The sequence below is a fragment of the Hippopotamus amphibius genome, chromosome 2, assembly GCF_030028045.1.
Source record: "Hippopotamus amphibius kiboko isolate mHipAmp2 chromosome 2, mHipAmp2.hap2, whole genome shotgun sequence".
Taxonomy (NCBI): Eukaryota; Metazoa; Chordata; class Mammalia; order Artiodactyla; family Hippopotamidae; genus Hippopotamus; species Hippopotamus amphibius.
Window position 1 is genome coordinate 38853217 of NC_080187.1, and position 72089 is coordinate 38925305.

Genomic DNA, 72089 nt, shown 5'->3' on the forward strand with positions numbered 1-72089 from the left:
TATTTTATTATTTTGTACTGGTTCCAGGAAATATATGATTAAAGCTCTATCATTCAGTAATGAATGCACTTGTCCAAGACGTAATCATGGACTCAGGACCCATGTGCCTGTGCTAATTACTTAAGTGACCTGGGTATGATTAGGAAGATTCCTCAGGTCAGTGATTCTCAAACTAAATCACCTGGGCGGCTTGTTGAAGCACAGGTGGCTGGGCTCTGCCCTCAGAGGTTCTGGGGTGGGCCCCAGGTATTTGTATTTCCAACAAGTTACTGCTGGTTCAGGAACCATATTTGGAGAGATGCTGCCTTATGTAATCATTCAACTGAAAGTCAAACGAGAAGAGGGGCTGGTGCAAGTTTCCTGATTCCTTCAGAACCACCTCAAGGACTTGCAGTCTTACAGCAGGTAGACAGTGTTATTACTTACTATCTTCCCTGTGCCCTTATTGTGACCTGAAAGGAGGATGCTCCTAAAACACATGCCAGTACTAACTCAAGTCGGACACAACATGTGTGAAAAGTACACCAGCAGTACCTGCTGCTGGAACAGAGACACGAATACCTGCAAACCTTAACACTTTAAAACAATCAGACAGGTTTTACATGTCCTATAATTTGAGGGTTGCGGTGGTTCCATATTCTTGTGTTCTATCAATTTGTAAGAAATGTAAACATTTTTTGATAAATCTCCACTGCCTTGGAGCATGGCTGTCCTGTACTTTAGGTGTCACTAGCACAAAGTAAGGTAGTTCTGCTTCTTCTCTAAGCTGCCTTTGACCATATATGCTGTTGCTGATTTTACTGTATTGATGTTATAGATCCTTATTATTCATGGATTCCATCTCTGAGAACTTGCCTACTTGCTAAAATTTATTTGTAACCCCAAATCAATACTCATGATGCTTTCCTGGCCATTTGTGGACATGTGCAGGGCAGGGACAAATCTGAGTACCCCGAGGTGCATGTTCTCAGCTGAGATCCAACAGGGCAAGGCTCTGCCTCGTTTCAGTTCTCATACTGTAAAGAAGTGTCCTTTTTTTTGATCCATTTAGTGCCATGGTTTCACATTTTTTTGTGCTCTTTATTAGTGATCTTGCTGTTTACAATGGCCCCCAAATGTAGTGCAGAAGTTCTAGGTAATATTCCTGAGGGCAAGAAGGCTGTGACATGCCTTATAGATAAAATATGCGTCAAATTAGCTTTGTTCAGGCATGAGTTATATTGCTATTGTCCATGAGTTCAATGTTAAAGAACCAGTAATATATATTAAATAAGGTGTCTTTAAACAAAAGCACACAAAAAACAGGGTTATGTATTGATCAGCTGACAAAAATGTTATGTCCAAGTGCTTGCCAAAACATAACCCTGTACTTCCCCTAGGAGCAATGGTGGAGTATTTACTAATCAGTGTTTGCAGCAGCTTCATGTAACATAGGAGGATCAACTGGCTTGGATTTGCTGAGGATACCATGCTTAGTGAATTTTGTTCATCTGTTAACATGAAATGAGTTGGTAAATTTAATTATCAGCACCATATGTTCACTTCTCATTAAACATTAAAATGCAGACTTTCCACCATGAAGTAATGCTCTGAAGTGTTTTCCATAGTGGCTGCTTCAGTTTGCAGTCCCACCAACAGTGCATGAGGGTTCTGTTTTCTCCGTATCCTCGCCAACACTTGTTATTTGTTGTTTTTTTTTGATAATAGCCATTCTGGCAGATGTGAGGTGGTATCTCATCTCATTGTGGCTTGGATTTTGCATTTCCTTGACTTCTAACAGTGTTGAGCATCTTTCCTGTGTCTGTTGGCCATCTGTATGTCTTCTTTGGGCAAATGTCTATTCAGATTCTGAACAAGTTTGACATTTTCTTTGCATGCAGTTTCCTTAAAGTGTGGATCACCTAAATGTATGAGAAAACAACTTAGTATAACATGGTGTCCTGGATAGGGTCTTTCCTATGATTTTCCATCTTTTTATGTCCTGGAAAGTCAAAGACGCTTTATGATATTCCCTGAATGCCAGCTTTGCAATAAGTTCTTAAGAGAGTCACCATGGAAGAAGGGTATGCACTCTTTGCTTCTGAGAATGTAGCCTTTGTGGCCTAGAAGGAGTCCAAGGTTTGAAAAATGGGCTTTTGTACTACCTGATATAGACAGTGTAAGTGTGCATGTGCACTTGTCAGACTACAGTGGGTAAATAGAATAAATATTACAGCTAATTATAATACATGATTATATTAGATAGATAGATGATGTGACATAGATAGATACAGATAAATGTAATGATATAGAGATAGACAGAGATGTAAGGGTGGGTGAAGGATATGGAGGACTTGATTTTCCCTTCTTTGTGGGTGTGTATATGTGCGTGTATATAAAGGGATAGGGCTTGCAAGATCCAGCTCTATTTTAAATGATGAGAGGAAATAATTGGGTCAGTTCAGTGCCTAGCACCATCCTAATTACACTTAGGTGCTTATTAGTGATTTTTTATAAAATGGTGATATTAGGGAGATAAAATCTTTCTATTCATAGAGTACTATGTAGTCATTAACATGACAGTTAAAAATAAAAATCTAATGAGCAGTGGTTAAACTATGAAGAAAAAAATCATACAGAATTGTGGGGTTAACCATAGATTATATTTGATTTTCTTAGATTTAATTAGGTTCCAGTTTAGTACATTTTGATCCTTTATAACACCTCAGTCTCTTAGTGTTTCACAACTCATCATCCTAATAATAATGTAAAACTCCACCTATGAGGCCTAAACTTGTCATTCATTTCAGAATCTTACAGCTAATTCCATTTTATATCATTAGTTTATCAAGATTTCTCTTACTTGCTGATTTTATTAATAGAGAACCAGGGTGCTTGCATCAGATGACTCTTACCAATTCATTTCTCAACGTTGGAAAAAGTATGGGCTTTGGAACCATCAGCTCTAGATTTGACTGTTAGCTTTGCTTTTTACACAGGGGCAGCCTCAACAAGATATTTAATTCCAAACCCACAATGTCCTTTTTTGTAAAATGGGGATATTAACCATCCATTTTGTAGGACTGTTGCAAGGTGTAGAGCTAGTGGATATAAAGTGCCCAGCTCAGAACCTGACATACCTTAGGTAGTCCTCACAGGAAAACTGTTAGTATTATAATGATGATGATGACACATCTGAAAAAATGCACATTTTAATTTCTATCGCTCTTGATTCATTGCCCCATTTTCTCTGTGCAGAGAGAACTGTGCTTGAAAATAAATTCTGTTTGCTTCCTCCTGTAGGTGAGGGATCAGATCATCCATCTCAATGCCACACAGCATCCTAAACTGGACAGTCTGGTCCTCAGTTCCTGCTCTCAGGTAACAGTCCTGAGCTTGGTGGAAATTGGCACCTATACGTGAACCCTCAGACACTTCCCCTTTCTGGGATCCTAAGCAGACCCCAGCAAAGTGATTAAATAATTCTTTAGGACTGCAGTTTTGGTTTTTTGACTTTTCTTTCCTTTTTCTTTTTTTTAAGCTTTTTGTTGGAATATAATTGCTTTACACTGTTGTGCCAGTTTTTTCTGCACAACAGAGTGAATCAGCTGTATATATATACACATATCCCCATATCCTCTCCCTCCTGTGACTCCTTCCCACCCTTTGACTTTTCTTTATTTAAACCACTGAAAGAACCAATATGTTCTAGTCAATGGATGAATTAATTAGAAGCCGGGATTTTTCCGGATACATTCTTGTGTCTTGGCAGAGCCAGCATCATTCTGTGGGGTTACCCGACCCATCATTACTGACTGGAATAGAGTCAAACAGAAAGGAATGGATGCATGATTGGGGATGTGTGAGATTTTGTTTGACCAAAGATTTTTTTGAAGGGCCAGTTTAGGGTATGATTTCAACAGCAGTACTGTGACCATTCTGAATTCCTAACAGGCATGTCTCACAATATCCATAATTGGTTCTACTGCTTCTTTCTTTCACCATCAAATATAAGCAAGAGCTGGGATAGTGGGAAGAGGTAAGGGTCACAGAGGAAATGCACTCCATGACAGAAGCCCACTTACGCATGAACATTCACCGGAGAAAGACGGGGCATGAAAGGTGGTGTTCTGAGGGGTCTGAGCCACAGCACAGTTTGCTTAATTTATTCCCATCCCATGACACTTTTCTCCACTTCTTTTTAACCCAAAATTACAGAGCTGCAAAGGACAATGGGGAACAACTTTGTATCTTTATGCAATATAGTGTCCATTACCCTCTGTTTCAGTTACTGTTGCTGTATAAAGAAACATCCTGGAATTCAGTGGTGTGAAATAACCATTTTGTTAGACTCACAGATTCTGTGGTTTGTGAATCTGGACAGTGCATAGGAAGGATAGCTTGTCTCTGTTCCACAGTGTCTGGGGCCTCAGCTGGGAAAACGCAAAGGCTGGGGTGACTTAATGGCTGGGTCTAGAATCATCTGGCGAGGGATGATTCTGGACAAGGATGACTTGAACACTGGACTCAGATGATGGTATCAACTGAAGAGCCTACACATGGTCTTTCCTGTGGTTTGGGCTTCCTCACAACATAGAGGCTTGGGGTAGTGAAACTTCTTACACGGCAGCTCAGGGCTCCAGCGTGAGTGTCCCAGGAAACAAGAAGGAAGCTGCATCACACTGTGTGAACCGGCCCCGGAATTCACGTAGTTTCATTTCCTCTGTACTCTGTTGATTGAAGTAGTAACAAATGTGTCCAGTTTTATAGGGAAGGGCACATAGATCTGGACTCTCAATTAGAAGAATGTCAAAAAAAATTTGTGGTCATTGAAAAAAAAGGCCACTGCCCATTCTACAGTTGAGGTACCTAAGAGTCTGAAAGTATCAGTAACTAGTCATATAGTGTATAAACTAATTATAGACTTAAAAATTTTAAACCAAAGGATACCTTAAAAATCTCCTAATCCAAACAGTTGTTTACGTAATGAGGACATTATAAAGACCCAGAGAGATGCTATGACTTTCCCAGGCTCACACAGCTGGGCAAGAGCAGGGCTGGGATTAGATCCCAGGTCATCTGACTAACAAGTGCTCTGCATTCCACACTGAATGAGTATTAGCAACTGAGCAACACTCACTCCACACAAGTCTCTGTCTCATGGAAATGACACCAGCAGTAGCATCAAAGACTGCAGACAATAGTGACTGCCACCACTCCTGGAAACATGGGGGATAGAGTAACAGCAGAGAAATCCGTCAATATGCCACCTCTCTAATAATATTGCCTTCTGTTTGCTTAGCGCTTTCACAGAGATGTATATTTAATCACCATAATAACTAAATGTTAAGCAGTTGTTCCCATTTTTTTCCCCAAGGGAAACTGGGGCTCAAAGGAATTAAGTAACTTGTCCAAATTTGCCTAATTAGTAGATGGCAGTGTAGGCCTCCCCATCAAATTATTTGGCCACACATCCTATGCTATTTTTTCTGTAAATGGGAAAACTGTTTTAATCTCTAAAGTAAAACATACATAGTTAGGGGTATCCTAGTTCTATGAAAGTTTGTATTCTAAGAGGGAAGGGGGTGAACGTCATGGAATGCATCATAGAACAAAGACGCAAAGCCAGCACTTTTGACTCCAACACCTGAACTCATCTGGTGAACTTTCCACCTTCCCAAAAATGTCCACTTTCCTTAGAAGAGGGAAAAAGGAGTAAAAGGCAAGCAATGCTATTCCTTCTGCCAGCAGCGCACCTCTTGTTACAGGCTCCTACCCATGGCTCCCAGCCAAGACAAGCAGAGGCTTTTGGAGATGAGTATTTTCTTTCCTGGAGAAGCAAGGCAGGTAAGGTGTTGGTGGTTTCTGGAAATAAGAATTTAGAAGAGAAGACCGTGGAGGTGATGTTTCTCTCATAAGCTTGAAAGGTTGGAAACTGACTCTACAAGGTGATTTTAGAGGTGGAAGAAAAAAGGGGATTAATAACAAAGTATTAATAATAGAAATAATAAAAAATCAATAGTACAATTATTATATCCGTGTAGATGTTTATGTACATAAACATCTATTCTGAAAGCTGAAGCTATTTTTGCTCTTTCAAAAAATTGACAATGATTCCTCAAATAGTTTTTCATTTAGAAATGTCTTTATTTCTTGATTTTTAAAAAAATTTTAATTGAAGTATAGTTGCTTTACAATGTGTTAGTTTCAGGTATACAGCAAAATGAATCAGATACACACACACACACATATACATTCTTTTTCAGATTCTTTTCCCATATAGGTTTTTACAGAATACTGAATAGAGTTCCCTGTGCTATATAGTAGGTTTTTATTAGTTATCTATTTTATATATGGTAGTATGTATATGTCAGTCCCAGGCTCCTAATTTATCACTTCCTGCCATGTTTCCCCTTTGATAACCATAAGTTTAATTTCAAGATCTGTGAGTTTTTTTCTGTTTTGTAAATAAGTTCATTTGGATCATTTGTTATTACATTCCACATGTAAGTGAAACCATATGATTTTGTCTTTGTCTGATTTACTTCACTTAGTGTGATAATCTCTAGGTCCATCCATGTTGCTGCAAATGGTATTATTTCATTCTTTTATGGCTGAGTAATATTCCATTGTATACATGTACCACATCTTCTTTATCCGTATTTCTAGACTTTGATACTTAAAAATACGTAAATAAAAGCAGCAAAAACACTTGAGCTTTATTTGAACTCTGGTCATGGAAATCTCATTTATATTATCTTTAATAACTTAAAAAAATAACTTTCATGATCAGAACAGTCTATGAAAATCTAGATAAGGTTAAACTTATTTAGATACTTAGAGCTCACAGAACTTAACCAAGTAGATGTGGGGAGCATAGAAGACAGAGCCCTTTCTTTATTTATGAAACTGAGACTTGGAGCAATGTACAATGTGATTTGAAGTACATTGGTATGTGTTTCTTTGTAGCAGCAAATTCCATTGAAATGGCCTTCCTCTCAGCTAGTTAGTTAAACATGAAGCCAATGTTTCTCCACATAGAAGCACACCAACTCTTGTCTTGCTATCTAGGAGAAGGGCAACAGAGTATGCCAATTCATGAAAAGCCATGACTAAATCCTTTTTAATTAAACTGTACAGGTATCTTTTAAAAAATATTTATTTATTAAAAAAATTGAAGTGCAGTTGATTTACAATGTGTTAGTTTTAGGTGTAAAGTGATTAAGTTATATATGTGTATATATGTGTGTGTGTGTGTATATATATATCAAAAATTATCTGCACTCCAGTTATATTAAAACTTCTGTTGGCCACACTGTCTTATCAGTGCTTTCTGTTCAAGGCTAGTCTCCCCAGTCACTGCTGTGCAGATGTGAACATGTTACATCAGTTCATTTGTAACTGTGGCTTAAGCAAAAATGGATGCCCCACTTGTGATTTGCATGAAAGAAGATCAGTGTGCAGTGATTTGTTTTTTGTGGTCTAAGGGTGTATCTGGTGCCGTTATTTATTGAAGCCCTTGTGCACAGTATGCAGAAAGTGTTTTGTCGTGAAGAAGTGTGTATGAATGGATAGAGATGCTTATTGAAGAGCTGAAGCCTAAACTTCGGATTAAATGCAGAGGACTGTTATCGAGGGCATTGTGATCTTGCATGACAATGCACGTCAGCACACTTCTGCCCACACTGTCGACACTCTGCAAAAACTTTGTTTTGAGGTGTTAAAGCATCCTCCCTGTAGTCCTGATCTTGCTTCATTGGACTTTCACCTGTTTGGTCCCTTGAAAGCAGCTCTATGAGGATGAAGATTCACTTCTGATGAAGAAGTGAAGACAGCAGTGCATTTCTGGCTCGCAGCTCAGCCTAAAACATTTTTTAATGAGGGAATACGAAAGCTTGTTGACAGATGGACAAAGTGTATTGAAAAGCAAGGAGATTATGTCAAAAAAATGATGTACTTGTCTTTTCTAAAAGTTAAAATTCTACAGCCAGAGTGTGGATAATTTTTGACTCACCCTTGTATGTGTTCTGTTTCAGGTTCTTTTCCCTTATGGTTTATTACAAAATGCTAAGTTCTGTGTGCTACACAATAGGTCCTTGTTGGTTATCTATTTTGTGTACAGTAGTGTGTATATGTTAATCCCAAACTCCTAATTTGTCCCTCCACCCCTTCACTCTTTGGTAACCATAAGTTTGTTTTATATGTCTGTGGGTCTATTTCTGTTTTGTAAATAAGTTCATTTGTATCTTTTTTTTTAAAAAGGTTCCACATATAAGCCATATCATATGGTATTTCTCTTTCTCTGGCTTACTTCACTTAGTATGATAATCTCTAGGTCCATCCGTATTGCTGCAGCTGGCATTATTTCATTCTTTTTTATGGCTGAGTAATATTACCTTGTGTGTGTGTGTGTGTGTATATATATATATATAAATATACCATATCTTCTTTATCCATTCATCTGTTGATGGACATTTAGGTTGCTTCCGTGTCTTGGGTATTGTAAGTAGTGCTGCAGTAGACATTGGGATGCATGTATCTTTTTGGATTATAGTTTTCCTTAGATATATGCCCAGGAGTGGGATTGCAGGATCATATAGTAACTCTATTTTTAGTTTTTTTAAGGAAACTCCATATTGTTCTCGGTAGTGGTTGTACCAATTTACATTCCCACCAACAGTGTAGGAGGGTTCCTTTTTCTCCAGCATTTATTATTTGTAGACGTTTTGATGATGGCCATTCTGACCATCATCAGAAACAGAAAGAGAAATTAAGGAAATAATCCCATTTACCATCGCATCAAACAATACGATACCTAGGACTAAACGTACCTAAGGAGGCAAAATACCTCTATTCTGAAAACTGTAAGACACTGATGAAAGAAATAGAAGACAACACAAACAGATAGGAAGATGTACCATCCATGATTTTGGATTGGAAGAATCAATATGGTTAAAATGACTATACTACCCAAGGCAATCTACGGATTCAATGATATTATAAATATCTTACTAAAAGTGATGAAAAAACTGAATATAGGGTATGCAGGCGCTAATGATAAACCACTGTTAGATTTTTACTACCAATTTTGTCTGTGGGACAAAAGTAGCTCCCTTGGGTGACGTAGAACTGACAAAAGGGTGATTCAGCTAGAACCACAGTTTTCCTGGGTTACCGATGGTGGTGGGCTTCCACCACCTGCGACCTGTTCTTAATAGACAGGTCATGTCAATTCCCTAATTAGGAGACCATTTTCATTTTAGAGGGAGGCTGTATCTCTGATTATACTGATATGCAACAGAGGCTCTAGAGAGAGAGCTTCATAACGATAGAACGTTGCCAACAGGAAGAATTGAAAATAGCCACCCCCGCCCCCTGCATTCTGGCTTGTTTCCAAAGGCCAAGATCATACTAATTAAAGTACAGAGGCGAGAATGACCCCTGACTTAAGAGCTTATTTTGCTGTATTTTCAATTTCCTTCTGACATTGAGATTCTAGGCTGTGTGGTTCCTGGTAACTATGGCAACATTCCCATTTTTGTTGGCTCTCCTGGCACTCTTTTAGAGGATTATCTGCTTTAGGCCTTCTCGGTACTTCCATGTATATTTTACTCCCATACCTTAAATAAAACATCCAGTCAATTCAACTATGAATTCAAAACCAGTTACATTGCATTGTTTATTGCACCCAAGTCAATACTTCAGTAGTTTATAGAGAGGTGATCAAATAGGTAAATATATGACAGGTACTTGGACACGCCAGTATGTCATTGTTTTACTACAACTCTTGGAGCAGTGGTACCTCTTGAGCCTAGTCTGGCTAATTTTAGCAGGATTTACTCAATTATGAGAGAAAAGAATATTCTGTTCTCAAAGTGATAATGATGGAACTTCCAATGGTGGTTGAATTCTTTGAGAAAAGTGTTACAGCAATATTACCTGTCCTTACATTGCATTTCTCATGAGTGAATTTGTTTTCCTAGAAGAAGACATCAAACACCAGTCCTGTATTCATGAAAACACACAGTAGAAAGCTGTGTCTGCATCCTGTGGTGCAATCATGAAGTTTTTGTTTTCCTTTAGGTTTGGCCCAGAAATGAATAACAACTGTTATACAAAAATAGAGTCATGTCTATTCATTTACTAATAAACTATCAGGAATGAGAGGCAGATTACTTTTTTGTATAAAGCAACATGATTTCTAACTAAAATGTTTAGGAAAAGACTCATTTCATTCTTGTGCAAGTAATATGAATCATTTGGTTCATGTGAGAGGCAGGATTGACTTAGAGTGTGCACTCTGGGGTCCGATTCCCTGGTCCAAACCCCAGATCCTTTATTAGCTGTGTAACCTTGGGTAAGTCACTTCATCTCTCTGTGCTTTAGTTTCCTTATCAGCAATATGACAATGAAAATAATAGCAGCTGCTTAGGATCATTATGGGATTTAGTGAGTTAACATGAGAAAAGATGTAGGGCCCTGGCACAAAGGAAGCACTCTGTTAGGCATTATTATTTGTTTGTAATAGTATTGTTTTTCTTTATTCCATTTAATAAGTATTATTCATTGTACATAAAACCTCATGCTACAGATTTAAGGAAAGGTGGTTATTCTTTTTTTTTAATTAATTAATTAATTTATTGGCTGTATTGGGCCTTCATTGCTGTACACGGGCTTTCTCTAGTTGCGGGGAGCAGGGGCTACTCTTTGTTGTGGTGGGTGGGCTCCTCACTGCAGTGGCTTCTCTTGTTGTGGAGCACGGGCTCTGGGTGCATGGGCTTCAGTAGTTGCAGCATATGGGCTCAGTAGTTGTGGCTCTAGAGCGCAGGATCAGTATTTGTTGCTCCATGGCATGTGGAATCTTCCTGGAGCAGGGATCGAACCCGTGTCCCCTGCATTGGCAGGCGGATTCTTAACCACTGCGCCACCTAGGAAGTCCTATTTCTTCTTTTAATAAGTGTATTTTTGAAAAGAAAAAAATTTATTAGTATTACTCAGTTTGAGTAAAATTATGACAAAATTTGAATTTTCATTATTAGTACAGGGAAGACTTAGATCTTCAGTGGTGCCAGTTTAATCATTCACTGGAACCCAAGATACCAGAATTTCAGTATTTATGGATATTAACCTGAAATATAAAGTATCTCCAAGGTTTCTGTTATTTTAAATAAGAGAAAATGTGCATTTTAAAGATGACAGAAATGAGAGTTTTGTGTACATACGGATTTCATGCTAGACATATGTGCTCCCACCTTTGCGGAACCTTGGAGAATTATCCTGGGGAAAGTCTGTGGACGATCTTCCTTGCCCTGTTGACCTTAGGAAGCACCCTCCGTGGTACGCTATGGGAAGTGTTCAAAGCCCCTAATCCAGGTCATCTCTGATCGTGTGCACAGGCCACAGATGCTATCTGGGTCTGTCGTCTGGGGAGCAAAGATAAGAAGACCTGGGATGTAAATTTGAAAGTTACTTTGCTTTTAATGTTGGCATGGCCGTATATATATGGGACTATTTTATGTTTCTGTTTATGCTCTTCCAAGAAGATGACTGTCCTGTTTATGCAGCAGTTCTGGGGAAGTGGAAGCATGTTGGCTACCAACCTGCTTCCCCTAATTTCCTTCACTTTCTTGCTATTCTCCCCTCTCACCTGTCCTTCTCCAGTCCTCCAGTTTTTGTGCTGAAACCTAGTACCTAGCCTAACAGAAGAGTTTGAAATGGACACAAGAATTAACGCTTTTGGAGGGCATGTATATAAAACTGAACATGAATTTTGTGAAGTCAGAATTATTACTTTTAGGATATCCAACCAGAAGGCCAATTTAAAAACATTGCTTAATAGAGATTTTTGATGTTTCTGCCTATAGACTTACTTTCAAGAATTTGTTTCTTTGAAGTACCATTTGTTTATGTTGGTAGGATCATTGAAAATGATTCTCTGGCATCAGTATTTTTTAATCATCATGTCACAGGTGAAATTAATATGTGGCCAAGACTGTGAATCATTTTTCAGGCCAGTGGTTCTCAGATATTTTGTGCATCAGAATCACCTGGAAAACTTGTTAGACTGGTGAGCCCCACCTCAGGAATTTCTGATTTAGTGGGTCAGGGGTGAAGACCCCCAAATTTCTAACAATTTCCCAGGTGATGCTGATGTTACTGATCTGGGATCCATCCTTTGAGAACTTGTGATTTAGGTTATAGAGATCCCTCGTCCTGGAAGAGGCTTTTTGACTCCTGAGATCTAGGTAAACATTTGCTTAAGGATATGAAAATTCCATGCCCACAATCTTGACAAATTCTGGGGTGGGATTTATGTGCTCATGGTCCCTCATGTCTCCTCCTGATTCTTGGGCTCCTGGTCACTTTCACATGATTGGTGTTGACTCAGCCTCTTCTTCTAGTTCATTTGTGAGTAAAACAGACTTCAGCAGAAATGTTTCAAGGACTCTAGGAAGGGCTTATAGCACTTTCACAAGTCCTTCCACTGGCTCCCAGTAGCCTTCACCTTGCTGGCTCCAGCCTCTCTCCATTTTTCTGTCTTCCCTCTCCTCTCCACTGTCTTCCTTATTCACTTGTCAGGAGGAAGAAAAGTCCATCCTTGTCTAAATAAGAAAGTGGCAGAGCTATCACGTGTTATTCTTTTTTTTTTTAAGAACTTTTATTGAGATATAATTGACATGCAACAAACTGCATATATTTAAAGTGTACAATTTGATATTTTTTTCTTCTTAGTAGTGTATATATGGCAATCCCAGGCTCCGAATTCATCCCCCCCCCCCACCCCCCTGGCTTTCCCCCCTTGGTGTCCGTATGTTTGTTCTCTACATTTGTGTGTCTGTTTCTGCTTTGCAAACTGGTTGATCTGTACCATTTTTCTAGATTCCGCATATATGCATTAATATACGATATTTGTTTTTCTCTTTCGGACTTACTTCACTCTGTGTGACAGTTTTTAGGTCCATCCATATCACATGTTATTCTGCTGATTCTTTTGTTTTGCAAGAGTCTATCAAGGTATTATCCCCAAAAAAGATGGTTCCCTGCTGGGAGTAATTCTAGTGCCAGATGTTAAGATAATGATTACGTTTACCTCATGATTTTTAAATACACACCAAAATGATAACACTAACAATTATCTGGATTTATCTACTGTTGCCATTTTTCTCAGAATCTCAAAATGAAACTCTGACATCTTCAGATGCCCCTGTTATCTTTACTTTTTTACTTGATTTTTATGATCTGGCAATTATATTAGGTGTGTTCATTGTGTGTGTTTCTGGGAGGTCCATTTGTATCCTCAGCCTGGTTGGGAGGGCAGGACCAGTAGGTGAGGAGGGATGGGGTTTTAGTGGCTATGCAGGGCCAAGGTGAATTTGAGGGCTGAATTTTTGTAAACTGTAAAAAGTACATTTCACAATCTATTCTAAAAACCTTTTGTCCTCTTTCTCCTTTCTAGGGTTTGCTTACTGGCTAATTATTGTCATATTAGTTTGCAACATGGGAAATTCAATATCTACAAGAATGTCACCCTGGATGTGGTTAAAAAACTTTGTGAAAACTCGACATTAAGAGAATGTTGATTTTGCGCACCTGTGTCTCTTTCAGTCCTAAATGCCATCATGGAGAGGAAACTTGATATTAGCTGTGCATTGGGTTGTGCTTCTTTATAAATCCCTGTGGTTGTTTCCATTTTATTAAGAGAGTTTTAGCAGTTGTTAAATGTGTCCCAGAAAATAGCTTCTGGTAACTTTATTTAAGACTAAACCAAGGTGACTCGTAGAAGACCGCTGCGACCTCACCTCCTTCCTGGCCTACTTATGTCACATGGAGTGTGCAGGCCCTGGAGGAACCCAGTAACTGGGATGGGCTTGGGCTCAGTAAATTTTGTAAACAAATAAATGTACCTAGGCTCTGAAAAAAAAGACAACAACAACAAAAAAGACAATCAAGTTTCATGACATCTCAAATGTACTTTGGAATTCATTAAAAAGTCCAGAAAAAAATATGTGGAAAATTTAAATGAAATACCTTTCAGTTATTTTGGCCTCTGTTCTTGAAATACCATTTTATTAGAATTACCCAAGCTAAGGAAATAAAAACATTTCAGGAGTTACCAGGGTTGAAGTTACCATTTCAAGTGTTCCATATTTCAAGAATTATTTATTAGTCCTAGTCTACTCTCTGAAATCTGAGCTCTTTGAATGAAATCTAAGATTTTTGTAATAATCTTTCATGAAATGGGGGAATCCATAGACCAAATAGAGGGATACACAGAACAAATACTTGTATATGCAGCCCTGGAACTTTTTAGGTTTCAAAACAAACAAAATATTGGAATAGTCTTGAGGAAACTCCTTTTGCCAATTGTAAATATCTTATAAAAATTAACTAATAATTTGTTTATTACTGGAAGACATGAATTGAAAGCTTAAAAGAATGAAACCTACATTGTTTTAAAAAATCATCTCCGAAGGTATGGCATTCTCAACAAATGCATTGGTGGGCAAGAATTCTATCTCATTGTATGGTGCAAGTGTGACCTCTTACTTTTTTTTTTTTAAAGCTAATTTTTCACTTTATTCACTCATCTCCTATAACATTAAAGATTTGCAAGTTAAGGTATACATGTAACAACATTAAAAATCCTGCTTCTGTATTTCCAGTTAGTACATTAGTAAAAAATGAGTGTCTTAGTTCATTGCTAAGCTGAGGCTCTTGAGTATTGGTGAAAAGAGCCTTATTTGAATATCTCATCCTTTGAATTCTGAATTATTGAATGCTTTCCAGAGGAATATGAATGGTTATAGAATTTTATAGATCTGTTTCTGACTGAGCTAGTTTGTCTCATTTTGTACTTCTGGGAATAGGCGCTTTAATCTTTTTTGGTCTAAAACAAGGGATTAATATTTTAACATCTCATGTTATAGAATTGGGAACAACTTTCATGTCACACAGAAATGTACATTTCTCCATTACTTTGGATGAATATAAATGTATCTCTGATCTAACAATGCACACACTGCATTCCCTAGAGCTAAAAGTAATTTTTGAGTATTTGAGATAAAATTCATAGGCTTCCCTAGGAGCAGATTCATTGTGATCTTAAAACATGATCTGCCTATTGTTAGAACACAAGTTTGGGGAAAAGTTGAGTGTGTCCTGAGCAGCTCTAAAATAATTAGTAAATTGCTAACAAGGAAATAGTGATATAATTATCACTCCAATGTTACCAATATTAAAATGAGCATAGCTGCCTAACAGTTGTTTATAATTAGTTATAGTTTATAAATCCTACCTACTTTCAAAAAGGCTTTGGGACTTTTTATGGTTAAATGCACACACACACGCACACACATAGGTCAGCAATTCAAAACTGTACTAATAAAAAATTTGATTGAAACCAACTAGAGAAAGAGCAGAAATGGAATGGAGGTCAAACTGAGTCCTGCAGTTTAGCCCTAAATGTAAGTTGAAATTACTGAGAGGGAAATAAGATGGGAAACACCATGAAAGCATGGTCCTTTTTGCCTTCTAAAAGGAGGCTTGGCAATTCTTCATTAAAGGGAAAAGTAATACATTCTAAGCAGAATTTATAATAGTATTCTTCCAAATTGCTGAGGAACTGAAAAACTTAACAACCAGAAAAATTGCACAAGATTCTGGTCGGTTGGTATTTTCTTATTTTAAAAAATGTTGTTACCGTTAATAAAATTTCTGCTTTCTTCCTTTATCCTATCACCATTCCCTTGTGATGACTTTAATTCTTCTCCTGTAAGTTGAATTATTATGTTTTTATTGGGTTTGAAGAATTTTTAGAGGCACTGAAGCTACCTTCACGGTAGAAAAATGGTTTGAAATTAAGAAGATTCTATGCCAATACATTACCTTCCTTTACTTCTTCATATAGGGTTAGCAAACTTTCTCTGTAAAGGGCCAGGGAATAAGTATTTTAGGCTTTTCAGGTCACGTGTGTCTGTTGCAGCTACTCAGCTGTGCTCTTGTAGCGTGAAAGTGAACAGGGATGACTATGTTCCAAAAAGTCTTTATTTATGGACAGTGATTCTCTCTCACAGCATGGCCTCATACCCTTAACTTCAGATATTCTCACTATTCCTTCACTTATGTGACAGATTTAAAAAAATATATATCTGTTATTCTCAAGTTTGATGGCATCTCTCTCCTTTGAAAAGCATAAAGTACAAAGTCAAGATTAAAGACTTTCCATGCATTTATCATGCTTAGAATCTAGGCTCAACTCTATCTCTTCCACATAATCTATGGGCTTTTCTTTTCTTTTTTTATATTGAAGGTTCTCCATCTTGGTGGCTGTACCGTCACTCCTGACCAGTGCAAAAAAAAAGAAGCTTACAAAAGAGTCAAAGTATTTCATGACACGTCTGCCGTTACCTGCTAATGTTTTCAGGAAAATAGCATTTCTGCAACAAAACTGAAAATATGCTTAGTTAACTATGCCCAGAAGTTTTCCCAAAGATATAAAAATTTTTTTGAAGTAAACTTACTTTATTCAGTATTTTAAGTCATCGATTGATCGGTAATACAGACATCACTTTAAGTTCTGCCAGCTGTAGATATAAATTATTTTTAAATTTAGATGGAGATAGATAATCTAGAGGTAATTGCACATGAAATTTTGGATCTCATACAAAAATTTGCATCTCATACAAAAATAGTGCATTTTGCATGCCAAACATTTCTGCCCCCTCCACCCCTCTAAATAATGATAAAGTAAAAAAGTACAAAATTTTAAATATTTGTATTTTCTTGCTTGTTTGTATTATTTGTTTGTAATGCATTTAAATGTTTACCTGAGATTACTGTGGTACATTGTATTCTACTTTCCTTCAGTCACTCAATATATTATGAGAGAAGAATAAGTTGGATAACTCTGAAAGGAATATTTTTTTTTTTATAAATTTATTTATTTATTTTTTTATTGGCTGTGTTGGGTCTTTTTTGCTGTGCGGGGGCTTTCTTTTTTTAGTTGCAGTGAGTGGGGGCTACTCTTCGCTGTGGTATGCAGGCTCTTCATTGCTGTGACTTTTCTTGTTGTGGAGCACGGGCTCTAGGCGCGTGGGCTTCAGTAGTTGCAGTACATGGGCTCAATAGTTGTGGCTCATGGGCTCTAAAGCTCAGGCTCAGTAGTTGTGGCACACGGACTTAGTTGCTCCGCAGCATGTGGGATCCTCCTGGAGCAGGGATCGAACCCGGGTCCCCTGCATTGGCAGGCGGATTCTCAACCACTGCGCCCCCTAGGAAGCCCAGAATATTTTCTTATAACTCACAAATATTTAATTGTATACACTCTGGTTTTATATGTACCACAGAAATGTCAGATGTGTTGATTTCAGCAGGACTTGTGTCAGGGCATTGCAGTGGCTTCTAGGTAGCCCATGTATTCCATAGGGCCCTTTCACAAACTGCAGACAATGCCACACCCTTTGACTTGAGTTACTGTGGAGAATATTTCATGCCAAGGAAATAGTTGTGCACTGCCTTTAACTGTTTCTGGATGCTAAAATAGAAAATAAATTCCTCCTATTTCTTTTTTCTCCTTTCTTTCCTCTAATTCTTTGGAATATTCGAGACATTATGTAACCTTGGCCTTCCCCTGAGTATATTTCTGGGGATATTCAAAAGCATTCCTTAGTACCTTGTGAGGTACTTTAAACACTTAAAAATGTGAAAAGCTACCCACTGGGACTCCTTTAGGAATCTTTTTATAAGCTGAAGAGTCCTTTCAAAATGTGAGTGATTCCTCAATAGAACAGACTAGAAAGTCCAGAAATAAACTCAAATATGTACAAGAATTTAGTATACGCTAAAGGTGGTATTTAAATCCATGGCAAAGATGGTTGTATAAATGGTGTTGAGACAACTAGGTAGAAATTCAGAAAAAAATAAAGTTGAATCTCCAACTCATGCCTGACCCAAAATAAATTCCAGATGAATCAGAGTTTTAACATGAAAAATAAAACTGTGAAAAAGACTATTAAAGAAAAGAAAAAAGCATTCCTGTGGCCTGAGCTGACATAGTACCTGCTAAGCAATGTCCTTATAAGTGACAGGTCACAATGAAATTGTGGAAACTTTGGTAGGAAAAGCATGATCTAACTCTTCCCCTAAGGCTGGGGAACAGTTTGGTTAGGCAGAAGAGAAAAAAGCTAAAGGATGTTTGATATTTAAATTTTGTCATGACAATAAGGAGCTATCAAGTTAGTCATGTAATCAAGTGTGGCATATTTGGGGGACAGTAGGAGCCCTAATGGAGACTAAAGGGAGAAATGGATATACAGTATAAGGTAGGACCAGATTGTAAAGGATTTTGGATGCCCAGATGAAGAGTTTACCCTTGGTTCTCTTTTTACTGGGACACCTCTAGGGGTTGATGAACTAGGGTGCAGGCTTTTTCAACCTCAGGACTATTGACGTTTTTGACCAGATAATTTTTTTGTTATGGGCGGCTGGGCCTGCGCATCACAGGATGTTTAGCAGCATCCCTGGCCTCTACCTACTAGATACTAGTAGCATCACCCCCTTTTCAAATTGTGACAACCAAAAATGTCTCCAGATATTGCCAAATGTCTCCTGGGGAACAAAATTACCACTGATTGAGAAACACTAAGCTCCAGAATGACAGAATAATTGGTGTTTAAGAAGGACTGTCTATCTGTGGTTGTGTAGAATGAACAGGAGGTTGGCAGGACAGGTGCCTGAGAGGATGTACTAGAGACTAGGTATGGTATATTATTATAGTAAGGGCCTCCAATAAAGCACATCCCCCTGTATTTATGACCTTGTTTAATCCCCTCCCCCATTGACTTAGGGCTTGGCCAAGTGACTTGCTTTGACCAATGGAATTATCAACAAATATGACACAAGCTGAGGCCCGGAGAGCATTTGTGCATTGGTACTAAATCTCTTGGAACACTGCCACCATGTGACAAAGCCGCTGTGAGCCTCCTGAAGACTCATGTTCAGCTAACAGCCAGCACCAACTTCCAGACGTATGAGTGAGGCACTCTAAGACCACACAGCCACAATAAAGCTACCATGACTACACGATTCCAGGCAAGCCAGCGGAAAAACCGCCTACCTGAGCCCTGGCCAAGTTGACGGCAATGAAGTTATGCAAATAAAATGGTTGCTGTTTTAAATCACTAGGTGTTTGTTGTGTTGTTATGCAGTGACAGATAACTGCTGTAGTAGCTCTGGAGTAGACTGAAATCAGTGGAAATGAGAAGGTGTGTACACAAGACATTTGGAATAATCCATGTTTCTTGATGACTCTTCAGTGAAGGGGTTTATTGAAAGGAAAAAGGCAGGTCAAAGAATATAAGAATTTAGAATTGAGTGCAAAGGTCAGTGTGAATTAAGGAAGTTGCATGAGCAGTCTTCAAGAAAGCATTTCTGCCTAAGCAGTTTATTTGGAAAAATACAGCTATTAATTGCTAACAGAATGATAATATTTCAAAGATTCAGTTTAATAATTATATTTGTAAAGCTTTAAAGGCATTACCAAGGTAGCCACTTTTTACTTTGTATGGAAAAATCAATCTTTAGAATAAATAGGAAAGCATATAAACTCAAAATCAATAACAACTTATACTGCACTAATAATAAAATTCATTTCAATGTATTACCTATCTACTTGTACAGAACTATATTCACTTAGCAATGAGACTGCTAAGACCAGGGCTCCTTAATAGAATGCCTCTCGTAATTTACCAGTTAAATTCACAGATGGCGAATATCAGTGGCATTTATACCTTGACAGATGCTGTGAGTGTTGACCTTATTTACTGCACTATTCAAGAAGAGACAGCTCTTCAGGTGTTTAGCATTTAGCTCTCTGTTTAAGAACAGCAGCTTGAAGACATATCAGTCAAATCCTCTATTTTTATGATAGTAAAAACAAAGTAATAAGCAATAGGAAGAATCCAGAATGAGAATAAATGGAGTACAGTCATTACTAAAAGAAATGGAAATAAAAAAGTCTAAAAAGTGGAGGGAATTGATGTGAATAAAGTAAAAAAAAACCCAAATGCATTTTCACAAGCTATGAGAATCACCAAAGGGAACCTGTACAAAAGTCATTTGACAGAGTGACTGTCTCTTGAAAAGACAAGATTTTTTAAAAAAAGGATAAAAATGTTTGAATTTTAAAGATCTTATACCCATTAAGCAGCCAGTATTAAAGAAACAATAGCAGTGTTGAAATAAGTGTTTAAGATCAAAGGGTAACATGCATCTGCACATATAATTTCCATAACATTTGTTTAACGGGGAAAAAAAAGCTACCTCAGTCCTTGTTTAAATATTGCTGCCTGCCAGGGATTTTGGTTATTAATTTTCTCTCTGGTTAAGGAGACAAGAACTGAGAAAAATAATTTGGATTTGAGGATCTGGAAGATCTATGTGATTCCCAATGTCCATTAATTAGTTGGATCTTAATGTTGAACGGACACGCATTAAAGAAAGCCAGTAAAATCAGAGAATGGGGTCTTCTAGTAAATCTTGTGTATACAGAAGTTTACCAATTTTCCGGAATCAGAAAATAATAAAATACACATAACGTTAACCAATTTGGAATCCTACCCCTACTTTCCTTTCTTTCCCTTTCTGTCCAGTTAGCTCCCCACGCTCATACCAGCTCTTGATTGACCCCAGCAAACACTGTTTACGCCTACTGCCTCACCCCCAGTTCCAGCAGGGGCCCCCAACTCCCAGAGCCCCAAACCCAGGCTCCAGAGCTCTGCACGGAAAGCACCGCGGGGCTCCGGGAGGCGTGGGAACCGGAACAGGGCGCTCCTCTCCCAAGGCTGCGCGGAGCCGGGCCCCGTCGGGGAGGCGCGTGCAGCCGCTCGCGCCGCTCAGTCGCCGGCGGGCACTGCTGCGCGGAGCGCGGGGCCCGGGGCGCGCTCGCACCGCCCCGGGGCTGGCAGAGCGCGGAGCCGAGTCGCAGAGCGCCGTCCCGACCCACCCTGGCGCCCCGCCCGCAGGTTTCCGCCAGTGGCCAAACCAGCCCGACTCGCCGAACTTGCCGCGGCTCCCGGGGGCAGCAGGTGGCCCCGGACTCCCCGCTGTCGCCGCAGCCGGGGCCGACCGCGCGCCCCGTCGCGCTCCGGAGCCCTTTCGGGCCGCCCCCACCAGGCGGGACGGAGGCGGACCGGGACCCGGAGGAGCCGGCCGGGCTGCGCTCCGCCTTCGCCGCCTGCGAACCGCTCGGGGCCCCTGGAGCGCACCGAGGTCAGCGCGCTGTGGGCGGAGCTGCGCGTGCTGCCGGCCGACTCCGAGGCCGCGTCCCAGAGGCTCGACGCCGGCCGCCACGGCGCCTCAGCCAACAGGAGCTGGCGCGCGGCTTCCGCTGGGCCGGCCGCGAGAACCCGGCGGGGCCCGACGCCTGGCACCGCGAGGGGGATGAGAGCGACGAGGACGCGGCGGCGGCTCTGGCCGCCCCCTGGGACCCAGCGAGCCCTGGCCGGGCTTGGCAGGACGTCCGGGCACGACTCGGGGACGAAGCCAAGTTCATGCCCAGGTGCGTGTGTGGTTTGGAGGGCGGGAGGTGGTGGTGGTGATGCCTGTCCTCCCTGGGGCGCTGCCCGCTCTCCCTCTTACACTGTGAGTGTGCAGACCCCTGGACCCTACGCTCTCACTCTCTCTCAGCTGCTTTTTCTCCATTCGCCGACTCACTGACTCTTCCAAGAAGAGATCCCCTAGCGTTAAGGAAAGGGAATGCGTTCAGAGTCAGAGTTTGCGGAGAAAGTTTTACTTGCTCATATCTGAGCCCTGCAAAGGGCACTTTGTTAGTTATTGTCAACTGTAAATTGGGACTTGCCATCTGCCTGTATAAGGACTAAATCACATTGTGCTGCTACTGCTGCTGACCTTCCACATCCCCTGAAGGGCATTCAGGGTGGAGACCAGGAATGAGGCACTCTGTGCTGTGGAGGATGGGCGGAACAGGTCTTTAGATGTTTTCAGGAGCTGATTTTATGAGCCCAACCTTTGCATCCCCTCATATCTAGAAAAGCACTAAATCCCTACATGGTGACTTCTGCTTTTCGTGACTAGCTGAAACCCCTTACAAAAAATGTATTTGATTGCATGGACCCCTTCTTTACCAAGAATACATATATACTACTCTTACCCCCTGCCTCTTTGGAACAGTTTCTCAGAGCTATCTGGGATGCTGTCTCCCCGGTTGCAGTCCTAATTTTCCCCCCCAAAAAACTCAACTTGCAGCTCTCACGTTGTACATTTTTTTTTAAAGTCGACATTATATAGGATCAAGTGAAATCCGCAGCATCTGGAGATTCTTCGCGGAGGCTGGTTTAGGAGCGCTCCCACTTCTCAACGACTTGATTACATCACCTCCTACTCCAGGCATCCTGGCTGCACCTGAGCGGCACCTGAGCGGTGATCGGGCTGTTAGACAATTTGGCTTTCTCTATAGCAGTTTTTGTATTCGCTGTTTTTCCTGCTACTACATAGAAAACAAGACATTGTTGTGCATTTATATTGCTGCACACAAATATTCATTGATGCCTACTATTTTACAAGTTCATTCATTTGATTTTCAGAATTAAAGGGGGCTGTAGACTTTCTTTCTCTGATTGATGGAGAAATTTAGACCTAAAGACGTTAAGGGACTTGCCATGTTAACAAAAGAGTAGCATTTGATCCCAGATGTTGTAAACTGAGAGTAAACACTCTCGCTTTTTATACCACAGAATCAGATGATAAAATCATGAAAAACAAACTCTCTTATGACTCAAACAGAAGTAACATCAGGTTGCTTAACTTAATTCTCAGGTGAAAAGGGAATGGCTGCAGGCTCAGGGCGTGGAGGGAAAGATAGTTGGGTTTTACTGAGATTAATTTGCATCTGTCTCTGCCTGGAGCCGTGTTATGTCTTGAGCTATTCTCACTTCTTCCTTAGGTGCTACAAACATGTTAATACTATAAAATGGGTTTCTTTCTGGATTTCCGTTGAAATTTTATGGACCTCTGGTTGTCATTATTAGGAAGAGATGAAAGGCATCATTGTGTTGGCAGTTCACATATCTGAGACGTATGATTCAGGAAAGGAAATAGTCCCGCAAGGCAGCAGTGGCCTGGCTTACCCACTCACAGCTTAGACCTGCAGGGCTGTGAGTCCTCACTTCCTCCTCTACTTGGCACTCCCGTCTTCCCCCAGGTGACCCTGTCCCATGCTTATCCTAGGGGGTATTCATGTACATGTTGAGGAGAACAGATATCAGATAGTGTAAGAATGTTTGGTTCTTGTAAAGACAAAGCATGGTGGTGATTTCCATTTCAAAGATCATTCATTCTTAGATCAAAATATTAAGCAAATTTGAGTTAAATTCCTCAGCTATCAGTAATTGCGATATTAGAAAATAATATTGCATTGGGAAACAATAAAAATGGTCTCTGGGATGTGCTAACACATTCTTAAGTTCATTTTCTCTTAGAAAACTAAATGACTCCTTTCCTTAAAGACTGGGGAGGGGAGTGTCCTGAGCAGCCGTGTGACCTGTTGACTTGAGTTGGGCAGGTATGAATGGTCCAGAGAGTCAGGATGGGCCGTCACCACTTCCTAGTAAGCTGGAACCAGGTCAGCCAGCAGGCGAAACCAGAATGGGCAAGGCGATATGGTTGTAAGAGAATTCCAGAAGGAGGATTGTATCAGGCCAAGAAAAATCCGTGAAGTGGGGAGAGGATGTGTGGGGAGAAACAGAGAGCAGACTTGTTATAACTGAGCCTAGCCAGTTTCTGGTGCCAGGGGCATTATTTTGGTGAAAGCAACATTTGCTAAATGAATGAAATAAGCCCTTGTTCTTTGGGTCCTTGCTTCATATACTGAGAATGCAGTTAGTTCATGCTGCGTGTGATCTCTTCATTTCTTTTGTTGGTTCCCTCCCTATACTTTCAAGTTCCTAGTAAGAGCCGGTGTGTTCCAGGATTGGCAAGGCGAGAAGGATGTAGGGGGGGTGTGTGCGCGCATGCGCATTGAGTATTTGATGGAGGTGCGGACATAACAGGAATTCATCTCTCTCCTCTAATCAGAGGTGAAGCTTCTCAGAGTTTTCTCAACTCCATTTGCAGTGATAGTGAGTGTCTTTTGTGGACTGATTCACGTTGATAAATTAACTTAGAACCCCACATTCTCGGAAACAGAAACACAAGGGTCCGGCCGGCATTGGAACCACAATGGATTTGTGAATGGACACTGGTTTCGCCACCATTGCCAGACCAGGGACAGACCCGGGGCAGGTGCCTCTAGTGTAACAGAGGTTAGTGTGATTGGTGACCTGCCAGACAGGGCTAGGGGTGGGATTTGTTCAGGTGCCAAAATCGGATCCATATGCATGAAATGTGCCTTTTCTATGCGCACAATTTTGAAGACGAGTCTTTTGTTGAATAATTTAGGAGCAAGAAATGTAATTGAGAAGAACCAAAACTGCCCACGTGTGACCCGTATATGAGTTGTCAGAATGGTTTAGGTTTACTTCAGCATGTCCGTATATCTATACAGATGGTGACTAAACTAGAGCGGAGAAGAGCAACAGCTGAACACCAATCCCACTTCACTGGGAGATTTTAAAAACACATAGCTACAGGTAGGCAGAGGCATGATTTCAGCATTGGTCAGGGTCTCCTTTACATTTCCCTTTCTTGGGGTCCGCTTTAGGGCTTTTCCCTCTGGTCATTTTCTTCTGTGAGAGTGCAATTACTTCATAAACCCACTTCACCTACGTGATATGGTGCTTTGCAGGATGGGAAAGGGAGAGAGGAGAGGTGTGTGCAAAGAGAGAGATAAACACAGAGAGTGATCTGGAGACTCAGTGTGAGAGACGGATAGGCTGAGAGGAGGCAGAAGACCAGCAGACAGATGGAGAGACACTGATTGATTAGATAGTGCCTCAGTTTCCCCTCTCTTCCCACTCAGTGAGGGTATGGCCCTGAGACAGCTTGAGATGGGAGAGTTAAATCAGTTCTTCTCTGGCTCATCTCAGCTCTTGAATATCTTCCAAATGTGAGCATCTGGGTGCTTTGGACTGTGTTTGTAGTGTTTGAAGATAAATATATTTTTTTCACACATATGGCCAGTAATATCCCATGCTCATCCAAGGAAATAAAGATTTGTTTTGGCCTTAAAGCATGATGGTGGGTTGAACCTCAGTTCTGGAAAAGTGCTTTTGGCTGTGTGATGCTTTCCTTTGGCACTGGCTTTGAGGCCTATCAGTATGCGAGGCACAGGCTTTCCATAGATTCTCTGCCTTTTGTAGATTCAGAACTGGAGATACAGAGAGAGAGATATACATGAGGGTGGGTCAAAAATTATCTGCACTCTAGTTATAGCAAAACTTATATAAATTCTGCAGCCAGAGTGCAGATAATTTTTGACTCATCCTCATAGATCTATGAATCTATCTCAATATATCTTTATCTGTATATCTCTCTACATATGTTTATTTCCTAATTGTTGCTGGCTTGTTGCTTTTTGTTTTTTCCCTTCAATATATCCTCTATCACAGTTACATGTGTCATACCCCTACTGCTGAGTGGGAGAAGCCTACCTGTCTGTTAAAATCACAGCTCTACCCTGAACCTTCCAAACCTTGCTCCTGGGCATGGGAGGAGTCTGTGTGTCATTTAGTTTCTGTGAGCTCTACTTTCTCATGGTGACCCCTTCTGATTCTGATATTTGAGTTTCATCTCAAGGTAGTAATTTCTTTTTGGCCTCCTGGCCCCAGAAAGGTATTCTGGCTTTCCAATCCTTAGAGGACTGCCAGTGTTGGCTGTTGGGACAGTGGCCTGTTGTCCAAGCTTTGCTGTCAGATTTTGATGAGAGATTGTTTACTCTGTATTATGGTGTGGGCAAAAAGAGAAAGGCTTAAAATGGGGTGTCATTGGAAGACTACACTCTAAGAACCACAGACTCTTCTGTGGCTTGTCTTTTTTTTTTTTTTAAAGATTATTTATCTTTGGCTGCATTGGGTCTTTGTTGCTGGTCACGGGCTTTCTCTGGTTGTGGAGAGCGGGGGCTACTTTTCGTTGAGATACGCAGGCTTCTCACTGTGGTGGCTTCTCATGTTGTGGAGCATGGGCTCTAGGTGCGTGGGCCTCAGTAGTTGCAGCACACAGCCTCCATAGTTGCGGCTCCCAGGATCTAGGGCACAGGCTCAGTAGTTGTGGCGCACGGGCTCAGTGGCTCTGCGGCGCGTGGGATCTTCCCGGATTGGCAGGTGGATCCTTAACCGCTGTGCCACCAGGGAAGTCCCTCTGGCTTGTCTTTTAACCTGAAGTTTTCATTTACTTCTGTCCTGAATCACTCTTCAAATTCACAGTCATACTACTCCTGTCACTTTGAAGCATGTAAACATCTTTACCTGTTTCTCCATTTCTTCCCAGTTTACATGATCTTATTTCATTTGTAAAATGGAAGTAGCTGAATCAGGCCAATCTGCCATGAATGGAAGCTTGGAGGCTGATGGCGGAGAGAGCTTTTAGATGATGGGGATGCTTAGGATGCTGTAGTGATTCAAATGTCTGCTTTTTTCTCCTGAGAGGGTATATACAATATACTTTCTTGCTTCATGTGTAGCTCATTAAAGCGTAGGTAGCACCTGACTGCAGTATATCATTGGAATGAAGAAATGGGAAGAGATTATTTATCATGGTATTCGGGCTACTCGTATCTGACTGTGTTAGTCTCATACCACATTGTAAAATGGAAAGTAAACACTGTTTCCCAGAGGAAAGTTGTAATGGTGGAATGACACATATGATTTCTTAGAAATTAGTTCCTCAAAAAAACAGTTTCATGGGACTTCCCTGGTGGTCCAGTGGTTAAGACTCCAGGCTTCCAATGCATGGGATGTGGGTTCTATCCCTGGTCGGGGAACTAGGATTTGACATGCTGTGTGGCATGGCCAAAAATTAAAAAAAAAAAAAAAATTAAAAAAACAATTTCATTGCTTCAACTGGTAAGTATTTGGGGTCTTCCAAATTATAATTGCTTTTGTCAGAGTAATTATAAGAAGAGAAAAATGAATTTTAAACCTTAAGATCTTAGTTTGTATGTCTAATAAATATATATAGATGCAGTAGCTCAAACATGTTTCTTTAATTCTTTCTCTGATTCCCTCAGTGTTCATGTGCCTGCCAGTGTCCCAGGCACTAGAGTGACCCGGACCTTCAGGAAGCTTATTGTCTCGCCTTTTCAAATACCTAGGAGATTCTGACACCTGAATGACCTGGGATGCAGTATAATAAATGAAAAAATATCTCTGGCATATCCTCGGACTGTGGACATTTCATGTCAAGAATCTTTCTCAAATCAAGGGCCCTTTGGGTCTTTACCTGTATGCTTGGGAGTCTTAGAAGACTAAACATTTTTGTTTTCATTTTATGTTATCATTATATGATAATATAACACAAATTATTTTGGGCACGTTTGCAATCACCTGGATAAGTCTTGCATGACAGATTTGGCTACACTGTTTCAAAACCTGCCTCTGTTTTTCAGATTGATTGTGTGATACCCGCAGCTCTCCATGTCAGGGGCTGATGAGGAAGGCACAGCGATGGGCTTGATGTAAGTGATGTGTCCATGTAAAGTGAAAGTGACTGACAACACAGAGTGTTGGATTGTCTGTGTTCTTAATAGAAAAGTGAGGGGGGGAATGGGGTTTCGATCCTGTAAATTTGGCTGAAAAGCGCAGCACACAAGCTGCCGGTACCTACTGACATTAGCTGTGGGGATGTAGTTTCAAGGGAAGAGCATCCTTTGTCGGATTAAATGAATGTTGCTAATTATCATTCCACTGATTTTCAAATGTGTTGGACACATAAATATTTTGGAGCTATAAGTATAAAGAGTTTATATCTGGTTTATGTTTGTTCATGGTTATGTAACATGATATAAACAATATTTATGTCAACTCTGGAATCCATAGGAGATATTTTCTTTAATAAGGTCTGCGTGTTAGTCAAGTGTGAGAAATACTGTTCTAAAAGGACTTGAACTCCTCAAGAACTGTAAAAGATTGAAAACATTAATTTCTCCTTTTTTCATTGCTTACTGATTGTGTCTGTTATTTAAACTGAGGGCATAATATTGTGGAAGAAGTTCATCTTAAATTGGTCCCAGTCTTAAGGATCATCTTTGTTATTTACCCACAGAAGAAACTCTTCTTGCTTTTTTCCTATGTCATTCACTTCAATTCCTTCATTTAAAAGAGATTTTTCTTTTGTATCCACTGCGATAGGAACTGGGTGCTTTAAAATCATATCCAGTCAAAAATCAAAGTTTCTTGGCCAGTTGCTCTCTCTCCAGAGGCGATGGCGCCAGTGGGTGTAATGAATGGGAAGAAGCACGAGGTGGAGGGTCTAGGTCCAGCTCTCACTGGGGCTCAGAAATCAGCACACCAACTAAATTCAGGGAGTTTCTTCCTCTCTTCGAGTAGAGAAGTTATCTCCATTTATCTTGTGTGGTGGTGTTACTTTTCCAACAAGAGAGATTCCAGGTCCTGGTCAAATTATCTCCAGGTTCCCATCTTCACCATCCCATGGGCTGTGACTGATGTCACCCAGGGGGGCTCACAAACTCAGAGGCCTCGGAGCCAGACAGGTAACATTGACCTGGTGCAGTGGGGTTGGGGTCCAGTACCGGCCTGTGCTTTATCTGCTGGGGGGACAGACAGATGCTGCCATGCAAGGTGTTGGCCCAGTGTTGCCGGTGATGCCAACTTATAAAGGATGGTGAAACATCCAACTTTTAAGTAGAAATTTCCAATTTTGCATACTCTGTGAGGTGGGAAAGATACTGTTTCCAGTTTGCAACCCCTGTTCCCTACCTGTGAATGTGCCCTGGTAAATTCAAGTGTCAGTTGTGACCTTGCTTTGAAGATCCACGTTGATGTGAACATGTGGTTCTGTGGCACCCTAGCTTAGAACTTGAATCATGCTACTTCTTCCCCTGCCAAGTTTGTGGGATACTATTTTGACCTAAAGATAGTCTACCTTTACTCTCTTTTTTGCTCTTGGATGTTCTTATACTTTTCAGAGTTACCTTGTTCAGGCTCAGCAGATGTTGCTGTACAACATTTTCTACCCCCAGGTTATGCTGCCCTGATAGGTGTGTTCTTCCGGGAGGAAGGCTGAGCTCTGAAAGCATTGAGATGTCCAGAACACCTGTTCCCCTGATGTCTTTCCTTCTCTTCATTTGAGTCTAGAAGTACTTATCTGTCACAGTTTTAAGACGTAAAAAATCAGTTGGAATGGAAGGATTTCTGATTAAAAATAAGGGAATTTAGTGATGAGAGGTCATATTTTTTGGTACCGCAGTGGTATTTCCTTTCATTGTTGGAATATTTTGTACTTCAGGCAAAAAAATTGTTATGGAGATGAAAAGATGCTCAACATCACTAATCATCAGGGGAGTGCAGGTCAAAATCACAATGAAATATTGCCTCGTACCTGTTTTGATGGCTGTTATTAAAAACAGAAAGTAACACATGCTGTTGAGAACATGCAGAAATTGGGACTCTTGTACATTGTTGGTGGGAGTGTAAAGTGACGCAGCCATTATGGAAAACAGTATGGAGCGTCCTCAAGAAAATTGAACATAGAACTACCCTGTGATCTAGCAATGCCACTTGTGCATGTATATCCAAAAGAGTTGAACTCAGGATCTTGGAAAGATATCTGTACTCCTGTGATCATTGCAACGCTATTCACAATAGCCAAGAGGTGGAAAGAGCTGTAGTGTCCATTGACAGATGAACGAATAAAGAAAAATGGGGTGTATACGTACAATGGAATATCACTCAGCTTTTAAAAAAAGAAGGAATTTCTGTAGTATGTGACAACATGGGTTAACCTTGCGGACACCAGGCTAAGTGAAATAAACCAGTCACAGAAGGACCAATAATCTATAATTCTACTTATATGAGGTATCTAAAATAGCCAGCTCTTTGAAAGTAGAATGGTGGTTGCCAGGGTCTGGGGGATTGGGAAATGAAGAGTCGCTCAGTGGATTATAGTTTCAGTCGTTCAACATGAATAAGCTCTAGAGAGCTGCTGTGCGATACTGTGCATGTAGGCGACAATACTGTACACTTAAAAGATTGTCCAGAAGGTAGATTTCATGTTACATGTTTCCTAACCACAAGAAAATAGAAGTTTAGACAGCCACAAGCGCTCTGTCTTATGTCTTTTTGGGTCAGCCCCAAACACAGGCTCCATCAAGGGTCACCCCGTAAATGTACTCATACCTGTCATTTTTAGGTGACCAAGCAGAAACACTCCAGATAATGACACATTCTGAGAGCTCCCTCACACCACACACACACCGATGGCAACCTCTCTTCAATTTCAATTTTTTTAAAAAAATTTATTCATTTATTTATTGATTGACTGTCGGATCTACGTTGCTGCGCGCAGGCTTTCTAATTGTGGCGAGTGGGGGCTACTCTTGGTTGCGGTGCACGGGCTTCTCGTGGTGGCTTCTTTTGTTGTGGAGCATGGGCTCTAGGTGCTCGGGCTTCAGTAGCTGCAGTGCGTGGGCTCAGTAGTTGTGGCGCATGGGCTTAGTTGCTCTGCGGTATGTGGGATCTTCCCAGACCAGGGCTCAAACCTGTGTCCCCTGCATTGGCAGGCGGATTCTTAACCACTGTACCACCAGGGAAGTCCAATTTCAATTTTTTACAATTAATTTTTGGGACGTTGTGGGGAATGTTCAGCCTTGATACCCGCCTGTGATCATTTACACAGTTATGGAGTGTGCTCGAGTGGCTATTTTGTCATAATGGTCTCTCTGACCTAGAGTTTTGTTTTGTTTTATTTTTTTAAATGTCTGGATAGAAAACAAAAAAAGTGCAGGTGAGTTACTCATTTTGAACTCTGAATGCAGCAGTGGAACTCTCCCCTGCCGCCAGCCTCCTGTGGCCGCCTGGTGCCGAGGTGGAGGGTCGGGGAGGCTGTGGCAGCACATGCTGGCTTGTTGCCCATGTCCTTAGGCGCAGCGGCTGCACAGGTCATCCCCTGATGTGACACAGCCACCTCGTAATTCTTGCTCCTTTTGAACAGAGTTACAGTCTGCTCTGGCTGAGGTGGGAGGTTTCCTGAGGAGTCAACTGACATTTCCTGCGAAAATCCATGTTTTAGGATGTTTGTGTGTTATGTTTTCTGAAGGACATGCCATAAACTAGTGTTGGTGTTTGTGACGCAAATGCTTTTTCTTTTCTTCTTTGGGGATCTGCTGGCACAGCGTGTACTTCAGTCTGGCAGATATGTTTAGCTTGGGGATGTTAATGAGTGAATTATAGCGCGTGCGTTTCTGCTCTAACAAAGTATGTGCATTCCAGAAAAACCTAATATTCTGCAAGCACACACAGGACATATGGAAAAAAAAGTAGGAATGGAGCTGATCTCTCTATATCTGTACAGCTTTGCAACCAGAATACCGAAAAACAGTAACAATCCTAATGTTATTAGCACAATAAAGAAAAGCCCCACATTAGATTCTTAATAGACAGAGACATACAACAGTCCAGAATGCCAGTCCAGAATAAACTGTAGATGTTTTAAACAATGAAAATGTAGGATTTTGCAGCTTATTTTTTTTTTTTAAGGTGAAGGTAACTTGATGGATGGAGGTGTATGGGTTGTGGCTGCCGAGTTATGGGGACAAGGACAGAATGCACAAGCACAAAGCGTGTGGACTGTCTGTGCCAGGAGGAAGTTCCCTGGGGGTGGGCATGGTGCCTAGCTCTGTGCTCACTTGCAGCCAGCTGCCTTCAGCGGCGGTAATGGGCTTGCATTTGGTGGCTGTTACTTGGGCGCAGAGCACTGCCATGCTGGGAAATGCAGCTTGCACTTCTGCATCTCTCACCTGTTGAGCTAGGGGATGAACTAACTGACGCTGTAGGAACACGCACTCTGTCCGAGCAGTCCTAGTCTTGAGTACAAATTCAGGGGAGGCTAAAGCAAGGCACCAAGCCAGAAATGAGGGTTAGATTGATTCTGTGTGTACACATGTGGAGGTTTTATATTGGTCTGAGCAGATAATTCATTGCCTCTCTCCTAAAAGTGAATAAGCTGTCTTCAGGCTAATAAAATCTGTCCACAAAAGTCCTCAGATCTATTGGGCAGGCTGTTACAATCCTAATGAACCCTGGCAAGAATTAAAATGTTACATTATAGGTGAGCATTTGGGCCCTTAAAAAGTGACCTATTCTGTTGAATAATATTTAAAATTAAAGTTCCTATTCAGCAGCTGAATAAGAATTCAGTTCTTATCGAATTCAACTTATTCAGCTAAATAGCGGAATAATCTTACTCAGCTCTTTTAAGCAGTACAAGCATATATTCACTGTGAAGCTGGTACGTTTGTTTATGTGATTAACTCCAACGAAAGTACAATGATATAAGCCATTATGTTAAGGTTCTCCAGAGAGACAGAACTAATACGATGTAAGAGTGTGTGTGTGTGTGTGTGTGTGTGTGTGTGTGTGTGTGTGAGTGTATAGAGACTGGAGCTGGGGATGGATTTATTTTAAGGAATTGGCTCACACGATTGTGGAGGCTGGCAAGTCTGTAATCTTCAGGGTGGGCCAGTAGGCTGGAGACCCAAAGGCAGTCCCAAGGCAATGGGCTGGCAGAATTCCCTCTTCTTTGGGGGTGAACAGTCTTCATTTAAAGGTCTTCAGCTTGTTGGAAGAGGCCTGCCCACATTATGGAGGGTAATCTGCTTCACACAAAGTCTATTAATTTCACGTACAAAAGACCTTCACGGCCTGGTCCGGACATGTGTGACCAAATATTTAAGCGCTGCAGCCTAGCCAAGTTGACACATAAAATTAACCTTGTACCCCTTCCAAGTGCCTAAACACTTCAAAACCACATACCAAGTTTCTGGGGCGGCTTTAAAGTTATTAACATTTTTCTACCTGCCAGGAAAAGGCTTGCCCTACCTGTGCTCATGGCTCTCAGGTGCCCCCGTGACTCACCCTGGTGTCTGCCCTTCCTTCTCACTCTACAGCCTCACTTTTCATCAAAAGATCTGTAACTCCAAACTGAGCCCCTCACAGAAGAGACCTCTTGGATTAAAGCAGCCTCAGCCATCTGGCAAGTCACGCCAGTACTTTACATTGCTGCACTTTCCCAGGCAGACTAACTGCTCGCTCACTTCCTTTCTTCCTTTCCCTCCTTATCCCTCCCTCCCTCCCTTCTGCAAAATTTGATGGGAAAGGCACTATGCTAATAAGTCCAAAGGTGAAGTTTTAATGGGAAACAGTACAAAACTCCCTAGAGTAGGAACAGGTTCTTACTTTACTGTCCCCAACTACTAGTTTTTGTCCCTGATTTGGTAGATGCTAACAGGGATTGCAATTTGAGAGGCATAGGGAAGCCCAGAATGTTCCACCAGATGTGGGTCCTAAAACTTCCACGCTCAGATACCCAGGATGAGGCATTCCTCAGCTCCCAGGAGCTGGCAGACACTGGTTTTAAATTGTCTTTTCTTGGGCTCTGCAGCTCGAGACCTCAGGCCAGCAGCACTGGCCACACCTGGGAGCTTTTCTAGAAATACAGACTCTAGGCCCCACCACAGACCTACTGAAGCATCTGCATTTCAACAGGATCCCTGGAAGATTTGTGTGTGCATTAAACGGTGCTGAGGAAATGAGAAATGAGGGTGTGGTGTGTGACCACGCTTGGTCGGAAGTTGCTTTTCAAAAGAAAGAAAAGCCCCAGAAAGAGAATGTGGAACTGAGGTAGGAAAGATAAACATCATGTGCTTCAAATTTTGCCTGGGGTTGCCTCTGGTTACTTGAAATCTGAATTGTGAAGTGTTCATAATTGGATTTACCGTGAAAGTAAGAAATTTACACTTCATCAAGTATATTGTGTAGTATTTTGTGAATGTGTTCTTCGAAGACAAAGACATACAGAAACGGACACAGAGCTTGGTGTACAGCTTGTCGAATCTTTCCAGGTGGATGCTTGCATATTCAGCATCCAGATCAGGAAACAGCATGTTACTTAGAAGTTCCCGTGCTGCCTTCCAGTCACTGCAGCCCCTCCGTGACCCCCAGGCATGATCTCTTGCCTGTTCTTTTCCTTACTCCGTGGGCTTGGCTTCTTGCACTCAGCGTTATGCTTGTGAGCTTGTTGTTGTAGACCTGTCATTTCCATTGCTGTAGAGTATATGCATTGTGTGAAGATATCACAGTTCATTTATCCATTTTACTATTAGCGGCCATTTGGGTGCTTTCTACATTGTGGCCGTCGCATATAGTGCTGCCATGTGCAGTCTGTCACATGTCTTTCGGTAAGCGTATGGAGTCACCCGATGCCTTGCTTTTAGTAACTGCAAAATAACTTCAGCTTTCCTTGCTAACTCAGGGTCATCATTGTGAAGCTGAGTTTCATCCTGGACTGTAGTATAGTGATATCCTTAGGATTTGTGGGGACAGTTTCCCCTTGGCTTTTTGAGTTCTTGTGTGCGTTTTCTGTTCTTGCTGTCAGGCTGCCAGGTTACAATTTACTATTGTTGGTTCTTTCTTCCTTTCTTCCTGGGTACCTTCATTTGCTGAAGACGCAGAAAGCAAAATCATCAGGCATACTAGAATTGGGTTTTAAAACCCCCCTTTGAACATGGGTTGTTCCTGTGCCACGAAGGGGTGTCTCACAGGCTGCTGTTCATTCTTTCCTGACTTTCAGTCTTCTTTTGGATTCTTCTTGGTGCCAGATACATAAGTTTCAGATGACTGGAGTGCTGCTGTCATTTTGAAATTATTTTTTTTTTGCAGTTTTATTCCTTTTCCATTTTTATGTATATTTTAATGCCTTTCCCCCTTTTGTTCATCTTGAAATTTCCCCAGAGTAGACACTATAGTTCTAAATTATCTTTGTAGAAATTATGCCATTTAGGAAGGTAAACACAATACGTGGATTTATAGTATTAGGAATACATGTGAGAAGTAGGCATCTACCCAAGAGTGGACATGGTCTTATGCCGATATGAGGCCATAATCAAGATATGGGCTCACACCTGTGTCTTGGGCCTCCAACCCAATGGTTGGTCATTGAAATTATTATTATTTTATTTATTTTTTTGAGTCTTGGGAAAATGCTACAAAAACTATACATGGAGGTAAGCAGATACTACTACTTTGTGGGTTCTCCGTGTCCACTCAAGCATATTGTTGTAATAACTTTATTATGGCTCCTTCTTTAGTAGCACTTGCATTTAAAGAAAACATTCAGCATTTATTTCTGTTTTGTTTAGTAGCTTTAAAGCCAGTTGTATTGCCCAAAAGGGATGTTATCCACATAGTGAGAGAGGGCAGCTTATACCTCAGGGAACCAGTACTAGAAACCAGTAAAGGTTTGGGATGAAAAATGTAAACTGAGATAAATGTAAATCCACAGCTGGCTGAAATTGCTTTTTCCTTATCTGATGAACCAGTGAGTTAAGTGATGACTCAATTAAGAGAAGACTGATTTTTCTTTTCTTGGATCTCCTGAGGGGTTGAGGTCAGATTCCTTCAGGAGATAGTGTTTGCAGATCTGAAGGCTGTTTGCTGTTTTCCTGGGCTATAGCTCTGGGAGCACAAAAGTGAACTAGTTTTCAGGGCAACTAATCATGGTATAGTGTGAAAAAGTCACATTTTAATAGGATTTTTGGCTACCTTCTTTTTAAAATCACATTCCAGAAAATCACCCTTCGGTTCTTTAGAAAATCAAATGAAAAAGTAATTAAACTTTCCTGCAGGTTTCTGGGAAAGCAATAAAGTGCAAAGTTGATGAGCAGAGGGGAGTATTTCAGGAAACTTCCACCTTGTGGAAAATACACCCCAGGCATCATTGAATTGAGACCAAGAACTTCTCAAAGGGTTTTAAATGTTTTAATGTTGAAATTGAAGATGTCAACAACATTTTGTTTTAAAGGGGAAATGTGTTCAAGAAAATTTGTCAGAAAATCTCTATAACTAATTTTGCTTCAGTTTGATATTTTTTTGGTCTATCTCTGCATAAAACAGAGAGACTGGAAAACCATTATTGGCTTATCTTTGTGATTGATGGTTAGGTAGCAGGATAAGTAGGTAAAAATCAATGATTCTTAAAATTAAAAGTAGATTAAAGAATTCTTTTATGATTTTTTTCTGTATAGTAACTAAACAAACACTATATGTATGCAAATAGTTTTAAAATTTCAGAGCTGTCATAGGAAGGAAATTCTCATTTAATTACATGATTCTTCAGAGCTAACTCTTGTAACCTTTGAGAAAGACTTTTAAGAAGGCCAGAGCAGGTTGTGTACAATCTCCAACAGATTTTCTTGCCAGTATCATATATACTCAAGTGTAAGGTCAAGATTTCACTGTTGAAGAAAATTTAACTATAGCTTATGCACGTAACAGTTATTCTTCCACAGTATCAATAATAATTTAATGTTAAATGCCAATCATTCAGTAGTTCATGGTAGGTATTCAATATATATTAAATGTGAATTCAAGAAATACATTTGCTACAGAGTGGACAGATAGAATGCACTTATATCCCAGAATATGCTAATTTTAGGAGAGGAAATGAGCTCTGTACTGGTACTCATGATTCTGTAGTACATTAAGAAGTGATTGGGGAATTTTAGAAAGGCAAGCACGTCCTTACCTTCTTTAGAAGCTGGTGGTAGGTTATCTATGTAATGCAGGATTTTAAGTCTGTGTTCAACTAGATAAGCACGTGAGTTAATTTGTGTTTTGGGGACTCACACATATAATAATATTTATAAACTTAAACATAAATATTCTTTTGTTGAAAATGCATCCTAGTTTGTTATTGAAATATATTTAGGATTCACAACATTGTTTTAGCCATTCAGCTAGAGTTCCGATTTCAGCAACCTTGACCCATAAAAACATAAATCTGAGGTGGAAGAAAGCGGGGCCTCTGCATGTAAGAAATATTAGTTACAAACTCGAGGTTTGGGAGGGGGCGGGGGGTGAAGGGGAAGCTGAGACGAAGCGAGAGAGTAGCACAGACATATATATACTACCAACTGTAAAATAGTCAGTGGGAAGTTGTTGTATAACAAAGGGAGTTCAACTCGAGGATGGAGGATGCCTTAGAGGACTGGGACGGGGAGGGTGGGGGGGACTCGAGGGAGGGTGGGGGGGGAGTTGAGGGAGGGAGGGAATACGGGGATATGTGTATAAAAACAGATGATTGAACTTGGTGTACCCCCCCAAAATAATAAATAAATAAATAAAATTTTTTTAAAAAGTTAAAAAAAAAAGAAATATTAGACAAATCCCTGCAGGACAGACAGTTTCTCCAGCTGACAATTTTTGGCCTTTTTCAGCTTTCTCGTGTAGGTTATATAGCAAATATTGGGCACCTCCCCTGTTCGAAACAATGTGAAAGGAGAAAAAGGAAAAATAAGGGAAGGAGAAGGCAACCAGTGGGTTGAAGAGGAGGGTATGCTCTTACCTGTAGATTTCAGATGCAATCTGTTGTGCTTTCTAGAATCTCTCCTTTCTCACTGTGCTCAGAAGGGGATTGACCACCCTTTTCAGCGTGGCAGTCAGATTCCCCTCGTTTGTCTCCTTCCTGACCTGGGTCCTGGCAGTCGTCCTCTGCTCCTTCCTCACCACTGTCTTTATCCTCCCTGAGGCAGAGTCCTTCGTCTGCCTCAGATCCAGCTCAAAACTCCACCTTCTCTGCTTCGCCTCCCGCTGTGTCCTTCTCTCCCAGGCTCTGGCGTCATTCATTCATTAATGCAGGATCTGTTGCCAGTCAGGTCTCTGGGTGCTGCAAGGGATATGGAGACTGATAGGGTAACTGGGAAGATAAACATCCACAGCAAACTCAGTACACAGAACTTCAGATAAGATGTGGCAGGGGAAGGGATTTCTTGTGGTTGAATCAGGTAGGACAGGCTTCATGGAAGAGGTGACTTTTGGGAGAGCCTTGATTGATGTGCAGGGTTTGACTTCTAAATAGGATATACAAAAAGTTTTGGTCTTGAGCAGAGACATATTAAAATATACTATGACTAGGGAGGGATAAATCTGGTTCTCAACTCTTCAGTCTCAAAAATTGAAGAAAAAAAAAAAAAAGCTAAGGGATGGGATGATGTGAAGTTGACCAAGATAACATATGTGTCTCCTTTGTTGAAAATTTATGTATTGTGTGTTGGGTGCTGTGCAAGATATTTGAGGGAAGTGAGCACCCTAAGAGTTTTTAGAAGATGGGAAGGTTGGAGGGAATGAGATAGGAAAGTAGAGTGACCATAGAAATGGCTCTCTAAACCAGAATTTTCTTGTGAATAAAATGAGAGGAAAGAATATAAGACAGCATCTTTGGAGAGTAGAAATTTTTTATTTTGATGAAGTCCAATTTGTCAGTTTTTTCTTTCATGGAACATGCTTTCAGTATTTAAGAAATCTTTGCCTAACCCAAGTTTGCCAAGATTTTCTTCTATGTTTCTTCTGTAAGTTTTATTTTTTTATGTTTCACATTTAGGATCCATTTTGCAAGGTATGGATCAAAGTTCATATTTTTTTTGCATGTGCATATCTAATTGTTCCAACTCATTTGTTGAAAAGACTATCTGTTCTCTGCTGGATTGCTTTTACACTTTGTTCAAAATCAGTTTTCTGTATTTGTGTTGGCTTTATTTCTGAGCTCTTTGTTCTGTTCCATTGATGGATTTGTCTATCTTTATGCCAGTATTACATTGTCTTGATGACCATTGCTTTATGATAAGTCTTAAAATCAAGTAGTATTAGTTCTTTGATTTTTTTATTTCTCAAAGTTGTCTTGGCTATTTTCGGTCCTCTAATTTCCATGGAATCACCTTGTCAATTTCTTAAAAAAAAAAAAAAAAACCCCAAACAAACAAAAAAACCTGTTGGGGGTTTAATTGGACTTCAATTGCATCTATAGATCAATTGGGGGAGAATTGGCATCTTAATAATAATGAATAATCCACAAATCTTTTATATTCTCCATTTATTTAGGTCTTGTTACACTCAATTCCAGTAGTTATAAACTTAAAACTTTGTTTGAATACTGAACAGAGGATATACATTTCCATAATGTGTTAAAAGAAAAAAATTCCTAGCTATCTGGGCTCATGAGAGCTTCAGCTCCTGACCTCCTGGTGTGCCCTTCTGCCATTCTCTGCGCACAGCCTAAGGGGCAGCACGTGCATAGAAATTTGCAGGTGATGTGATTTGAATTTGGATAAGGTATAAGCTCTAGGAAAAACAGTAAACCCACCAGGCCTTCCTGAGTCCCGATGACATGGTAGGATTCAGGCAAGCACTGGGGCCCTTGGCTGTGCCATAGCTTTTAGTTAAACAGAACAGTAATAATTAGCTAGTTAGTTGATGTGCTGCAGCCCTCTGTCACAGTTGAGGAGTGGTCGTAAGGGTTTCACCCCAGGTGATGTGTATAAGTAGACTGTGCGATTCCCCAGTTCTTTCACTCCTGCAGGTTTCCATCGTGCAAGTGCTGGGCATCTGGTTACTTCCGTTATCCCTTCTCACCATCTGTAGGAGATTTGGGGTCGGCCTTAATTTGGCACAAAATGTTTCTCACCTACAGGGTTTTGAAGAACCTGTTTAAGTCAACAGAATCTTTTTTTTTTCTTTCAGGAAAAATGCAAAGCTGATGAAGCCCTCAGTGACCTCAGATGTCAGTGTAAAGCAGAAGTGGGAGATCTACAGCGATGATAAAGACATTCAAAAAGGTAGGTGTGTAGCAGCTGGACTTTGAGGGATAGCTTCAGTATCTCAGTGTCTAAACTATTAGCAACTAAAAACACACGGGATCATATTGAAGCAGCAGACGGATCAGATTTCAGAATCAAATTGGACTCCTTGGCAAAAAAAATTTTTTAAAGGCCCCCAATTTCTTTTTCTGTTTCTAAGGGTAGCATGTCTTTTGTGTATATCTAATAAATGTTTCTAATTTCTTGAACAGTTGTCTGTCAAACCTCAGTTTTCTTTCTTGGTCTTTACCAACCAAGTGCCCTCAAGTCCCAGGTGTCCAGTAGACTGTCTGCTTATGATAGTAGGAACATGGTCTTTCCCAGTCATGTAGCCCTACACCCAGCTTACTGCAAGGTGCATGTATTCCGTGAATGTTTCTTAAATGAAATGAATATTTCTCTCCTCTGCGGAAAGTTCAAGATCTAGAGGATCCCCGGTCAGCAAGAAGTAGGAGAGAACCTGTTGAAGGGAAAGCAAAGGTGTGATTGGGTTTGGCCTTTGCTCTGTTTGGTTTCTAATAAGTAGGGTCTGTTTCACTCTGCTGTGCCTGATACATGTTTAACAACAGGCACTGGAGAGGGGAGGAAGGGAAGGAGGGATTTGTAGCATGTGATGATTTTCATGGTATAAATACTCCCACCATGACCGATTTCAAGCTACCAAGTTGACATACAGAGTTTGGGAAGAGCTTCTCACTTGCTGGTACACATTGGCTCCAGTACAGTACTGGATTCACTTCCTGCATGAGGATTGTCTCCATAACTAATGAAAATATCTTAGCTGAAATGAAAATGGGTACCTAAAAAATAATCATCCCTGAAAGTGGCATTGTGAGATTTGGGCACATTACTTTGCTTTTCTGGTTGTTCATATGATAACCTTTAATGTTTATACCAGTGTTTATACTGAATGAGATTGACAATTAACTGCATTTTGTGGGTTATTGCTGTTTAAACCTCTGGAATTATTAAGAATTCTGCCCAGTATCCTTCTTGGAAAGATATTATCAATGTCAGCCTTATATCTGATTTCCAGAGGTCGTTAGACCATATATACTAAGCTTTTATTACAGAATTCGAATGGACCAATCTTTTGCTTTATGCTAGAGTCGCAGATTCTCCTAGACACTATCTTTACTTATTTCCATGTCATCCCAAATTTTTAGACTAAGAGGGTGTTTGCAAGAGGAGACACAGAGCTTCCTGCCCTGATACAGCATATGATGAAGACTAGTAGACTCTGAACAGTGAGAGTCAGTGATGAGACCTGAGTCCTTATCAAGACGTGCCAATTTCTGCCTGTAATATGGGGAACAGTTGGCTTCATCATGCTGATTGTTAGCTTCTCATTTGTAAAAGGGGATTAATGATAAACTGTCCTAACCATAATAACTGACATTTTATTGACTTTGTAGTTTATTAAGCTCTTTTTCATAATTAAAAACATCGAATTCTCAAACTTTCTCTGAGGAAAGTGCAAATTTCCCACTTTTACAGATGAGAACAGTGAGTTCCAGGTTTAATAACTTGTTCAAAGTCACCCAGCTAATAAGCAGTGGGTTGTCTTTCTGTATTTACACTGCTGGTGCTTTCTTGCGTATACCAGACTTCCTGCCTGCCTGATAGGTTGCAAGAGAGTAAGAGATGATTTATGAGAGAGCATGTTAAAGGCTGTAAAGAACTATACAGAAGTTTGCAAATTTAGTATAATTGTCAATACCTTATGCCATTGGTTCTGAGAAACTCATTTCTTTCTCTCCAGTCATTATTTCTGTGCCACTCAAAAGAGAAGGTTCCTAGCTTTGTGGTCAGATGAATCCCCTTTATGTACTGCCAGTTCCATGTTTTTTGTTTGTTTGTTTTTAAATAAATTTATTTATTTATTTATTTATTTTGGGCTGCATTCGGTCTTTGTTTCTGCGTGGGCTTCCACCAGCTGCAGGAAGCCAGGGCTACTCTTGGCCGTGGTAAGCAGGTTTCTCTATGAGGTGGCTTCTCTTGATGTGGAGCGCAGGCTCTAGGTGCTCGGGCTTCAGCAGCTGTGGCACATAGGCTCAGTAGCTGAGACTCTCCGGCTCTAGATCGCAGGCTCAGTAGCTGTGGTGCACGGGCTTCGTTGCTCCGTGGCATGTGAGATGTTCCCTGACTAGAGATTAAACCTGTGTCCCCTACATTGGCAGGTGGACTCCCAGTCACTGTGCCACCAGGGAAGTCCCCAGTTCCACGTTTTGGTAACTCTTAATTGGTTTTGTGTTTGGATCACGACTTTCTTATAAAGTTGCTTATTTCTCTTGGATTCTGTGGTTGAGTTTTTGGTTTCTTGTAAAAAGAAACTCTGCCATCTTCATGATATCACTGATACCTTGCAAGTTACTTATTCTTTCCAGTTAATGGAATTTGTTTTTTTCTCCTTGAAAATATTAATTTTGGAGTCCAGGAAATTTCAATTCTTATTGGATTGATTGCTTTTTGAACTTGCTACTCAGATGTCATCTTGGAATTTCAGATCATTTTAGGTAGCTGATGTAGAATTCCTGTGCAGCTAGGCAAATAGATCTGTTTACCTCAAGGTGTCTCCCCTGAAAGGTGGTCTTCCTTGGAGCTCTGTGTGTGAAGGTGCCTGTCAGACATGGGACCCCAGCTCCTAGGTGCATGGGGTATGGATGTTCAGAGAAAAGCCTTAGCTTTCCTTCTGGGAATTGTTCAGTTATTTTTTTAAAAAGACAAACCCTGTCTTGTTGCCTTTGGAATCAACTCTGGCTTATCTGGTCTTCTTTCCTAGGGTAAGAGCAGCTATTTGCTTGAGAGGCAGTGTGTCTTAATGTACAATTTTAATCTCTATTTTCAGCCCCCTTCTCACTGTCTGGGGTTCTGCATGACCAGTTGTCTCTTCTTTGCTCTACAACAGAACCTTCAACACATATCTTCTGGACCTCCTTTCCCCCAACTCTTCCCTTTTCAGCACATTGCCACCCAGTTTCATTTTTCCAGCAATGTGTTTCAATCACTTGACTGCTAATGGGCCCTTCTTCCATTCTTTTTAACTTTTGTTGGTTTATTTCCTTTGGAATTTCATATTAATGAGGTCTCAAAAGGGGAAAAAGACAAATTCATGTGTTCTGTCTACCATATTGAACTGGAAGCTTCCAATGTTTTTTTTTTTTTGTTTGTTTGTTTTTAAGAAACAATTAAACTTAAAAGCTTTACACAGCAAAGGAAACCATAAGCAAAATGAAAATATAACTTACTGAATGGGAGAAAGTATTTGCAAATGGTATGACTCATAAGGGGTTAATACCCAACATATATAAATAGCTCATATAACTCAACATCAAAACAAGAACAACAAAAACAAAACCCCCCAAAAAACAAACAACCTGAGTAAAAAACAGGCAGAAGAACTGAACAGACATTTTTCCAAAGAGGAAATGCAGATGGTGAACAGGCACATGAAAAGATGCTCAACATTGGTAAACTTTAGGGAAATGCAAATCAAAACCGTAATGAGATATCACCTGTCAGAATGGCTATCATCAAAAAGACCACAAATAACAAATGTTGATGAGGATGTAGAGAAAAGGGAACCCTCCTGCACTGTTGGTGGGAATGTAAATTGTTGCAGCCACTCTCGAAAACCGAATGGAGGTTTCTCAAAAAACTAAAACTACCATGTGACCCAGCAATTCCACTTCTGGGTATAGATAAAAAAAAAACCCCAGAACACTAATTTGAAAAGATACATGCACCCCAGTGTTCACAGCAGCATTGCTTAAAATTGCCAAGATATGGAAACAACCTAAGTGTCCATCAAAGATGGGTGGATAAAGAATATGTGGTTTACATAGACAATGGAGTACTACTACTCAGCCATAAAAAATACAGTTTTGCTGTTTGCAGCAATATGGATGGACTTGGAGGGCAGTATGCTAAGTGAAATAAGTCATACAGAGGAAGACAAATACTATGTGATATCACTTATATGTAGAACCCAAAAAATACAACAAACTATTGGATATAACAAAAAAGAAGCAGACTCACAGATACAGAGAACAAACTAGTGGTTACCAGTGGGGCGGGGGAAGGGGAGAGGGGCAATAGAGGGGTAGATGATTAAAAGGTACAAAGTATTAGGTGTAAAATAAGCTATAAGGATATACTGTATAACATGGGGAATATAGCCAATATTTTACAATAACTATAAGTGGAGTATAACCTTTAAAAATTGTGAATCACTATGTTGTATACCTGTCATTTATGTAATATATCAACTATACTTCAATAAAAATTTTTTTAAAAAACTTAAAAGCATCTCATAAATTTAATTGTATTGCTTTTGTGGCCTTATTGGATTTTGGCTTGTATATTTGTTTTAGTTTTGTGTTTTTTCTAAGAACTCTAACAAAAATATAACATTTTATATTTTTACATATTTAATTATAATGAAAATACTGTCTGGGCAGATAAGAATAGTTTACTTTTAAAAGGGTATTTATATAAGTTGAGTTTTTTAGATCAGACTTTTTTTTTTTTAGCTCTTTATTAGAATATAATTGCTTTACACTGTTGTGCCAATTTTTGCTGTACACCAAAGTGAATCAGCTGTATTTATACATATATCCCCATATCCCCTCCCTCCCGCAACTCCCTCCCACTCTCCCTGTCCTGGCCCTCTAAGTCATCACCCATCATCGGGTTGATCTCCCTATGTTATGCAGCAGCTTCCCACTAGCTTAGATCAGACTTTCTTAAAGTCTGAGCTATACCTATATTTTTAATTTAGATTCTATATTTTAATGGAGTTGATATTTCAGTTCAGGAATTTTCTCTTTCATTCCCTATCAAAAATATGAATAGGTTAAAAAATAAATAACATTCTGACTAATAATGACATGGAGCTGAATTTGTTCTATGTTTTGATGAGAATGGTTTCCTTAGGTTTCTTACAGATTGATATAAAATCAGTTTCAGAAGGAGAGTTTCATAAATGATGAGACAAGGGGAAAAAATGTACACAAATGTACACACACGCAGCTGGCTAGCTAGACTGAGATATGGCATGAAATTCCTGTGCAAGGGTAAAGACTTTATAATTGGGCAACGTATTTAGAGAGAGTTTGGTGGTTAAATTACCTTTTTTAGTTAATTTTAAACATTTGCTAATCGCACCAAAATACTTCTGACTTTTCAGATTTATATGGCTTATACTTGTATTTAAGATTACCCTCTCTTTTATTTTTTTATTTATTTTAATTTTATTTTATTATTTGAAAAAATTTTTACATTTTGTATAGGAATATAGTTGACAATGTTGTATTAATTTCAGGTGTACAGCAAAGTGATTCAGTTATACATATACATGTATCTTTTTCAAATTCTTTTCACATTTAGGTTATAGAATATTGAGCAGAGTTCCCTGTGCTATACAGTAGGTCCTTGTTGGCTATCTGTTTAAAACATAGCAGTGTGTAGGTGTCAATCCCAAACTCCCAATCTATGCCCCCACCCCTTTCCCTGGTAACTATCAGTTTGTTCTCTGAGTCTGTGAGTCTAGAGATTATCATGCTAAGGGAAATAAGTCAGACAGAGAAAGACAAATATGCGATATCGCTTATATGTGGAATCTTAAAAAAAAGATACAAATGAACTTCTTTACCCTCTCTTTTCTAAGAACACCCATCTCTTATTATTTCTCATATCTAGAGACCTGCGTACCCGCCTCTTTCTGATGACATCAGGTATGCCGAGTGGTTAGGATGGTGCCCAATGTGGAGTAGGGACTAAATAAGTTGTAGCCATTGTTTTAATTTCAGTATAAACTTAGATTATTATGAGAATCAATGGAAAAACAAAAGTAAATAAGGAGATATGTGGTTTGATTCTCCATTTGATATTAATTTCTCTCTCACTTATAATATGTTAGAGTTTCCAAAGTGGAAAACGCCATAGGAGTCAGGATTCCAGCCTTTGTGTGAGGCATCTCCCTGTGAAACCTCTGCCCTAGAAGTCTTTCCAGACATGTCACCACTTAGTGGCAGAAAACTCATCTCAGGTGTCCAACTATTCCAGGGCCACACATTTCTAACTGCCTGTCATTTCTCACTACGTTGATTAGAGATGTGAAACGTTCAGCTGGCCCTTATTTTGTCTTGTGCAACCTGAGAGAATGTATTCTTCCTGTGTCAGCTCTTCAAGTATTTGAAGAGAGAAACTGTTACAACTTAAGCCAAGTGCACTGACCTGAGGGTTTTAAGTCTCACATCATCAGTTGCCTTTCTCATCCGGATTCTTGGCATCCCTTTTCAGTAAAGATATTATCCAGAAATGGATATGCTGTTCAGAATATGGTCTGACCACATTAGAGTAGAAAGGTTCACATGTTCTATATACATTTTTCTTAACACAGCTTGAGATTGCATTTGCATTCTGGGCATTCTAATTCTTTTTGTATCAGGAAATAAAGAATGTGATTAAAAAATAGCTTCATTTATTAAATGTTTGATTTAAATGTCTTTATTTTAATTGATCGTTGCATAGAATGAAATGATACTGCTCTGAGCATTTGATGTCCCCTGATGTTTAATCATGGAATACATTGTGGCTCTTGGCAAGAATGAGAACATTGGTCTTCTTTTTTTTTTTTTTTTTATTTATTATTTTTTGGGGGGTACACCAAGTTCAGTCATCTGTTTTTATACACATATCCCCATATTCCCTCCCTTCCTTGACTCCGCTGCCTCGAGTTCCCCCGACCCTCCCCACCCCAGTCCTCTAAGGCATCTTCCATCCTCGAGTTGGACTCCCTTTGTTATACAACAACTTCCCACTGACTATCTGTTTTACAGTTGGTAGTATATATATGTCTGTGCTACTCTCTCGCTTCGTCTCAGCTTCCCCTTCACCCCCCGCCCCCTCCCAAACCTCAAGTTCTCCAGTCCATTCTCTGTATCTGCGTCCTTGTTCTTGTCACTGAGTTCATCAGTACCATTTTTAGATTCCGTATATGTGAGTTAGCATACAATATTTGTCTTTCTCTTTCTGACTTACTTCACTCTGTATGACAGACTGTAGTTCTATCCACCTCATTACATATAGCTCCATCTCATCCCTTTTTATAGCTGAGTAATATTCCATTGTGTATATATGCCACATCTTCTTTATCCATTCATTTGTTGATGGGCATTTAGGTTGCTTCCATGTCTTGGCTATTGTAAATAGTGCTGCAATAAACATTATGGTACAAGTTTCTTTTGGGATTATGGTTTTCTTTGGGTATATGCCCAGGAGTGGGATTACTGGATCATATGGAAGTTCTATTTGTAGTTTTTTAAGGAACCTCCAAATTGTTTTCCATAGTGGCTGTACCAACTTACATTCCCACCAACAGTGCAGGAGAGTTCCCTTTTCTCCACACCCTCTCCAATATTTGTTGTTTCCAGATTTTGTGATGATGGCCATTCTGACTGGTGTGAGGTGATACCTCATTGTGGCTTTGACTTGCATTTCTCTGATGATTAGTGATGTTGAGCATGTTTTCATGTGTTTGTTGGCCATCTGTATGTCTTCTTTGGAGAAATGTCTATTTAGGTCTTCTGCCCATTTGTGGATTGGGTTATTTGCTTTTTTGGTATTAAGCTTCATGAGCTGCTTGTATATTTTGGAGATTAATCCTTTGTCCGTTGTTTCATAGGCAATTATTTTTTCCCATTCTGAGGGTTGCCTTTTAGTCTTGTTTATGGTTTCTTTCGCTGTGCAAAAGCTTTTAAGTTTCATGAGGTCCCATTTGTTTATTCTTGATTTTATTTCCATGATTCTAGGAGGTGGGTCAATAAGGATCTTGCTTTGATGCATGTCATGGAGTGTTCTGCCTATGTTTTCCTCTAGGAGCTTTATAGTGTCTGGCCTTACATGTAGGTCTTTAATCCATTTGGAGTTTATTTTCGTGTATGGTGTTAGGAAGTGTTCTAATTTCATTCTTTTACATGTTGCTGTCCAATTTTCCCAGCACCACTTATTGAAGAGGCTGTCTTTTTTCCATTGTATATTCGTGCCTCCTTTGTCAAAGATAAGGTACCCATATGTGTTTGGGCTTACTTCTGAGTTCTCTATTCTGTTCCATTGATCTTCCTTTCTATTTTTGTGCCAGTACCATACTGTCTTGATCACTATGGCCTTGTAGTATAGTTTGAAGTCAGGAAGCCTGATTCCACCAACTCCATTTTTCCTTCTCAAGATGGGAACATTGTCTTCTTGATTCTGTTGCTGTCTGATTCCGCTGCTGTGTCATCTCCAGCATTGCCAGCCCTCAGGTAGCGGTCCTCTCCTTTTTCACCAGGTCATCCCACTCTCCCTACATGGATGAGGACTGTGACTCACTGGCCCTCTGTGATTCCACGCAGAGGATGAATTGTGACGATGACAGCCTGCCCGAGAGCGGCTTGTCTACCCTAAGAGATTCCAAGTATGACTCAGAGGTGGAGTACAAGCACCAGAGGGGATTCTGGAGGTTGCGCGGCTTGTAGGAGAACTTTGGGAGTGACACTTCAGACACAGATGTGAGCCCTGAAATCACTGCTCTCCTAGGTTCATTCTTCAGTAGAAATACATATATCACCCCATTTGACCTTTATCTGTCATGGGCATTGTTTTAAAGGTCATACATGTGAAACATAGACTGTTTTTCTCTATGAAGTAAGGGAAAACTCTCACAGGTTTCCTTTTGGGGCCACTTTGTTCCATAACAGCATTGACTGTAGATTCAGGTGCATATTTTTCTTCTTTTTACTTTGTGGTGTATATGTGTAATGAAAGATTTTGCTTTATAATGGCTGACTTAAAAGAAAACCCCACAAAACAGGTTCCTGATGTAAGGGATGAAGAGACGTGTGGCTCAGAAGATGTGGCTTCCATCCTGGACTGGAAGCCCCAGGGTCTGCTAGTGAAGGCAGCACCGTTAGCTCTGCAAGGAAGCCCATCTTGGCCCTTTCACCACAGGCAGGTGGTTTCAGAGGCACTCTTATTCATGAACACTTCATTTTCGTGCCATAGAACTCACTAGGAAGAAAGCTGGCACTACCTTTGTCAGGTACTGTGGCTTCCTTCTTCTAGATGGACATGGTGGACGATGACCATAAATCCTGCAGCTCACAGAAGGCTTACAGGATTGTGCTGGCTGACGACGCTGCAGTGGGAGAGCTGGGTTTCCTCGTGGGACTTTGCAAGGATGCATTTTGAGGAAATAAAAGTGCTACTCTGGGTGTGGTTCCTTTTTTAGTGGATAATTGGAAAAAGACCATTTTTAGCTTGATTCTGTTTTCTTTAGGGATTATCTACACAGATAAACAGATCTCTCTCTCTCTCTCTGTATAATACATATCTATATAGGGGTGTGTGTGTGTCTGTCCTTGCCTGTAGAATGAATAGTCCTCCTCTGTTTTGGCTAAGGCCTAAATTTGGGAAAGGAAGACTAACAGAGGACTTAGGTATCTACTTACCCAGTGAAATCGACCAAACCAAGTTTAGAGCCAGAGATGACAGATTCATTTTTGCACCATGCATCTCCTGAGTCCTGCTGTGAGTCACATACTGTTGTAGGACTACGGGTACACAATAAACCAAGTCGACTGAATCCCAGCCTGCAAGGAACTTACATCCCAAAGGAGGGAAATTGATGAAAAGCAAATTTAAAAAAAAGGGCTTTGGGAGAGGTACACTTTTACACAGGGTGCCCAAGGAAAGCCTTTCTGATCAGGTGTCACTTGATGCTGATGACGTGATCTTCCTGATGGCCTTTTTGCCATTATGGTCAAAATCATAGTTAGGTGTATGTTCCCTCCCCTCCTTCACAACGGAATGTATGAGTAATACCTCTCAGAACAAGGAAAAAGTAGTGTCCTGATTTCCCAAATCTGCATAATGATCAGAAAAAGGAGTCAAAAATATGCAAATTATCATTTTTTCTTCTTCATCTAAAGAGTTCTTATTTCGATAACCGGAAACATTAGAACAGATTGATCACCCTCTTCACAGTGGGTGTCTTTGTAAGCTTGTGGTTCTCTGTTACACCCTTCAAGATAGCAAATGTGAAAGTTCAGTTTGATTCATAAAAAGATATTGGTTCGGTGGCTAGCGAGCATGGCATATATAGTATCATATACGTGTACATGTATGCATATACATATGCAGAATGTGCCTGCGTATATAATATATATGTATACCCATAGGTATATTTATGTGCGTGTGCACACGCGCAGATATAACTGAGTCCATCTAATTACATGGGCAAATAGAATGTAGATTTTTTTTTGTCCGTAGAGCAGATCCCTCCCCAAGTCAGCCAACCTCCAGACTGTGCACCTGTGTGTGGTCTGACCTATAATTAGTTTGTGAAGATCACTCTTCTTGAAGGCCAGGTTCATTTCTCTCTACCTTGCTGAACTTTGGCTTATTGGCCCTTGTCTATTCCAAAGAGGGCTTGAAAGTAAAAGCCAGTGGAATTATTTACATTGTGTTCTCCATGTGCTCTTATATTTTTTTCAGGAGTTGATTTTCTTTGTTTGTTTGTTTGTTTTGGCTGCACCAGGTCTTGGCTCTGGCACAGGGGATCTTCGTCTTGCCATGCAGGATCTTTTAGTTGCAGCATGTGGACTTCTTAATTGTGGTATCCGGGCACTTCATTCCCTGATCAGGGAATCGAACCTGGGCCACCTGCATTGGGAGCATGGAGTCTTACCTGCTGGACCACCAGGGAAGTCCCAGGAATTGATTTTGAAAAGAAAACTCTCATCATAGATGGAGAGCGAACAGTACTGCAGCACTGGGATACTGCTGGGCAGGAGAGGCAAGTGCTTTCTACAATGCTTTGAGTTCTGCTGAGGTTTGCACAGAAAAGCCATTTAAAAAATGTGTGGTTGACGTGGCCCTGTTTAAGATCCTGTAAAGTGCCGCACCTGATTTAAAGTTAGGACTTGTGGGTAGGAGTGTGCTCTTCCCCCGCACCCTGTGTATGTGCCCTGTGGTGTTTCATGTGGTGAATTCTTCTCCCACCCACAATATTCCCTACCCACTACTACCAAAACAATTTTTCTCTGATGTGCTTTTCCTTCCATCCATCTCTGTGTCCCACACATGGGATCTGGTAGCTTGTTGTTGAGGCTGGAAGTTTTAGAAATTATGTTCTCAACCTTGTCCTGGCCATGCTCTGGGGTTTGTAGGCTTTCTTGGGTTTGTTTGGTGGAGAATGATTGGCTTTTCTAAATTACTAGCCCAGATTCTTATCATGTTACTTTTCACCAGGTCATTCTAGGCCATGGGAATGGCTATTTCACAGTAATAGGCTGCCATTAGATGCTTCTCAATTGGAGCTTATTTTAGAAGATGAGAAAAAAGTGAGCCTAAAAGAGACGAAGGAGGCAGCACCAAACTGACTGACTGATTAGAACCGTTCCTTATGTGCTTTTCTCTCAGATTCAGAAGTATTGCCACGTCTTACTTCAGGAGAGCAGATGGTGTTTTGCTGCTGTGTGATGTTACATGTGAGAAAAGCTTTCTTACTGTACAAGAATGGGTAGATATGATTGAGGTAAGAAGTCAAAACAGAGAAACAAAAAAGTTACCCAAGAGAGTTATAGGCTGTCTTGGAAAATGCTCTTTCTCTTCTTTGTCAAAGTGAGCTTGATTAGAAGCGCTGATCCAAGCTATCTGGAAGAACTGGGTGTGAGAGGCAGAGTTCCCAGTGGCATCTGGCAGTACCGGTCTCTTCCTCAGTAACTGGGCAGGTCCCACTCCCCAGATTAGAGCCAAAGGACACTAATTACTAAAGTGAGCTTCTGGGTAAAAAAACTTCTGGGTTTTCTTACAGATAAAAGCAGAATCCCGTTGGCAGCAAGTGAAAATTCAGGCAGCCCAAGAAGCAGCAGTTCTCACAAACTAGGGGGTGATGGGGCTGGGTGGGTGTTGTGGGGGGTGGTGTCATAGGGGCTTCCACGTGTGCTGGAAGGATAGGTGAAATGCCACCTGGATGTGAGCTTGTGCCAGGTCCACATTCCATAGCAACTCTGTCCTCAGCCTTATTCTTTCTGGCAGTGATGTGGCTGATTTACACATCCCAAAGTACCACTGAAATAACCAGGTGGTATTTTAAACATGTGTGGTAACTATCTGTGCTTTCTTTTGCTCCAATAAGATGGTGTCTTTCATCCGAGGAGCTTTCATATCCTTTGGTTTCATGGTAAATACTTTTTTGAAGTAGGAAATGACTTTGACCGCAGTTAGTGTGCTGCTGAGTTATTAATCACCATAAAGGTACAGTTCAAGCCATGGTTCGGCACACTCTCTTGGAAAAAAACAAAACAAAACTAGTGGCTAATACAAATTTTCAGATACGTCTATTATCTATAATTTTTAACAGGCTTTAAGTGCAGTGGTTGCTGTTCAGAGAACTGATTGCTGTCTGATCTCAGATTAGCGTCTAGATTCTTCAGTTGGGCCTATTTCATACCCTGTAAGTCACCAGTGTGAGTGTTCTCTTTCTAACTAAAGAAGTGATTTAAGAAATGACTGGTTATAGTAATCCCACTCCTGGGCATATACCCGGAGAAAACCATAATCCCAAAAGAAACATGTACCATAATGTTCATTGCAGCACTCTTTACAAAAGCCAGGACGTGGAAGCAACCTAAATGCCCATCAACAGATGAATGGATAAAGAAGATGTGGCACATATATACAATGGAATATTACTCAGCCATAAAAAGGAATGAAATGGAGCTATATGTAATGAGGTGGATAGACCTAGAGTCTGTCATACAGAGTGAAGTAAGCCAGAAAGAGAAAAACAAATACAGTATGCTAACTCATATATACGGAATCTAAAAAAAAAAAAAAAAAGGTACTGATGAACCCAGTGAGAGGGCAAGAATAAGGATGCAGATGCAGAGAACGGACTGGAGGACATGGGGTTGGGGGGCGGGGGGGGGGGCGAAGGGGAAGCTGGGACGAAGTGAGAGAGTAGCATAGACACATTTACACTACCAAGTGTAAAATAGATAGCTAGTGGGAAGTTGCTGTATAACAAAGGGAGGTCAACTCGATGATGGGTGATGCCTTAGAGGGCCAGAACAGGGAGGTGGGAGGGAGGGGATATGGGGATATATGTATAAATACAGCTGATTCACTTTGGTGTACCTCAAAAGCTGGTACAAGAGTGTAAAGCAATTATGTTCCAATAAAGAGCTTAAAAAAAAAAAGAGAAATGACTGGTTGAAATTGCAGTACGACTTAAACAGTGATAAACATGCATTTTGTTCAACTGAAATATCATGACTTAAAATTATTATAAATACAATGAAAGTGTGTTGATATTTATACAGTATTTTATTTCACAAAATTTCTCACATGTTGTGTTTGTCTCTGTAACATATCTGAGAAAGGAAGTAAGAAATGTAATCTTGTTCTCACTTTTTATGAGAAACCTGAGGCATAGAAAGTGTATGACACTGGTTTTTGGTTATTTAGAGGTTAGGTGTTGAAGAGGAAATTGGACCACCTGATTCAACATTGGTTGCTTCTTTGATTAAGCACCAGAGTGTGCAGCAGATTAAGAAAAAAAAAAAACTTCTGATGTTAAGAAAGGATCTCCAAGGTAGGTAGTGCTTAGACGAGAGGCGTCTGCTCAGGGTGAGAGATGACCTCCCTGGGATAGACTGGTGAGTTTGCAGAATCCGGTGAGAATGGATAATCCCAGCTCACTCATACCCACAGATATTCAAGATCTATAGCGAAACATTTTATGTTGAAACTGTTGGATTATAACTGTTGGAACTGTTCATTTTAAGACTTTGGATTATATTCAAGGAAAGGAGGCACAAAAGGCAAGGTCAGCCATTGGGTTGAAGTAGCCCTTAGGGACCAGCTGTGGCCTGTACCAGGGGCTCCACTGCCATAATTTCCTAAATAAGGACCTACACATAAGTGACCTTTTTTAGCTATTCGTATTACCTTTCATATGGTCTAAAAAGGAAGAAAAAACTGTATTCAAGGTGAATTCTTGAATTACTTATGGAGAAAAAATTAGAGGCCACTTGGCATTTGACTTTCACTTATCACATGAGCCTTTGCCATGGGTTACTTACCTTTTCTAATTTGAGGAAACTGTATTGGGATGATTTATATGGCCACCCTAAATATGGATAGAAACTAATGGTGGGATCGTTGGGATAAGCCAGAGGATTGAGAAGCAATAGAATGTCAGCGGTGAATGGACCCTCTCATTAATAATTAATACACTTCGATTGAAAACCACTGGGTTACAAAATCTTATAATAAAATGAAGACCATTTACTTATCTGTCGTGAATAATTTATTGTTTGAATACTTACGTGAGATCTCTTTTACACATTCAAAGATGTTTTTGGAGTACCTGTTTTGTGAGTGTACTGGGCTAGTGCTTGCAGTATACCATTAATAAAACACAGAGCCCTACCCTTATGGAACTTGTGCTCCAGTGGGGGAGACATAACACGCAAGAAACTTAAATAAAATAAACAGAATGATAGATAGAAAGTGATAAATGTTATGCAGACAACAAGAGGGCAGGGTAACGGGTCTTACCATGAGGCAGTGGACTGCAGGTAGTGTGGTCAGGTAGCCACACCAGAAGGTGATATTTGAGTCAGGACATGAAGCAGGTGCTGGTATATTTCTCTATGACTTTAGGAAGTCATTTAGACTCGCACACTCTTGGCTTACTTAAGCGATTATTTGATTCATGGCTTCCATAGGATGCCCCCTTGGATCCTGAGCAGTTCCCCTCTGAATGCAATTAACACCTTAATGGCTGGGGCGTCCAGTTTTAGGGAGGGCCTTTCATTTCCTTCTCCCTTTCGCTTTTATTTCACTGTGGTGTGTTCAGTTGGAGGAAAATGGTGTGAAGAGAAAGGAAGTCCAATGTATTTGGACTTGAGGCTCATTTCTTTTCTTTTTAAAAAATTTTTATTTATTTATTTATTTATTCATTTATTTTATTGGCTGTGTTGGGTCTTCGTTGCTGCACATGGGCTTTCTCTAGTTGCGGCAAGTGGGGGCTACTCTTCATTGTGGTGCGCAGGCTTCTCATTGCGGTGGCCTCTCATGTTGCAGAGCAGGGGCTCTAGGTGCGTGGGCTGCAGTAGTTGCAGCACATGGGCTCAGTAGTTGTGGCTCATGGGCTTAGTTGCTCCGCAGTATGTGGTATCTTCCTGGGGCAGGGATCGAACCCATGTCCCCTACATTGGCAGGCGGATTCTTACCCAGTGCGCCACCTAGGAAGTCCGAGGCTCATTTCTTGATGCTGTATCAGGTGTGGCACCAAAGTGGATGAGCACCTGGATGTCTATAGGCACCGCAAAGAGTCCGTCCCCATGTCTCAGTCAGGACTGCTGCCTCTCTTGTTCAGGAACCAGAAACCTGTTTCTCTAGTTAGGTTGTTTTCTGTTCTCATCCCTCCTGCTGAGGGTGGAATGTGCCCTTACTGAGCCCTTCATTTTACAGATAGGGAAACTGAGGCGGAAACGGGAAGGGACTTGCCTGATTTCACGCAGCCAGTGAGCGGCCAGGTGGTGGGAGGGGTGGGGTCCCAAGCTTACCTCTGCCTCTCACGTCTTCTGCTGTGCCAGCCAGCTCCTCTGTGAGTGCCGGGGGCCATGCGACAGAGGGCTGTGCTGATTTGGGAGCGTTATCCTGAGAGTCTGTTTCTTTAAGTGATCGCTCATCAACTCCTCACAGGAAAAACGTTGACCCTTGTATTGGGGCCCTTGTATTTTGCTTTTGTTATAAGTCAGACAGCAAGTGTGGAACTTGCAAATTCCATTTTTTGTCCCATTACCTCTGAGGGAATTCTTGTGTGTTTTGTACCTGGGGTAATGAAGTTGACTTGTAATCACTACTGGAGTGAAAGCTGTAGAAAATTATGTGGGCACCACAGCCAAATAGAAAGCTGTGGTCATGCCTCTTGAGTTTGTGTTGGTTTGTACAGTGGCAAGGGTGCTGGAGTCAGTTTGGACCCTGGCTATGGCCCAAACTGACTCCTGTGCCTTGCCCTCGTGCAGTTCACTGTCTGGGGCAGACAGAGATTAAACTCATGTAATTCACGCATTCCCCCTAGAGATTTCATAATTCCTGGCTGCATGCCGGTTGATTCCCTCCCCATGATTCTCAGATTTCCCAAGGTTTGCTTACTTATTATGCATCTCTTGACCTCCACCCTCCTGCATCCTCAAAGGCAGTCTCTACTTCAGTTGGTGACATCTTAGCTGTGAAACTTAGCAGCAGCACTACCTATTTCTACTAGACATACATTCATTGTGGTTTTTTTTAAAGCTTTTCTATGGATTTGGGGGCTCATGGGTAAAGGTTTCATGATAGTCTTCCCCGGTGTTTAGTTCTTCCCTTTCTTCCTGCTCCAGAGCAGCCATCACATCCTCCCCGTATCCCACACAGGACTCGGGAGCCCACACCCAGCCCTACAGCACACACAGTTCTCCTTTCCTAAGGGAGATTGTCTCCAGCTTGTTAGACAAAGACACATAAAAAATAACTTCATCAGTTACAGTCGTGGCAAGTGCTATGCTGGGAAAATACATATGTCAAGAGGCTTTGTAATAGGAAAACCTAATATCTAATAGTGTTAGGGTTAGGGTTTTCAGAGTTAGAAAACACTTAACTTCAGGGTAGGGTTTCAGAGTTAGAAAAACGCCTAACTTCAAGGTAGGATTACCTAAAAAATTTAGAAGGTAGGTAGAAGTCAGTCTGGTGAAGGGGGTTAGTGGGACAGGGGATAACTTAGTGGTGGCAATGATAGATGCACAGGTCCTGAAGGGGGAGGGAATTTGGAGCATTGGGGAAACAGAGGGACAGCCAGGGTAACTTGAGCATTGTGAGTGAGGGAGAGTGGTGGCAGGTAACCCTGGGAGGTTGGCTGGAACCACATACATGCTAGGCCTTGTTGGCCTGGTAAGCATTTCAGTATTACCTGAGAGGGATGGGGGAAGCATGAAAGGATTTGAAGCAGGAGAGTGGTGTGATCAGCGATCATTTGCATAACTACTGGGGGGTTGAAAAATAGAGACTAGAAAATGTTCATTGGTTTTAGTGACAGAGAAGCTGCTGCATCTTGATAGAAAAAGATGATAGGGTGATGGGGGACATATGTTAGCTTCTGGCCAAAAAGAGATATACTTTAGATGGACATTTAATTCCTGAGTAGTTACTGTAAGCTATCATTTTTCTCTCTCAAATTATTTGATAGAGAACACTTGGTAGCGTGTGTGACTTTTGGAAATAAGAACCTTAAAACATGAAATTTTGTATTATGGATTTTTTGTTTTTGTTTTTTGGATGCAAAATAAAAGACGCCCTGTTCCTGGAATAACTAGGCTCAAACCTGTTTTTTTTAAAGTATTGAAACTTTGAATCCAATTTCTTAGCTATTAGTTTTAGTATACTCTACAGGGAAATATTTTTATTTTATTTTATTGGTTTTAAAAGCTAACATTCCAGGAAACCTAATTAAAGCCTTCATTTAGTGGTGTATATATATTTTTTACAGACCTATGGGGCATTATTTTGTAAAAGAAGCGCCAAAGGTGGTTCGAATATAGTGGAAGCTATTCTCCATCTTTCTCGGTAAAGTTTGGCCTTATATTTGGAAAACTGGATGCAGGACTGAATTTTGAATTTTCACTTAGCTGTTGCATGTGCCAAATTTCTTGACCATAACATGAATCTATATTGGGAAACACTGTCTTGTCTTTCAGTAGTGGTTGGGGAAACAATTAAACATAGTTATTATAAAAACTGGTAATGCTGCTTGTTCACTGTGAACTTTGGCAAAATACCTTTACTGCCAAACAAAGCAGGTGCATCTGACGTGTCGTTGACATTTCTGCAAAATGTCACCACAAAGCTAACAGTTAACGTGTGAATCACTTCCAGGAACCAGATTTTAAACACAGGAGACTATTATGAATATAACTATCTATTATGACATTTTCTAAGCTAAAGAGAAAAAAAACTCAACAAAGCAAATTGTATATCATGCCAGTTGGAAGCACTTTGTTTAAATTATTACCCAGGCAATTATTAAGCTAAGGCAATGGTGCTAATGATAAATAACATTTGGGGATGTGGATTAGAATGAAGATTGCTTCATTGAAGAACTCAGGTTTAACTGTATTTAAATCCTTGCAGTATTCTTAGGAAATAACAATATTTTCTGTTAGATTTATTTCTTCTGTCTAGTTTTCTGCCACAGATGTAAAGATGATTTTTTGCTAGTCTAAAGGGATTAAATATCCAAAAAAAAAAAAAGAAAGAAAAAATAAAATTGTGCATTAACAAAATCCAGGGCATTGATCTTTCATTGCTGACAAAGCAGAAACATACCTTTAGGCATGTAGTTCTTCTCCTGATTGTTTGTGAGGTTCTGGTTTTATAAGAATCTTGACTTTCATACAACAAGGGACCAGGTGCTACCTTAGCCTCAGGCAGGGGCTGCCGCATTGCTGCCCTGGACCAGCAGGAAAGGATGCTGCAGGTTAGGCCATCTGCATGGCTCTTAGCTTCTGCCCAGCACGTTGGAGAAGTGTTGTGTCAGGAGGCTCAAAATCGGATCTTAAATCTACCCTGAACAGCTGTAGACTCTTGACTAAAGTCCCTGTCTTTCTTTAGGCGTCTCTAACCTGCACAGTGAGGGAGGGGGCTGAAGAAAATGATCCCTAAAGCTCTTTCTAGTCCTGACAGTCTGTGAGTCTATATTTAACCACCTGGACTCCACTGAATAACATAATCACTATTTAACACTGAATTGTCTTGTGGGGCCATATTACAGTGAAATGACTCCAGATTGCCGTGGCCACACCAAGATTGCGGAATTGATTCTCTTTATAATATTATAAAGATAGGAGAGCTGGAAGCCACTTGTGCCCTTCCCGCATGTGCTCCTGCCAGCGTGTTGGGTCAGCCCGGCAGCCACCCTGTTTACAGTGTCGCTTCCATCCAGGTCTGTGTGTTTCTTTGGGAACACAAAACACCTGTGTGCAGAAGCGTTTTGATAATCAGTTCACTTCTTGTGAGCCACTTATCAAGGAGTTTTTAAATTGTTGTTATTGCATTATGGCCTGGCTTGAGGCCTGTAAGTTATTGTTAACGATGTGTTAAATATGAAAATTAGAAATGAACATGTCAAGACTAATTTGCTTTGTACTGTGCCATCAGATTTGCTGGTCCAAGTACCCAAGTCTTAAATGAAAACAGTATAGTTTCCACAGGTAAAATTACCATGTAAAAAAGTTTTACAGCCTTTAGAATGTGATGTATAATGCAAAACATGTAAGTTCTTGATTTAGATCTCATAAGATACTTCCCGGCATGGTCCCTTTCATACCATGTCATGTCATAAAACTTCAACTAGAAGAGTTTATGAATCTGCACTGTCTGAAACAGAATTCTTTTTTGAAGGGAGGCCATAAATATTTAGTTAACAACCTGAACTCCTTTGCTTTTTCTTGGAAAACCTCTCAATCTGAGGAAAGGTTTCTCCTAGAAATGCAGTTTCCCTGCAGGGCTGATAGGACATTCATCTCAACCACTGTCCATTGGTAAATACATTCACCGTCTCTAGAGCCACAGGCTTTAAACATTTTGCAACAGATTCAAGTTCAATAGGTATTAAATTGATCAATGTCTTGAAATTTGAGAAAAACACAGAAAGTTCAGGCTGATGTAACAGCGCCATTGCTGAACCCACTGGGTGTAAACCTGTCCATAAGATTGAATCATTTAAAATGCAGTTGCTAAGCATATGGTAGTTTTTTGTGAGGTAATTTAATTTTCCCAGCCTTAAACCTGTTTGAAATGTATGAAATTATATCTTCCTGATGTCCTCAAAGTGGGATGTGCCTACATTTTTGGTAGATTAAAGAAACAAGGCCAGTTGAACAGTATGGGTGCCTATTTTTTTTCCCTTAATATTCGCTTTCAGGTTCAGTAATGTCTGCATTATTACACATGCTCAGCATCAAATCCCTGTAGGGTTATCAGGGTATGTAAGATAGACTTTACAATTTAATATTAGAGAAAAAAAGAAAACAAAATATATGACCAGGCAGCCATATGATATGTAGCTAATAGAGGCTGTTGGACATCTCAGAAGGGAGCGATGTGAGTTGTCTTGTGAGGGTGCGGTGATACTATACCCATTGTACAGGTAAGAAAATTGGGAAGTAGAATGCTTAATCAGCTTTCTGAAAGTGACACAGCCACTAAATGGCAAAATTGGTACATTTCACTACTCTGAATCTCTGGCTTCCCTTTCAAATGTTGGTAATCTCAGAATTCTATTCTGCATGCTTTCCTCTTTCTCTCTCTGCCTAATGTCTTCCACCCTCATGGTTTCTAGAACTATGTCTAGCTGATGGCTTCCAATGTCTGTATTTTTAATCCCCATCTTTTAAAAAAATTCCATGACCATATTCCCACCCGCTTACAAATGGAAATTCCGTAGGCATGACTGCCCCAACATGTCCAAATTCTAACGTGTTAATTTTTCTTTAAAATTGTTTCTCATTCTACATTCCCTTTCTCAGGAAACTACCAGTCAGAATCAGTCTTGACTCCTTCCTCTCTTTCATCATCATCTACCTCTAGTGGGTTCTGGGTCCCTATTGACTAGGTGACCTCTCTGTAATCTTTCTTGAATTGATCTGTTCTCTCCCTCTCTCTCCCTCTCTCCCTCCCTCCCTCTCCCCCCCCCCCCCCCCCCCCGTGTTTTGCTTCAGGTCTCAGAATTTCCTACCCCAGTTACTGCAGGAAGCCCCTCAGTTTCTGCCTCAGAGTTCCTCCAGCATCAGTTCATCCTCCACCCTGTACTCAGGGTGATCTTTATAAATAAAAATCCAATTAATTCTTTCTTGCACCCCCACATCGGTGTCCAGCATAGAGTCCAAGCTCCTTAGCAAGTGGCTAATAGTCTCTCAGAGCCCCACCTCACCTACCTTTGTTTGCATCTCTTATCTTGCTTCCCAAATAAATGATAAACTATCCACACAGTAAACTTTGCTTCCAGTTGTGGCCAAGTTCTTGTATGCCTCTTTGCTTCATGCATGCTGTTTCCTGCGCCTGGAATCTCCCTTCCTTTTTAAGTGAAGGTGAATTCCTATCCCATCAAGAGGTCGCTCCACTGTCAAATCTCCATGAAGCTCCATCTCCACAAAGCCTGCGCTCCCCTCGCCCCAGCATGGCTCTGGTGCCCTTTGTGTTCCTGCGAATGCTGTGTTTGTGTGTTAGCAGCTCTCTCGGGACATGGCAACGAATTATTTAGAAGACATCTGTCTCTCTCTCAAAGCTCACCAGTTGAGGATCCCAGAGCTTGGCATAAATCAGACATTTGTTGAATGACCAAATGGTTGAGATTTTGCCTTTGGAAGTTGTATTAGTTTTTCTGTCGTCACTGTAACAGTTCCCACTAGTTAGTGGTTTAAGCAATAAAAATGTATTATCTTACAGTTCTGGAGGTTAGAAGTCTGAATTGAGTCTTATAGGGTTTATGGGTTGAACTGTGTGTCTTCCTTCTTTTCCTGAGTCTTTGATTCCTTATCTGTGAAGTGAGGACAGCGATGCTCACCTGTCAGGATTTTGTGTGAGCGTGTGTGTGTGTGTGTGTGTGTGTGTGTGTGTTGTGTATATTAAGGAATATGTGAAAACATGTAGCATAGCATTTATTAACTGGCCTTTGGCAAGAACTAGTTTCCCTTTTTTCCCTACTCACAGTGCAGTGGTTTTCAAAAGTTGGCACATATCAGCTCCTTCTGGGGCTGTGCTGGCCAGTTTGGTGGCCCCTAGCTGCCTGAAGTATGGCTGACCCAAGCTGAGATGTGCTGGATGTACTAAATAAATATTGGGTTTTGAAGACTATAAACATTGTAAAATGCCTCATTAATATTTTTATTGGCAACATGCTATAATAATATTTTTGCAATACTGAGTTAAAATGTATTAATGAAATTAATTTCACTTATTTCTCTTTACAGTTTTTAATGTGGCTGCTAAAAAGTTTTAAATTGCATATGTGGATTACATTCTATTTCTATTGAACAGTGTCCCTGTGCTGGGAATATGCCAATTTCCAGGATCTACTACTCTGTAACAAATCACACAAAGCATAAGTGCCTAGAACAGCACCATTTTTTATTTTTTGAAATTACTGGAATTGACTGGATCTCCGGGAGGGTTCAGCTCCTCTCCCTTGGGTGTCTCATGCATTTGCAGTCAGATGGACATGGGCTATGGTGTGGTCTGCACGTCTGCCCCCAGGATGCTCCTCCCTGTGGATCTCAGCCCCTGGGACCTCTCTGCTGAGCTCTCTCCGGTTAAGAACACTGGGCTGTTTAAATCACAGCTCAGAGCAGCCAGGCCTGATTAATACCTGGCTTGAAAGTCTCAGCCCACCATTTCCTCACTATTCTACTGGTCTGAGCCGTCACAGAGCCGGTCCTGACCACAGGGGAGCCACATAAGCTTCACCACTTAATGGGAGAACATCAGACACCGACAGGGAGGTGGAATTCTTTGGGACCATCTTGGGGATGAGCTGTCACACTCTCCTCACCCACAGAGATTGCCTTTCAGCTTGTCTAAGGGTGTATTTCCTAAGCATCCCCAGGGGTAGGAGACTTCCCTAGGGAGCTTTCATAAGATCATGGCAATGTTTGGTCCAGTGTTACCTCTAGAACTTAAACAAACAAATACCATATATTAACACATATATGTGGACTGTAGAAAAATGGTACAAATCAACCGGTTTGCAAGGCGGAAATAGAGACACAGATGTAGAGAACAAACATATGAACACCAAGTGGGGAAAGTGGAGGGGGGGGGAATGAATTGGGAGATTGGGATACCAAATTGTACGCTCTAAATATATGCAGTTTATTGTATGTTAACTGTATCTCAATAAAAGTTCCACAAAAAAAAAAAAATAGAAGTTAATTCTAAAAGAAATTTAGGAAGAGGCAAAAGGAAGACTGTTTTCCCCTGGATTTTAACCGTCTGTTGTTATCTCCATGATCACATGTAGTTACAGAATGGTTATAAAGTCATCATCGCTTTTGCTCATGGTAAGCATTCACCGGGGACAGGAGCCGGGTTCCAGAGCCCTAAGGGGTGAGCTGTGCATGTGGCAGGCTGAACCGTGCGAAACGATAGGAGAGAACAGGAGGAGTCTGTGTGTGCATGGGAGGGTGTGTGCCTGTGTGGCACACGTGTGTATGCACCTGTGCACGTGTCTCCGTGTGCATGCATGTGTGGCCTGGTGCTCAGGATGCAGGTGCTGGAGCCCTCCTGGGTGGCTGGAATCCCAGCTGTGCCACTTCTCCAGCTGTGTGGCCTGAGGGGCATTTCTTAACTTTTTTTTTTTTGCCTTCGTTTCCTCACAGATAAAATGAGGCACAACAAATACATAATTGTTGTGAGAATTACATAAGTCAACACCTACAAAGCATTTAGAACACTGTCTGGATGGCGCATAGCAAGTGCTCAGTAGTGCTGTTTTATTTCTATAGAGCTGTTTACAGTTCAGTTTTATACCTTAGTAATCTCTTTTTCTCTCTCTGTCTGTGTGTTTCTCTCTCTTTCTCTCTCCAAGGAAGTGAAAAAAAAGAACTGATGAGGATGACAGCAAATCCGTTACCAATCTGAGTGGGACCAGTTCCAGAAAGTCAACGCAGGTGAAGAATTGTTGCAGTGGTTAAATCCCAAACATCCTTGGCCCATGACAGCTTCTTTTCCAGAGTACTGAATGGGTGACTTGTTCGCTTCTTGTTCACATAGAATGGTGGTGCATCCTATGGACTCTGTCACGTGGAGAGTTACAGTGTGTGGAATCTGAGCCGTGCTCTGGGGTCCCTTCCAGAACCTCAGCTCTTTTTTTGCTATGTTTCAACGAGTGATTTGGGCCCCCTGGTTAAATATACCTATCTTGTCCTTACGAAGTCTTACCAGATAACGTTTTAATTTTTTTAAATTAATTAGTTAATTGATTTTTAATTTTTTGGTTGCATTGGGTTTTCTTTGCTGCATGGGGGCTTTCTCTAGTTGCAGCGAGTGGGGGCTACTCCTCGTTTTGTGGTGTGCATGCCTCTCTTTGTGGTGGCTTCTCTTGTTTCAGAGCATGGGCTCTAGGTGCATGGGCTTCAGTAGTTGTGGAACGCAGGCTCAGTAGTTGTGGTGCATGGGCTTAGTTGCTCCATGGCATATGGGACCTTCCCAGGCGAGGGATTGAACCCATCTCTCCTGCATCGGCAGGCAGATTCTTAACTACTGTGCCACCAGGGAAGTCCCTAGATGTTTTTAAAGTGGTAAAAAAAAAAAAAATCACATGCTCAGATCAAAGCTATAGAAGAAATTCACTGACATAATTAGATTCATATGGTAGCTGACTTTGTAGATAACCTATAACATTTACTTCCAATATTCAATACTAGAAAACTAGGAAAAGGGGGTTACCATTCTAGCTGTGCTGTAAACTAGCCTTGTGGTCTTGGACATGTCACCAGCCCTCATTAGATCTGTTTCCTTGTCTGTAAACAAGCAGCTTTGCCTTACATACTGGGCCCTCTTAGCTCTGTAAGCTCTTTAAGCAGTGGGAAGGAGAGTGTGGTGGCCAACAGTTAATAAGGACTCTGGTCATTCATGCTTTTTAAATATTGGAGTATTGATTCTTCTCACTTCTTATACAAGAACAGAATTTAATTGAGGAAAAAAATGGTAATGTTTTAAGCTTCAGTAGAGACAGAAAAATCTATTTTTTTATGTATAAAGAAAGAAAACATTTTTTGCAACAGAAATAGTTCATGTATAGAAGAGGGTATTTTATAATCTCTGAATACTTATAAAGTCCATGGTTTGAATTCAGTGTTAAAAATTCTAATGAAAACATATAAAGCCACATGCTACTGAAAACGTGTAGGAAAGTTGTCACATTTCACTTAAAACAAACAAACCAACAAACCAGCAAGCCACTGCCAGGGGCTGGTGAAGGAAGGAACTGAGAGTGACTTCTAATGGATGTGTGGTTTCTTTGGGGGGTGATGAGAATGTTCTGGAATTGTATTGTGGTAATGTCGCACAACTTTGTGAATATACTAAACCCCACTAAATTGTGTATTTTAAATGGTGAATTTTATGGTATGTGAATTATATCTCATTAAAAAAATATGCTAGTACTTAGAACAGTTTAACATTTTGCCAGATGAAAATATGCATGCTGGAACCTCCCTGTGGTTTAAAAGCATAATCTCAAATGTAATGCAAACCCCTCACTCCCTGGCTGCCAGCATCCGCTTTCTTAAATAATGAACAGTGAAAGAAATGTCATGTATGGTTTTGGAAAAATCATCTCTCTTGAAGCGGAATTGTGGTTAGGGGACAGGTAAGTCAGAGTCCTTTGTCCGAGGTGACTAGTGACTTACTCTCACCCACGGCCTAGTGGGTCTTGCCTTCCTAGAAGCTGTGCTGTCTGCCAGACTTCCCCACTGAAATATCTTCAAGAGCAAAAATAAGTCAACACCTGACCCCAGGGAGGGTCAGCGATGCCTGGTTGTTAGGTTTTGGTTTTGATTTTCAGTGGCCTGCATCAAGTTATTCCCAACCAGAGACTTGAACTTATCTTGGTTGATAGGGCTAGGCCCCAAGTAGCTTGCTGAAAAAACAGAAATAATAGCTCTTATTTATTGTACTACATCATGTAAAATCATCCCTTTTTGTTGAGTTAAAACAATTCCATGTAGCAGTTTTTCTCCTGTTTATGATTTTTATGATCAGACCTTAAATTCCCCAAGCTTTATTATTATTATTTTTAATAAATGTTGACCAGATATGTTACACACATAGATTATAAATAGCTACAATGTCATTTAGATTTTCAGAGCATGCCTTCTCTCTACCAACAAGATCTAGTTTTTTGTTTGTGTTTTACTGGAAAGTTGGTCTGTCCTCAGCAACTCTCCCATGGATTCCTGTTTCCTGTTTTTTTGTCCCAGAAAAAAAAAGTTTACCTTTTTGACCAAAAAGAATGCCTTGCTGGTGGGAAATGTCAAACTGAACCGGGGAGGGAATGGTGGTTATTTTTGTGCCGTGGTCAGACAAAATTCTGCCACTGCCGTTTGCCTAGGTGGCACCTACGGAGCCCAGGTTAGAATGGACGAACACCTATGTATTGACACATGGTACTCATGTTTAGGTGTTTGGTGCAATTGCACAAAACTGTGTTAGTATACATGTTATTGTGTTGTCTTTTTTCCCCCAAAGTGTCTGTATTTGTCTTAACAATCTGTATATGAGTGTAGTTTTGATATAGAAGTATCATCGTGGTCTTTGCTTCTGGGTTTTATAACCAGTGTACCCAAATAAATTAGATTATATGGGTGCCCCTGACAGACAAAGCCATCATGTTTAGCTCTTTGAACCTAGATAAATATTTTTGCAACAAAATCCATATTAGAGACTTAAAGCTCTGGTTGGCAATCTTATTTAAAGAAAAGCTACTTACATCTCTTTCCATTGCCTTGCTAGGAAATCAAGATTATTACCAACATTTGATTTCATGAAGGTGTTCTCAAACTTAAAGAATATTTCTGGTAAGAAAAAAAATACCTAATGTTTTTAACTTAGACTTAATTTGATACATTTGCATAGTTCTGTACAAGTAACTCATCTTGGCTCAATTTTTCCTTTGAGAGCTTTTAAAATCACAATTATACTACATTCTTTTTTATGTATCCTGACACATTGGATAATATTTTAGTTTCGTCATGGAAAAGAACGTTGGTTATGGAGACATTTTTCACTGTTAACTTTAGCCTCATGCATTTTCATAATTTATTTTTTCCACTTGCTGCTTTATATGACATATGTGACATTTGATTATTTAATACGAAATGTGATTTGCATAAAGCCAAACTGCACAACCCTCTTGCTGAAGATAAAATCAAGGTTAAAGATAAAGATTTATTTTCATATTTGTACAGTGAATGGCTTCAGAGTGATGGTTTTTGTGGGCTTTTATTGTATATGTGTGTAAGAAATTTCATATGTATATATTAAGTAGGCCTCTGAGTGCTGAATAATTATTTTATGATTTTGATTTACATGGTTTACATTTTCATAGTATCAGCTATATTTCGTTTATACTGTTTATTTCTCTTCAAACCATTAATAATTATCCCATAAAGTATAATTTTTATAGCAATGCAAATATCTAAGGAACTACAAATATTTTCTGCATTGTAAATTCAATAAAGCGTGCTTTCTTTGGCCTTCTGGGTGTTGCCTTCAGCTTTGCTGCAGGCATCCCTGAAGTAGTTTTAGTTCTAGGATGTGCCTGTCTTGGCCAGTTGACCAGCTTGGGGTGTTATGGCCAGGAATAGTGAGGCTTTCATAGAGAAATTTCAGGACATGCTCTGACCATCCTCGTGACCTCAGGGATTAGATCCTTTCTCTGATGCCCCCCACCCCCCAATCTGGCTAACTCCTGCTCGTCCTTCTGCTTTAGCTTAAACATCACTTCTTTCAGGAAGTTTCCCCTCTCGACCCCAAACTAGGATGAGGCTGTCTGCTCTCACTTGTGTAGCACCCTTTTCTGACTGGTCACCATCCTCATTGCCCTCATATTTGTTCACCTAGACATATGCCCTGAGCTTGAATCCCTGTTGTCTGCCGCTGCTTCCCCTCTGCTGTATATAGTGCTTCAAAGAATTAATTATTTAGGGCAGGATTTGCAGAATTTCTGCAGGCACATACACAGAGACACACACATACACAATGGTCAAGGATGGTATAAATAAGAGGCAGCATGTGTTAGTGGCCACCGGTCTGAGCTCTGCAGCCAGCCTGCCTGATTTGAGCCTGGCCTCATGTATCTACTAGTAGGTAACTGTGAGCAAGGGGTGTAACCTCTGTGTACCCCAGCTTCTTCATTGGTAAAATAGGAGTGATAACAATACCTTTCTCATGGAGTTGTTATGAGGACTAAACTAGTTAATGTATGGAAAGGGCTTGGATAGTACCTGACACTTTGATAACTCAATTTATGAAGTACCATTGATTGCATTGGTCTTGTTCAGGACCCTGGGTACTACCATCAGTGTGTGACAGAATGTCGGAAATTTACCAGATTACCTGGGGATGGGGCATCGTAGAGGATTCAGTTTGACATAAGTTCATTGACCCCCCCAGATTTCTTGGCATTTTGATGAACACATAGTTGGGGTATCACATAGGATAGAATATTGTGTAGAGTGGATTAAAAGAGAAGGAATCACAGAGATAAATGAGGGCCTGAAAAGTTAGAATGGAAATTCATGAACGGAGTCATTATAAGTGTAGGATCTCCATTTAGTAAGGGCCGATTAGATGAAGCAGTTTAAGGGATTAAGAAAATAACAGAGCTCTGACTGGGATTTTTGAATCTAAATGATAGTAAAAGTGGTGATGGCTATTTCTAATGGAATGGAAACTAACCTTTATGTTTATACTAGGACAAGTAGCCTGTCGACCAGGATCTCCAGTGAATATATGCAAAAATCCGCAAGATGGGAATGAATCCCCAGCAAAGCATATTGTTTTGCAAGCCTTAAAATAAAAATAACATCTTTTCTTTCCAGATCTAGACATTGATATATCCTCATAGCTGAAAATGGAAGATAGGCACAAATGCTTCAACTTGAAATTAAAGGGTAAGATAAATTTTCAAGTGCAAAATTCAAGGAATAATTACCCAGTTAAAAAAAAAAATTTTTTTCTGCATCTGTGTATCAGGTTTTTTTTGTGAATTTATACTTGTTAAATTTCCACAGAGTGGGAATTTAGTTGTAAGGCCCTTTAACTTGTGACCTCACAGGCTGGCAGTGCACAAACCACATTTCATGGCATTTGATATGCACTGTTGTAGAGTCCTACACTGTTCTTAGGATTTTGGACTTCTGAACCTTTTTCAGTTCCAGTTTTCTGTCACTTCTCCCCATTGCTGTGCAGCAGGGTAGAACTCGGGAGCTGGATTAAGTTCTCTTCATGAGGAGTCTTATGAGTAATTCTAGTGTGGTTTTAGGAGTGAAGTTAATGTTCTTTAATTCACCACAAATATTGTCTCTTCTTGATCAGTCATTCTAAAAATAGATATTTTATCCCTTAGATAAAACCCCAAAACTTCTTACCATGATCTCTCAGATCCTTGATGATCTCCCTCCTAACTGTTCTTTCACTAATTCAGTTGTGTTTATTGAGCCCAACCCTGTCCTGGGTGTGATTCTAGACACTGGGAATGTGGAGTGGGTAAGACAGACTCTCAAACACATTACATTCTGGTGGGGGTTGACCACAAACATATAATTTTTTCCCATCCAAGATAGAAATATGGATTTTTATCCATAGCCCCAATGAGCCCATGGCCCCAAATAAGAGCCCCTGGCCTGGGTGAGGAGTTGCAAACATAGTATATTCAGATGAGAATTCCAATGTAATAGTCAAAACTCCAAGCTTGATTTAGAGTTGTTAGTCCTTTCTATGCTCCAGTTCAGCCTGGAAGCCTGCTGTGGGAAGAGGGGCTTAGTCTCCCTGCTCTGTCCTGCTCTGTTCTGCACCCCTGATCTGCCACTTACTGCTAATATATGCTCATTGAGGCTCCAAGCAAGGGGACCCTGGTGCTAACACCATAGATGCTATTTTATATGGCAGCAAGCTAAATCTCACAGAAGAAAAAGATGCATGTGGCCAATAGTTCAAGACCATCAAGTGTGCTGAAGTTTAAGAACAAAATGTGGCCCTTGCAGGAATGTATTGTAATCTGCCTCCTGTCTTATAACTGCAGCTCTGAAATTAGTCTGATTTAATCATCCCTCTGATAGCCATGGACATGGGCTAAGGAAGTAAGGAAGGTATAAAGATTGAGGATAATTGGGTTAAGAATCAGAAATATTGAATGTTTTCTGGGGTGAGATGGTATTTAATTTTCCTTCTCTCTAAAACACTGTTGAAACTAGAGTCAGATGGACTCTAAGTCTTTTAAAGGTACAAACCAGCAAAGACAGAAGATAATAGCAACAAAATTATGAAGCTGGAGGGCAGATGGAAAATTTGGAAACAAGTTAACTTAAGAAAGCTGAATCCTAAGCCAGTAGTGGGGGAAAGCTGAGAGCAATCTAGATTTACATTGCAGATTTCCCAGAAGGCTCAGGAGTTGGTGGAAGCAGGTACCTCTGCAACTGCGGGTATAAGGGAAGGTGGGGAAAAGACAGTTTGAGAAGCAGTTCTATCCACATGTATTGTTCTCCCATGCTGTGCCGCTATTACTCTGACCAGAGTCTGGAGATGTATTTTCTGGAGTGAAACAGAGGGATGCTAGATTGGGGCCTTTGCCAGGCACAGTTGAGTGTACTGGGACTTAACTCTCAAAAAGCAGGAGAGTTAAGTGACAACATCTGAGTGCTCAATGTTAAAAGCTAATAATACTCACTCAGCTTTCAGGACGCTGATGCCTTTATCTTCCAGAGACTGAAAGACTTTTCTCTGGAGTACTGACCAGCTAAGAGAAAAGACCTTTTTCCAAGAAATGCACCCTGCCCCCATTACCCTACAGTAAAGTTCAAAGTTGGCAAGTTGCTCCCATCACTCAGAGCTTTCAGTCGGGATTTTAGCTCCCCTGAACAATTGAAGGATCACTGGATTTTCACGGAAAGCTCTAACGTGGAAAATGGAGACCAAATAAACAAAAGAATATCAACTTGGGGGAAATAAAGCTTATACAGAGAAAAAAAAAGCTATCATTAATATATTTAGGGAGAGAGAGACAAAACTATTGCAGCCATGAAGCAAGAATAAGGAACAGTCACAGGGCAAAAATGAGCTCTTAGGAATTAAAAACGTAACAGCAGAAGTTAAAAAAAGTAAACAATATAGAGTTTCGAAGACAGATTTGAGGAGTCTTTCAGAAAGAAAAACACAAAGAAAGAAACCAGGAGAGAAAGGAAGGCCAAGATCCAAAAATAGCTGTTCCAGAAGGCAACAACAGAGAACGCAGGATGACATAATAACTCAAGACAAATTTCCAGAACTGAAAGACATAAGTTGCTGGGTTGAAAGAGCCTATATAGAACCCAGAAGAATGGATGAAAGTAGAGTATACTGTCATTAGGACTCTATGCTTAGTGAAAAAATTCTCCAAGTTTCCAGAGAGAACAAAAAAGAAAATCAGGAAACAAGAATTAAAATGGCTGTCCACATTTCAGTGGAAACACCAAAAGCAAAAGGCAATGAAGCAATGTTTTCAAATTTCTGAAAGAAAATTATTTCTGACCTTTAATTCTCTACCTAGCCAAACTCTCAATAAAATGTCAATAATAACATTTCAAGATATTCAAGGTCTCAAAAAACCTTCTCTCTCATACACTATACACACTTTTAAAAGAAGCTCTTGGAGAACTTGTTCCAACAAAGGAAGAGTAAGTGACACAGAATACGGGAAGTAAGAGATTCATCACAGGAATGGTATGAAGTTCAATTCCCAGAAAGACACGGAAGGGAGAGCCCCGGATGAGAGACTTTGCCAGTTGCAGAAGGATACTGGTCCAGATTGGAGGAGTGTGACTTAAGAAAGCTGTCATCTGAATATAGTTAACACCGCTGAATGTTATACATGAAAGTTGTTAAGAGAGTAAATCCTATGAGTTCTCATCACAAGAAAAATTTTTTTCTGTTTCTTTAATTTTGTATCTGTGTGAGGTGATGGATGTTCACTAAACTTATTGTGATAATCTTTTCATGATGTAAGTCAGATCTTTATGCTGTACACCTTAAAACCTATACAGTGATGTATGTCAATTATATCTCAGTAATACTGAAAGAAAAAAAAAGAATAAAAAGTCCATTTAAAATAAAAAAAATAAAAGCTGTCATCACCAGGTGCCATTGTAGCATCTTTTTATCTGAGGACAGAAAGCTGGGGTGAGCCCGACCTCAGTTCTCATCTGTGCTCTCCTGTCCTTGCCTGCATGTGCTGATGAAGTCCCTGCTTCCTTCCCTTCATGCCTTGCTGTTTGGATTAGCTGTTCATTCTGCCTCATAGGAATATTCTGTTTCTACCTCTTGGTGGGGGGCTGTGTGGAACTATAAAACGAGAGAGAGAAGGAGGGAGGGAGGGAGGCAGGGAGGAGGAGAAGGGGGTGAGTAGTGCGCAGGAGTGCTGTACACTCTTATACTGCTGCAGACGCCCTGT

General features: G+C 40.5%; 1 pseudogene; it reads left to right on the plus strand.

Moving 5' to 3' along the window:
* The first annotated feature begins 19050 nt into the window (after nucleotides 1-19050).
* LOC130844317 (uncharacterized) lies at nucleotides 19051-51722 on the plus strand (annotated as a pseudogene).
* Nucleotides 51723-72089: the final 20367 nt, after the last annotated feature.